Below are 52,242 nucleotides of genomic sequence, written 5' to 3'. Positions count from 1 at the left end.
CGCCTCCCCCTGGGCCTCCTCGAGCTAGCTACCGTATATAAGTAGACTGTGTGAAGGAGGTCCTCATGCTACTCACTCTGGGGCCTGCTCAGGACTCCTGGTCAGGGGGACACCTGGGGTGACAGCCTTTACACTAAGAAGCAGTGACCTTGAAGGCCTTTGTTTCCTCCTCCCCCGTTTGGAGCTCAGGTCACCCTGCAGGCCCACCTAGAGGCGTCCTGCGCAGGTCGTCTGCCTCTGCACCTTGGGGCCTGGGACTCAAATGCTGGGGAGACAAAGCATCTGATCCAGGGTCGTCAGGCAGAGAAGGCCAAGGGCAAACATTCCTTCCTGAACAGGAAATCCAGGCCAGACAGGGCACGGAGTGCTTGCATCCGGGTAGGGCAGGGGTCTCATGATGGCCCTGGAGAGCTGCCCAGCGCCACCCTTCCTGACTACGGGCAATTTACATGGACTGGCATCGGTGGTGCATGGCAGGCTGGGGGAAGGGGCAGGGCTGAGGCCTGGCCTCCCCCAAGGGGCCCTCGGCCGGGGCCCCACCTGCTGCCGGTGGCACTGGGCGCTGGTGTGTCTCCCCAGGAGGAGCTGCAGCATTGACAGGTCCCCAGGCGCCAGCTCACTGGGCTCCCCGGCCTCCCAGCGCAAGGACCTGGGTCGCTCCGAGTCCCTCCGTGTGGTCTGCCGGCCGCACCGCATCTTCCGGCCTTCAGATCTCATCCATGGGGAGGTGTTGGGCAAGGGCTGCTTCGGCCAGGCCATCAAGGTACGGGGCACGCCAGGGAGGGGACCGTCTGGGGATGACCTGTTGGCCCTCCACCCTCTTCCCACCAGTGTCCCCAGGAAGCCACAGTGGAAAGGTGTCTGGCTTCCAGACTCCCTGGCCAGGGCTCGCCTCCCCCTGGGCCTCCTCGAGCTAGCTACCGTATATAAGTAGACGGTGTGAAGGAGGTCCTGGGACGGTGGCTTCTCAGAGTCGGGATGGGAGGGCAGCCCAGACTGACCCTGAAGGCTTCCTCCCCCAGGCCCCCCTACTCAGCCTAACGTGGGCTGCTCACCCGCTCCACACTCTCTCGACCAGCCCTCTCCTGCCTCTGATGTTCTCTGGCAATGACCAGCCTAGAAGGTTCAGGTTTATAGAAAAGGCACCAGCCAGGTTGCCCATGTCCACCAGCCAGGCCTCATCCCCCGGCCCTGCGTGTCCATCTGCCTGGGGAGCGGTGGGCCTCCTGTGGGGTGCCCTGGAGCAGAGCCCATGCCCCGCGTGTCCCCACGCAGGTGACGCACCGAGAGACGGGTGAGGTGATGGTGATGAAGGAGCTTATCCGCTTCGACGAGGAGACCCAGCGGACGTTTCTCAAGGAGGTGGGTGAGGGGCCTGCCCCACGCTTGCCCATCGAGAGGGGGTGGGTGGCAAAGGGCTCCGGGAGGAAGTGACGCTCAAGCCCTCATCGAAAGAAGACAGACTCTGCCAGTGGGACGAGAGGGCCAGGGACAGCCCTGGGGGTGGGGGCAGCCCAAGCAAAGGGGAGGGCGGCGGCAGGTGTGGCAGGACCCCCCAGCAAGGGGGTGGGGTGTGGAGACTCCCCCTCCTTGGGAACTGTCCATGGCGGCTTCTAGTGGGACAGTGGTGGGAGAAGATGGGGGCGCAGCCGTTTTGCACCCCACTCCCCAGGTGAAGGTCATGCGATGCCTGGAGCACCCGAATGTGCTCAAGTTCATCGGGGTGCTCTACAAGGACAAGAGGCTCAACTTCATCACCGAGTACATCAAGGGCGGCACGCTCCGGGGCATCATCAAGAGCATGGTGAGCGCAGGGCAGAGCACACCCTCGCCCCCACCCCACCCCCACCTGCGTCCCATCCCAGTTGCTCCCACTGAGGGACCCTGGAGCCAGTAGCTCCTCCCTGGGCCCCAGTCTCCCAGGCTCTTCACTGGGGATCAGCCTCTGATCTCAGAGCCGCTCTGTCAGGAAATTGTTTGGAATTGTTCACCCACACCCCTTAGAGGGAACAGTTGTGGGTGTCGTAGAGAGTTGGGGGGGTGGTCATCAGCCCCTACAGGACACTCACCCCCTCCTGCCTTTCTCATCCCCTGTCCTGTTCCTGTGGCCCTGTTGGCTCATCCTGGACATTCTCTCCCCTCACCCCCACCCCCAGGACAGCCAGTACCCCTGGAGTCAGAGGGTGAGCTTTGCCAAGGACATTGCTTCTGGGATGGTGAGTAGGCTCTGATTTCGGGGGCAGCACGGGGTAGCACTTCCCTGATGGTCCCCTGGTTAAGAATCCATGCTTCCACTGCAGGGGACATGGGCCTGATTCTTGGTCAGGGAACTAAGATCCCGCCTGCCTTGCTTTGCAGTCCCCCCCCCCCCCCGCTGCCCCGCTCCTGCCGACCCGACCCCTGCCAAAAAAATTCTCTACCATTCTCCTAAATTCCATAGGAAGCTTCAAGAGAGGACAAAGGGAACCCAGTGGGGGGCAGATGGGAGCCTTGCGGAGGATGACAAGGGCAGGGCTGGGGTCCCTCAGCGCGGCTGCCCCCTGATCTCCACGCCCCTCTACCCTCAGGCCTATCTCCACTCCATGAACATCATCCACCGGGACCTCAATTCCCACAACTGCCTGGTTCGCGAGGTGAGCAGGCAGGCCTGCAGGAGGGGCCAGCAGGACCCCCGCCCACCACACTCCTAGCAGGCTGGGGGTCTGCTGGGAGGGTGACCTTCTCAGAGAACAGCCCACAGTGTGGCCACGGGCCACACCAGGCTGCACCAGCCGCTCTGGGCCCGGAGGAGGGCCTGGATATGGGGGCTGGGGCAATCGGGAGGTTTACTGAAAGAGATTTGGGGCAGGGAGATATACTTCAGTGGGAGGCAATGGGAGCAGGCAGCCCAGGGTCTAAGGGGCAGTGATGGAGAGACCACAGGCTGCCCCCAGAAGGCAGAGGAGGGAGTAGGCAGGTGGTGGTGGGAGCGTGTCTCAGCACGGCCCTGCTTCCCTGTCACCCCAGAACAAGAACGTGGTGGTGGCCGACTTCGGGCTGGCGCGGCTCATGGTGGACGAGAAGACGCAGCCTGAGGATCTGCGGAGCCTCAAGAAGCCAGACCGGAAAAAGCGGTACACGGTGGTGGGCAACCCCTACTGGATGGCGCCCGAGATGATCAACGGTGAGTCAGAGGCCCCACCAGGCACATCCCCGGGGCCGCATGGTCCCAGGCGGAGCTGCTGGAGGCAGAGGTCCCGGCCTCCTCTTCCTCCTCCTCGAGTCCTGTCATTAGTTTCCTTTTGCTGCTGCAACAGATTATCACAACTTGGCTTAAAAAACACAAGTCATCCTAGGGCCTTCCCGGGCAGTCCAGTGGTTAGGACTCCATGCTTCCAATGCAGGGGGGCACAGGTTCGATCCCTGGTCAGGGAAGTATGACCCCACTAAAAGTGAAAAGTGAAAATGTTAGTCATTCAGTCGTGTCTGACTCTTTGTGACCCCAAGGATTGACTATAGCCCACTGTTGTGAAATTCTCCTCTGTCCATGGAATTCTCCAGGCGAGAATACTGGAGTGGGTAGCCATTTCCTCCTCCAGGGGATCTCCCCGACCCTGGGAGCAAACCCGGTCTCCCACACGGTAGGCGGATTCTTGACCATCTGAGCCACCAGGGAAGCCCTACGTGTCTTGAGTTTCACCCAAAACATTTAAAACTGCACAGGCACATTATCCTAGAGTTCTGGAGGCCAGGAGCCCAGTATCAGGCTCACTGGGCTCAAGTCCAGTGTCAGCAGGACTGTGTTCCTTCTCGAGGCTCGAGTGGGAAGGATCTGTTTCCTTCCCTCTTCCAGTTTGCAGAGGCGGCCTCACTCCTTGGCTCCTGGCCCCTCCTCCAGCAAGGCCAGCAGCGCATGCAGCCTCTTCTTTCTGACACACGTGTCCACCGGCACCTCTCCTACCCTGACCCTGACTCTCCGCTCTCCCTCACAAGGACCTTCGTGATCAGAGGGCTCAGCCAGCTAACCCAGGATCATCTCCTCATCATGAGATCCTTAACTGAGTGACACCTGCAAAGTCCCGTAAAAGGCAGCACATTCAGGGTCCAAGGGTCCAAGGAGCAGGCGGTCCCTGGACAGGATCTAGGGTCTCTCCAGGACCGTTATTTGGCCTCCCACAGAGCACCCTTCTCCCAGTCCATTTCTTTTTTCAGGCCTGTCACACAGTGATCCCATGTGTGCCCGGACTGGGGGTGATAAACTCCATCCACAGGCAGGGGACACGCAAACCCAGGGTCAGGACAGGCAGACTCAGGGTCATCTTAACACCAACTCTGATCGAAGTTAATATAACCCACCCCCTAATAACATAACTGGTAAAGTGAAAGTGTTAGCATTAGTTGCTCAGTCGTGTCTGAATCTTTGCAACCCCATGGACTGTAGCCCACCAGCCTCCTCTGTCTATGGCATTTCCCAGACAGGAATACTGGAGTGGGTACCCGTTTCCTTCTCCAGGATATCTTCCCAACCCAAGAATCGAACCCAGGTCTCCTGCATTGTGGGTGGATTCTTAACCGTCTGAGCCATCAGGGAAACCCTTGTAAAGTGGGGTTAACAGTCCCTATCTTGAAGAAAAGAAAAAGAATAAAACAAACAAACAAACAAAAAGAGTCCCTATCTTTAAGAAATGGTATGAAGATTGGGTAAGATATTTGTAAACTAGTCAGGATTCAGTGAGAGTGGTTGTCCTGATTATCTTTAACATCATTAGGTAGACGGTATTGTTCCCATTCTACAGCTAAGGCAGGTTGAGGCTCAGAGAGTCTGTATCAGTTCCTGAGCCTGCTGTAGCAGATGCACACAAACTGAGTGCTTACAGCAGAAGTCTGAAATCCAGGATAGCCTTGCTCCCTCCAGGGATTTCAAGGGAGAGTCCATTCCTTGCTCTGTCTGAGCTCTGACCCTGGCATTCTGGGCTTGTGGCCACATCGGCCCGATCTCTGCCTCTGTTTCCACGTGGCTGCCTCCTCCTGTATGTCTTCTCCTTTTTCAGTCTCTCTCATAAAGACAGTTAGGATGGCATTTGGGGGCTTCCCCGCCGGCTCAGTGGTAAAGAATCTGCCTGCGCTGCAGGAGATGCAGAAGACTCAGGTTCAGTCCCTGGGTCGGGCAGATCCCCTGGAGGAGGGCATGGCATCCCACTCCAGTGTTCTTGCCTGAGAAACCCCACGGACAGAGGAGCCCAGCGGGCTGTAGTCTAAAGGGTCGCACAAGTTGGACACAGCTGAGTGAGTGTCCACATGCAGGAGGGCATTTAGAACCTGCCCAGATAATCTGGGTGGTCTCATCTCAGGATCTTGAATCATATCTTCAAATCAGTTCTTTATCTCTCCAAAAACAGTAGCACCAACAGGCTCTGAGGGTCTGACGCAGTTATCTCTCGGGGTCACCACAGGGTCCATGACACGCCCGGAGTCACAGAGTTGGTTAGTGACCGAGCTGGGCCTGGAACCCCTTGCCCAGGGCTTTCACCTTGACTTCCCCCGCCCACAACCAGCCACTAGCCACCACCCCCCAGCAGGCTGGCTCAGCCTGGGTGGGCCCAGGTAGGGTCAGAGCCCAGGGCCTGATCTGCGGAGGCTGCTAGCATCTGCCTCCTGGTCCCCACCTGCGGGTCAGCACATCCCCTGGCCCGGCGGGCGGTCCCCGGCCCAGCCTCCTCGCTGGCTGGCACCCCTGGCCCTGGGCGTCTGCTGACCATGGTCTCTCCATCCAGGCCGCAGCTACGACGAGAAGGTGGATGTGTTCTCGTTCGGGATCGTCCTGTGCGAGGTAGGCCCAGGGGCGGGTGGCAGCGGGCTCCAGCCCCCTCCCCACATGCTCCAAGCTACAGGCTGGAGGCCTGCCGGGGCCCCAGGCTAGGGCGGCTGTGGGGACGGGCTGCCCGCTGCCGCCTGCATCCCCATGGTCAGACGGGTGCCAGACCCACCCTCAAACCCGTCCGGGTGGCACCCAGCCCCGGGGCCCCCTGGGTAACTGCCAGGCCTCGTCTGGACAGATCATCGGGCGAGTGAACGCTGACCCGGACTACCTGCCACGCACCATGGATTTTGGCCTCAACGTGCGAGGCTTCCTGGACCGTTACTGCCCCCCAAACTGCCCCCCGAGCTTCTTCCCCATTACCGTGCGCTGCTGTGACCTGGACCCCGAGAAGAGGTGAGTGGGATGCAGGGCTTAGGGCGGGGTGTGTTTTGGGGGGGTTCCCGAGCAGAGCCAGAACCCACCATGCCCCCGCCTCCTGTCTCCCACCCCCCACCCCCCATCCAGGCCCTCCTTTGTGAAGCTGGAGCAGTGGCTGGAGACCCTCCACATGCACTTGGCTGGCCACCTGCCGCTGGGCCCACAGCTGGAGCAGCTGGACAGGGGCTTCTGGGAGACCTACCGGCGTGGCGAGAGCGGACTGCCCGCCCACCCTGAGGTCCCTGACTGAGCCCAGCGCCCCCGGCTGCCCCCATCTGCCTCCGGAGAATCTGCCCGGCACCAGATTCCTTTACAGGAGGCGGCCCGGGTGTGGCGCCCTCACTGGGGCAGCGGGCACCCAGACCCTCCCCCGCGCCAGGCCCTGCCTTGCCCCATCTCTGCCCCGGCCCCAGAGCTGGTCTGGCTGCACACACACCATCACCTCACCCTGCCTTACCTCTGTCTTGGTGGGGCCGCCCCCTCCCGCCTCTCCTTGCATGAGCTGGAGGGCCCGTGTGAGCTGCGCCCCATCCCGCACCTGCCCCCCGGCCCACCCCCATGCACACTCTGCTGTCTGCAGTTCCTCCGAGGCTGGGCTGGAGGACAGGCCGCCCCACCCCACCCCACCCCCGACTGTGGCCCTTCATGTGTTCCCGGGAGCAGACAGGGAGTCTGGGGCCCCGTCAGCCCCCCAGGGGGTTGTCTCGGTAGCAGCAGGTATGGATAATTATCCAAACCCCCAAAGGGAGAGAGGTCTGCTCCCATGGGGCGGAGGTCCCGGGGGCCAGACAGCAGCCCTGACTCACTTTGGGTCTTTTCCTTTCTTTATTGAAGCCACTTTAGTGGGAAGCAGGTACCAGGCCTCAGGGTGAAGGGAGGGTCCCTGGAGGGGAGGGGGAGCCATGGTCCGGGGGCCAGAGCTGCTGGGGGGTGCTGCAGTGGGTGGTTAGGCAGAGTCCCCCAGCCTCCCAGCCCCCTGAAGTTCATCTCAGCACCCCCTCCAGGCCTCTCCCCAGGCTCCTTGCCAGTGGCTGAAGCAGCCCCTGCCCCTCCCCACACCCCTCTGTCCTCTGGGTTCTTTCTGTGTAATCTATTTTTTAAGAAGAGTTTGTATTATTTTTTCATAACGGCTGCAGCAGCAGCTGCTGGGGGCTTGGGGTTTTATTTTTTTTCGGCGGGCAGGGGTGGGGGGGCCATTTTGTCACTTTGCCTCAGTTGAGCATCTAGGAAGTATTAAAACTGTGAAGCCTTCTCAGTGCACTTTGAACCTGGAAAACAATCAAAAACAGGCCCATGGGACTATGACTCAGAGAGGTGACAAGAGTCATCTCCATCCAGGAATGGGGACGTCTAAGGAACAAAACCCAGACTCAGAATAATAAAATAAATTCCGTACTCCCCCCCCAGATCCCGGATTGTGACGTGTGTCTGGGGGCCCCAAAGAAACAGGAGGAGAGAGGGGCCTTTTGATTTAGAAGCCTGGTCTGGGAAGACAGGAATGGAAGTGTGGGTGGGGACAGATAAGAGGGCGGGGATGGAGGTGTTGGCCCAGCTTTTCCAAAGTTGAGTTTGAGGGTGGGGGGAGGAGTAGGTGGAGAGCCAAGGGAGACTAGAGAATGGATTGCTCTTATTTCATGCTTGCCTTTTTTTTTTTTTTTTTTCTAAAATGTAAAGGGTTCTATCAGGAAACTAGAAACCACCCTAGTTATTTCAAATGTAGGTCATTTAATCCAGGAAATCGTTTAATCCAGTGGAAGGACAAAAAGTGGTTACTGAGATAACCATCTCTCTTGAACTGTAGGAAGCGGCCACCCCTTGGCTGGGGCACTTAAGGAAAGAAGTTAATTTAGTTATCTGATGCCAAAGTTAACAGTTCACCCCTTAAATTTCGTGGCTTGAAATAACAGTGGTCACTCGTGGCTCAGAACTTCTCTGTTAAGAATTGGGAACAGCTTGGTGACTGGTTTTGGCCTGGGGTCTCCTGTGTTTGTGGTCAGATACTCCCCAGGGCTGCAGTGCTTTGAGGGCTTCACTGGGGCCAGAGGGTCCCTTTCCAAGGACCTTCGGTACATGGCTGATGCTCATGGCTGCAAACTGGGCTGGCTGTTGACCAGAGGCCTCGGTCCTTCTCAGAGGCCTCCCCACAGGGCCCCTTTGTCCTCGCAGCATCCTCGAGGGTGAGCATTCCAAGAGAGCAACGCAGAGGCTCCGCTGCCTTTTAGGACCTAATCTCAGAAGTCGCACAGGCTTGCTTCCGCCATATTCCACCAGCCACACAGACCAACCCCTACCCAGCGTGTGAGCTGTCTACACAAGGCCACAAATACAGCCCAGGAGAAGTTACTGGAGTCATCTTGGAAGCTGGCTAGAGACGTGGAAAACAGTGCTTAGATTTTTGATGCATATTAGGGGGAAGGGTTGGATTCCAGTTGGTGCTGGAACTTCTTACTAAGAAGATAGATGCGGTACTTCCCCAGTGGTCCAGTGGTTAAGAACCCACCTTCCTTTACAAGGGATATAGGTGCAATCCCTGATCAGTGTACTAAGGTTCTGCATGCTGTGGGTCAACTAAACCTGTGTGCCCACACGCTCTGGAGCCCACGTGCCACAACTAAGACTGGATGCAGCCAAAAGTAATTTTTTAAAAAAGATGCAAAAATAGTGCTAGAGCTAAACATCGGCTCCTGCTGGACAAGGGCAGAAGAAAATCTCTTCACCTGCTCCATGTTCCAGTCTCCCTCAGCGGGCCCCTGCTAGCAGGCCCACCTCAACAGGAAGCCAGTTGCAAGGAAATCTGGGAAATGTAGTTTTCAGCAGTCCAGCAACAGTATCACAGAACAGGCAGTGGAGCGGGCTTGGGGCTGAGGCACCATAAGCAACCAGCACAACCCAGCCTTTTGGCTCCTCATCACCCACACACACCTTTCTACCATATTTGATTTCCATACAACTCTTAACAGCTTAATGCTTCCACATAACAAGACGCAGATATCTTTTGTACACAGATGTGTCATTCTCTTTCTAAAGCCAAAAATTAGGAACAGCACAGGAAGAGGAAAACTAGGCACCATGGTTATTCCAGAAATACCTAGAAAGAATAACATACTATGACCAAGTAAGATTTACCCCAGGAATGTAATAGTGATTCAGTATTTCTAAAGTAAATCCATGGAAAACCACAGCAAGATGCCACTTAGCACCCACAGGATGGCCATAATTTTTAAAAAGAAAGGAAAAATATGTTGGTAAGGACGTGGATGAATTAGAAACTCCCTTCTCTGTTAATGGGAATATAAAATGGTGCCGCTGCTGTGCAGAACAGTTTGGCAGTTCCTCAAAATGTTAAACAGTGTTATGGGGCTTCCCTGGTGGTCCCATTTTTATGAAATTGCCTGCTAATTCAGGGGACATGGGTTCAACCCCTGGTCCAGGAAGATCCCACATGCCACGGGGCAACTAAGCCTGTGTGCCACAACTACTGAGCATACACTCTAGAACCCACGAGTCACAGCTACAGAGCCCGAGGGCTGCAGCTACTGAAGGCAGCCTGCCCTAGAGCCTGTGCTCAGCGAGAAGACGCGCCGCCACAACGAGAAGCCCCCTCACCGTAATGGAAAGCAGCCCCTACTCACCGCGACTAGAGACAGCCCTGTGCGCAGCAACAAAGACCCAGAACGGCCAAAAATAAATTAAAAAAAAATTTTTTTAACAGAGTTATCACCCAGCAATCTCCCTTTCAGGTTTAGAAACAGAAGAGGTGGAAATGTACACATAAAAACTTATATGTGAAGGTGCATAGCAACATTATTTGTAATAGTCAAAAAGTGGGAACAACCAAATGTCCATCACCAGCTAAATGGACAAACAAAACTAGTATATCCATACAATGGATTATTATTCAGCCATGGAAACGAATGAAATAGTGATACATGCTACAGTGTGGATAAACCCAGAAAACATAATGTTGAGAGAAAGAAGCCAAACATAGGTCACATGTTGATGACTCTGTGTGCATGCAATGTCTGGAATAGGCAAATTCATAGAAAGTAGATTCGTTGTGGGAAGGGTAGATGGGGTGTGTGTGTGTGTGAGAGAGTGTGTGTGAGTGTGTGTGTGTGTGTGTGTGTGCGCACTCAGTCATATCTGTCTCTGCCACTCCATGGACTGTAGCCCACCAGGCTCCTCTGTCCATGGAGTGTTCCTGGCAAGAATACTGGAGCGGGTTGCTGTGCCCTCCTCCAGGGGGTCCTCCCCACCCAGGGCTTGAACCTGCATCCCTTGCTTCTCCTGCATTGGCAGTAGGTTCTTCATTACTAGCGCCTCCTGGGAAGTCACTCCTACTGTGTTAAATCCACCCCTTGAGGGCTTGATGGTGCTCTTTCAGTAACTACATTTTCAGTTTTTTAGAAACTTTATTTGGTTCTTTGTCAGATGGAGTGTTTGTTGTCTTCAAGTTTGGGTTTATTATTTTATGTCTTTAAGAGTCTTAAGCATACTGAATTTTATGTTCTCTTTCATGCTGTTGTTGTATATCCTCAGGATCTAGGGGCTATAATTGTCCTAATTCACACAATGTGAAAATTTGTTTAAGGGCTTTGATATTTCTTTAAAATTTCTTCTTTTTTTTTTGGCTGTGGTGGGCTTTCATTGCTGCACATGGGCTTTCCTTCGTCGTGGTGAGTGGGGGCTACCCTTGGTCGTGATGCACGGCTTCTGTTTGTGGTGGCTATTCTTGCTGCCAAGCTAGGTGTGCGGGGCTGCTGTAGTTGTGGCTCATGGACTCAGGAGTTGCAGCTCACAAGCTCTAGAGTTCTAGTTCAGTAGCTGTGGAACACGGGCTTAGTTGCTCTGCAGCATCTGAGAGCTTCCCAGACCAGGGGTCAAACCAATGCCCCTTGCATTGCAAGGCAGATTCTTAACCACTGCACCATGAGAGAAGCCCTCGACACTTCTTTTTTTTCTTTTTAATTTATTTTTTAATTGAAGGCTAATTGCTTTACAGAATTCTGTTGTTTTCTGTCAAACCTCAACATGAATCAGCCATAGTATACATATATTTCTTATACGTATACAACATTTCTTAATAATGGGTACAATAATGGGTGCAATTTTCATTGTAAGTGAGTCCAACTGCCATACTGACTCATTGTCGGTCATGTGTGGTGTTTAGTCCCGTTTGTTTCTGGACCCCCGGGTCTTCTCTTTCTTCCCTGGGAGCTCAGCTGTGCATCTAAAATAACTTTAATTTGATCAAACATTTCAAAGGGTTTTACTTGTCGAGTTTCCTGGTTATCCTAGCTGCCAAATCAGAAGCACATGGGGAGGTTTCTCAGAACATGTTTCCTAGGCCTTCTTCCCCTGCCAAAATCCTGACACTGCCTCCTAGAGAGTCTGCCAAAATTTGGGTGCATCTGGGGCCAGAAATGGGGTGACAGTGGGGATTGTTCCTCTGTAACTTGAGAAGTGGCGCTAGTGGTAAAGAACCCGCCTGCCAGTGCAGGAGACGTAAGAGATGTGGGTTCGATCTCTGGGTCGAGAAGATCTCCTGGAGGAGGGCATGAAAACCCACTCCGGGATTCTTGCCTGGGAATTCCACGAACAGAGGAGCCTGGAGGGCTATAATCTATAGGGTTGCAAAGAGTCGAACACAGCTGAAGCCACTGAGCAGCCAGGCACAATTTGGGAACCGACACAACTCACTTCCCCGGTGTTCTGATTCAGTTCCTGGTGTCTTAGACTTCTGTGCCTAATGCACCCACAGAAGGTGCTGAGTAAATGTGCAGTGAATACGTGAATGCATGAAAGATGACTGAGTGACGCCTGTGGTCAGCGTAATACCCACTGTGCAGGTCTGATGCGTGATTAAACCAGAGAGCAACCACTCAATAAAGATCATTTTCCCTTCCCCTAAAACAGAGAGGAGGAACTTACCACCACCCCCACGGGCTTGGCAGGCCCAGGTCAGACTACCCTCGGGGTGGACAACCTGCATTCCAGCCTCTGTCCGGGTCTCTGAGGACCTCGATGGAGGTCATGAGGGAAGCATGCAGGTTGGCCTGGATTCCATTCTGTGGATTTACACCCACGTGTGCTTGATGAGTGGGCCAGTCAGCCTGGAGGACAGGCCCTAGGGGTATCTCAGAGGTCTGCATTAGGCCCCACCTGTTTGTCCGTTCTGGGTGTGACACAGAGTGGAGAAGGATCGGCAGGAGAAGGGGGCGACAGAGGATGAGATAGTTGGATGGCATCACTGACTCAATGGACACGAGTTTGAACAAGCTCCGGGAGATGGTGAAGGACCAGGAAGCCCTGCGTGTTAGGACCCTGTAGGGCTTCCTTTTGCCCCTTAAAGCCTCAGCTTTCCTTCTCCATCCCTTCCCTTCTCATCCTGTCCTCAACCCTTTCCTGACTCTCGGCAGAGAATTCCACCTGCAGCAGGGCTGCCCACCCTAGGGCCTCCAACTCATCTCTCCAGGTCTCCAGCTGGTTGCAGGAAGACCCAAAGACTCCTCAAAGGCCAAGTGCCCAGACACAGACTTCAGTTTCCCCCAAGCATCCTGCCCTCCTTCTGGGATCCCAGCTCCAAAGTGTCATCCTTACCCATCCAACCCACGCAGACACCTGGGAGTCACCCTGGACTCCGGCCTCCTCTTTCTCAAAGTCTTCAGGATGGAATCTACTTCTGGGCATCTCTGCAATCAGGCCTCTGCCTGCCACTGTCCCTCTGCATCATCATCTGAGGTCAGCCACCAGCATGGCCCTCTGGGTCATCATACCTCCTAACTCACCTGCAGCCTCTAGTCTGGCGCTGGTGGGCCCCTCCTCAGGGCCTCAGACTCGCTTTGTCTGCCTCCAATGGTGGTTTGCTTTCTTTTTATTTTTTTTAATTTAAAAAATATTTATCTGGCTGTGCCAGGTCTTAGTTGTGGCATGTGAACTCCTTAGTTGCATCACGTGGGATCTGGTTCCCTGACCAGGCATAGGATCCCGAACCCCTGCTTTAGGAGCTCAGAGTCCTAGCCATGGGACCACCAGAGAATTCCCTGCTTTTGCTTTTAAATAAGCTAACACTATACAGTAGATTCCACATACAAGGAAAGAACTCTGGCTGCTCTTGAGTAATTTATTGGGTCCACATGCATGTTTTTCCCTTGGTGTCCCCAAGTGGCAGCCATACACTGATGATCACAGACCCCCAAGGACAAGCCTTGCTCTTCAGGGCGCTTGAGATTAAAGCACTTCCCCCGTCCATCGTCACCCTCTCTGCTCCCAACTACAGCCCAGAGTTGACCCATTCGGCAGCTGGTCCAAGTCCTTGCAGAGGAAATCAGCCTCTTTAACCTGGCATTTGAGGCCCTTCCCCAAGCCACCCAGACCACCCTCCAGCCTCACCTTCTTCCCTAGAGAAACACAGCTTACTGGCCTCACAATTCCCAGATACCACTTGCTTTCCCAAACCTGTCTCCATGGAGTTGAGCTTTTTGTCTGCTTGGTTTACAGAAGCTAACTGTACAGAACCACAAACACAAAAGTGGGCACACTGAGTATAAAACATCAACTGCTTTTTTTTTTTTTGAGACACTATAGAATTCTGCTTAAAATATTTATTTGGCTGCATCGGGTCTTAGTGGCAGCATGGGAACTCATAATTTCGCATGTGAGATCTAGTTTTCTGACCAGGGATCGAACCTGGGCCCCCTGCATTGGGAGCATTGGAGTCTTAGCCACTGGTCCAGGATGGAAGTCCCCCCAGTGGGCTGTCTTTAAGGAAAGATGTTTCTGCAAACTTTTCATTATGAGGCATTTCAAACATTAAGAAACCTTGAAATAATAAGTTAATGAGTCCCTTACACCCGCCACCTACATCCAATAATTGTTAACATCTGGCAGTGTGTGTACAAGGTTAATTGTTTGGTTGGTTTTGCTGAACTATTTGAAATCACTTTGCAAACATCATGACATTTCACTTCCTGAACATAGCAAATACTTCGGCATGCAGACGCCTCCTAAAAATACATTATCTTCAAAACCACAAAACCATGATCAGACTCAAGAAAATTAGCAATAGGGACTTCTCTGGTGGTCCAGAGGCTAAGACTCTGCACTCTCAAATGCAGGGGGCCCAGGTTCAATCCCTGGTCAGGGAATTAGATCCCTCATGCTGCAACTAAGACCCAGAACAGCCAAATAAATATTTTTAAAAATGAAAAACAAATAACAATTATTTCCAGTATTACTACTATCTAGTCTAAAGTCAGTTTCCCCAGTTTTCTCAGCTAAGCATTTTATAGCTGAGTTGTTATTCTTTTGCTGGTCGCATCAGGACCCAGTCAAGGCTCAGGGCACCTTTGTCTGTCGTTCTCTTTCTTCCTGTGCCCCCACCAATCCTTTCATCCCTGGTATTTTTTTTTTTTTTTTTTTTTGTGCCAGGCCAATCATCTTATACAAAGTTCCATCTTCTGGATCTGTCATTTTCCTTGAGGTAGCACTTACCTTATTCCTCCATCCCCTTTATTTTCTATAAATGGGAAGAGAAGTTAAATATAGAGACTTGACTCAGCTCAGTTAATCGTTTTGACAGAAACATCTCATGGCTGGAGTTCCCTAGTGGTCCAGTGGTTAAGACTGCAGTTCCAAAGCAAGGAGGCCTGGGTTTGATCCCTGGTCAGGGAACTAGATCCCACATGTTGTATCTAAGAGTTTACATTCTGCAGCTACAGATCCTCCCTGATGCTGGGAAAGACTGAGGGCAGGAGGAGAAGGGGAGGAGAGAGGATGAGATGGTTGGATGGCATCACCAACTCAATGAACATGAGTCTGAGCAAACTCTGGGAGATAGTGAAGAACAGGAAGCCTGGCGTGCTGCAGTCCATGGGGATGCAAAGAGTTGTTCATGACTTAACAACTAAAAAACAACTAGAAGTCCTGCATGCTGCAACTAAGACCCAGCACAGCCAAGTAAATAAGCAAGCAAACGGAAAACTTAGAAAAGAAATGACTCATGGGCGCTGTGCTGGGCTCAGTCGAGTCTGACTCTATGCCACCCCATGGACTGTAGCCCACCATGCTCCTCTGTCCATGGGATTCTCCAGGCAAGAAGACTGGAGTCGGTTGCCGTGTCCTGCTCCAGGGGATCTTACTGACTCAGGGATCGAACCCAGATCTCTTAAGGCTCCTGCATCGCAGGCAGATTCTTTGCCGTTGAGCCACCAGGGAAGCCCCCATCTCATGGGTGGTGTGATGTAAATAGGGGAAAGGAGTTTGATTTACTCTCCATGTTTTGACTGATACCTGGAACTAACTGGTGGACATTACAGGGAAAAGGAAGCTGTGTGTGGAGACAGAGCTGCTGAATGCGGCATGGGCTGCCTGGGGAGGTGGTGAGCTCCTTGTCACTGGGGGGTATCCCAGAAAGTTTGTGGACCGTCACACTGGTGAAGAATCTCTTGCTTTGGTTAGTGCACCCCAGCCCCCTCTCGCCCGCTGGATGATTTAAGGGGTGCTTTTGGTCGTCATGGTGATTGCAAATATTGTTGATGCACGGTGGATGCTGAGAGTCTTGCAACTTTCGAGACAGTCCCGTAAATAGAGCCACGTAACCAACAGGCTACTGAGAACTTCTGGGCAAGCATTTCATTAGAAAAGGGGCTTTTGGACTCTTTAGCAATGGAGTTATTTTTCAAACAATAGCTTCATAGAACCGAGTACACAGAATAGAGTCACAGTGCTTAAAGCTGGGGTCACAGCCTCGGGGGCCCTTCTCCAGGCTCCTAAGGCACCAAAGCACACCTGTGAAAGCCAGAGCTGGGGAACCTGAGATCCAGATGCTTCTGAAATTCTCCATCACAGGAGTGGGGTGGTTCATTCCAGGCCTCACTGCCAGCATCGCTCATGCTGTGGGTACCTGCAGGCTGGTGCTGGTCCTCTCAGGCTCAGGTGAGCAGGAAGCGTGGTCCAGCCAGTGCCTGGCAGGGGCCCCATAATGTTTCTTAAAGGCCAATCTGAAACTTTCATTTTCTCCAATAAGAAATACATTCATGTGGCAGAAGTTCAGGAGGCCCACGCAATTATACTGTGGCTTTGCCAGCAGATAAGAGGTTCATGTTCTTTCCAGAAAACAACTTGTTTTTAATGGGCGTGTACTCCCTTTTTTTCTTTCCATCTCAGCCTTAGAGATCCCTGATTGCAGTATATGGAAAGGTTTCTCATTTCTTTTTTGTAACTTCTTTTTTATAAGTGTAATATAATATACATATATAAAGGTGTATATATATATAGGAAAAGCTCAATGAATTTTCACACACCCAATTGACCAGCATCTAGATAGAGCAGTAGGTTCCAGCCTCCCAATACCAGCATGTGCTACCCCAAAAGTAACTGCTCTCCTGACTTCTAACACTGGAGTTGAGTTTTGCCTGTTTTTCGGACATTTAATATATAAAGACTCAGTATGTTTTTATGTCTGTTTTTTTTTTTTTTTTGGCTGCACCGTGAGACATGTGGGATCTTAGTTCCCCCACCAGGGATGGAACCCGAGTGAGCCCCTCCTGCAGTGGACGTGCCGAGTCTTAACCACTGGACTGCCAGAGGAGGCCCTGTGTCTGGCTTCTTTCATTTATCCACATTGTGTGCAGTTGCAGCTGACTCATTCTCACTTTGGTGAGCTACTCCACTGACTGACATGACGACTTTTTCATCTGTTCTACCACTGATGGGCTTCCAGGTGTGTTCCAAGGTTTTGTTCTGCCCACGTGTGCCTGTGCTCACAGTCCTGTCTGCTTCTTTGCAACCCCATGGACTGTAGCCTGCCAGGCTCCTCTGTTAATGGGGACTCTCCGGGCAAGAATACTGCAGCGGGTAGCCATGCCCTCCTCCAGGGGATCTTCCCAACCCAGGGATCGAACCCAGGTCCCCCGCATTGCAGGTGGATTTTTACCATCTGAGCCACCAGGGAAGCAGTTGTCTTTGGAAAGAGGAATTGGGTGGCCTGGAGCCCAGGGTGTCGGAAGAAACAAACTTTTTACCTTACATTCCTGGGTGGATTCTGAATCTTATGCTATAAAGTTTACTCTTAAAAACAAATTTTATCCATGTGTATATGTACACACACCTGTGTACATACGTATTAGAACATGGACATGTATTAGAATATTTGGGGAGTAGAGAAGTTGGGCTTTGGGGGGAGGTAATGTTTGAGACTGGCTTTAAAAAAAAAACACTTTTTATTTTGTATTAGGGTATACCCGATTAACAATGTTGTGATAGTTTCAGGTGGACACTGAAGGGACTAAGCCATACACATGTATCCATTCTCTCCCAAGCTCCCCTCCCATCCAGGCTGCCACATAACATTAAACAGACTTCCCTGGGCTGTACAGTAGGTTCTTGTTGGTTTTGTGCTAAGTGTGTGCTAAGTAGCTTCAGTCGTGTCTGACTCTTTGCAACCCCACGGACTGTAGCCCACCTGGCTCCTCTGTCCATGGGATCTCCAGGCAAGAATACTGGAATGGGTTGCTATGCCCTCCTCCAGGGGATTTCCTGACCCAGGGATCAAACACATGCTTCTTATGTCTCCTGCATTGGCAGGTGGGTTCTTTACCACTTCAGTTCAGTTCAGTTCAGTTCAGTCGCTCAGTCGTGTCCGACTCTTTGCGACCCCATGAATCGCAGCATGCCAGGCCTCCCTGTCCATCACCAACTCCCAGAGTTCACTCAGACTCACATCCATCGAGTCAGTGATGCCATCCAGCCATCTCATCCTCTGTCGTCCCCTTTTCCTCCTGCCCCCAATCCCTCCCAGCATCAGAGTCTTTTCCAATGAGTCAGCTCTTCGCATGAGGTGGCCAAAGTACTGGAGTTTCAGCTTTCGCATCATTCCTTCCAAAGAACACCCAGGGCTGATCTCCTTTAGAATGGACTGATTGGATCTCCTTGCAGTCCAAGGGACTCTCAAGAGTCTTCTCCAACACCACAGTTCAAAAGCATCAATTCTTCGGCGCTCAGCCTTCTTCACAGTCCAACTCTCACATCCATCCATGACTACTGGAAAAACCATAGCCTTGACTAGATGGACCTTTGTTGGCAAAGTAATGTCTCTGCTTTTCAATATGCTATCTAGCTTGGTCATAACTTTTCTTCCAAGGAGTAAGCGTCTTTTAATTTGACGGCTGCAATCACCATCTACAGTGATTTTGGAGCCCAAAAAAATCAAGTCTGACACTGTTTCCCCATCTATTTGCCATGAAGTGATGGGACCAGATGCCATGATCTTCGTTTTCTGAATGTTGAGCTTTAAGCCAACTTTTTCACGCTCCTCTTTCACTTTCATCAAGAAGCTTTTTAGCTCCTCTTTACTTTCTGCCATAAGGGTGGTGTCATCTGCATATCTGAGGTTATTGATGTTTCTCCTGGCAATCTTGATTCCAGCTTGTGCTTCTTCCAGGCAAGCATTTCTCATGATGTACTCTGCATATAAGTTAAATAAGCAGCGTGACAATATACAGCCTTGATGTACTCCTTTTCCTATTTGGAACCAGTCTGTTGTTCCATGTCCAGTTCTAACTGTTGCTTCCTGACCTGCATATAGGTTTCTCAAGAGGCAGGTCAGGTGGTCTGGTATCTCTTTCAGAATTTTCCACAGTTTATTGTGATCCACACAGTCGAAGGCTTTGGCATAGTCAATAAAGCAGACATAGATGTTTTTCTGGAACTCTCTTGCTTTTTCCATGATCCAGCGGATGTTGGCAATTTGATCTCTGGTTCCTCTGCCTTTTCTAAAACCAGCTTGAACATCTGGAAGTTCACGGTTCACGTATTGCTGAAGCCTGGCTTGGAGAATTTTGAGCATTACTTTACCAGCATGTGAGATGAGTGCAATTGTGCAGTAGTTTGAGCATTCTTTGGCATTGCCTTTCTTTGGAATTGGAATGAAAACTGACCTTTTCCAGTCCTGTGGCCACTGCTGAGTTTTCCAAATTTGCTGGCATATTGAGTGCAGCACTTTCACAGCATCATCTTTCAGGATTTGAAATAGCTCAACTGGAATTCTATCACCTCCACTAGCTTTGTTCACAGTGATGCTCTAAGGCCCACTTGACTTCACATTCCAGGATGTCTGGCTCTAGGTGAGTGATCACACCATCGTGATTATCTTGGTCGTGAAGATCTTTTTTGTACAGTTCTTCTATGTATTCTTGCCACCTCTTCTTAATATCTTCTGCTTCTGTTAGGTCCATACCATTTCTGTCCTTTATCAAGCCCATCTTTACATGAAATGTTCCCTTGGTATCTCTGATTTTCTTAAAGAGATCTCTAGTCTTTCCCATTCTGTTGTTTTGCTCTATTTCTTTGCATTGATCGCTGAAGAAGGCTTTCTTATCTCTTCTTGCTATTCTTTGGAATTCTGCATTCAGATGCTTATATCTTTCCTTTTCTCCTTTGCTTTTCGCTTCTCTTCTTTTCACAGCTATTTGTAAGGCCTCCCCAGAAAGCCATTTTGCTTTTTTGCATTTCTTTTCCATGGGGATGGTCTTGATCCCTGTCTCCTATACAATGTCATGAACCTCATTCCATAGTTCATCAGGCACTCTATCTATCAGATCTAGTCCCTTAAATCTATTTCTCACTTCCACTGTATAATCATAAGGGATTTGATTTAGATCATACCTGAATGGTCTAGTGGTTTTCCCTACTTTCTTCAATTTAAGTCTGAATTTGGCAATAAGGAGTTCATGATCTGAGCCATAGTCAGCTCCTGGTCTTGTTTTTGCTGACTGTATAGAGCTCTCCATCTTTGGCTGCAAAGACTATAATCCATTTGATTTCGGTGTTGACCATCTGGTGATGTCCATGTGTAGAGTCTTCTCTTGTGTTGTTGGAAGAGGGTGTTTGCTATAACCAGTGCGTTCTCTTGGCAAAACTCTGTTAGCCTTTGCCCTGCTTCATTCTGTATTCCAAGGCCAAATTTGCCTGTTACTCCAGGTGTTTCTTGACTTCCTACTTTTGCATTCCACTCCTCTACAATGAAAAGGACATTTTTTGGGGGGTATTAGTTCTAAAAGGTCTTGTAGGTCTTCATAGAACTGTTCAACTTCAGCTTCTTCAGCATTACTGGTTGGGGCATGGACTTGGATTACTGTGATATTGAATGGTTTGCCTTGGAAACGAACAGAGATCATTCTGTCATTTTTGAGATTGCAAGTACTGCATTTTGGACTCTTGTGTTGACCATGATGGCTACTCCATTCCACTAGCGCCACTTTAAGTATAACAGTGTGTACATGTCCATCCCCAAATCCCTAACTGTCCCTTCCCCCATCCATTCCTCCCCCTGCCCACCCCTGCTGGCAACCATAAGTTCATCAGGATGGGCAGAGGCCTGCAGGTTTTGGAAAGTGGGACCAGTTTGGGGAACCCTAAGATGTATGAGGCTGTTATCGAAGCATCCAGGGGAGCTGGAGTCCCTGGAGGAAGAACTTTTCAGGGAGAATCTGGGGTCAGGAAAGGGCTGAAGACAGAATAGAGGAGGGGGGAGGGGAGAGAGAAGGAACACTGAGGGTTTAAGGGACAAAAGAGGTCATCCAGGCTCTTGACTGTCACCTAAGTTGCCATGAAAGTGAAAGTCGCTCAGTCATGTCCAACTCTGTGACTCCGTAGACTATACAGTCCATGGAATTCTCTAGGCCATAATACTGGAGTGGGTAGCCTTTCCCTTCTCCAGGGGATCTTCCAGACCCAGGGACTGAACCCAGGTCTCCCGCATTGCAGGCGGGATCCTTCTCAACTCTGTCACACATAAATAGGTAGGGCCTAATACAAATCCCTGGGGCACCGCCCAGGGCTTGTCCTCCAGGTTGACTGGCCCATTTCATCAAGCTCACAGGGGTCCAAACCCACAGAATGGAATCCAGGCCAACCCAGGAGGCTGGAATGCGGGTTATCCATGCCCTGGGGTTAGTCTGACCTAAGCTCCTCCTTCCTTTCAAAGGCTGCACTGTCCAGTAAGGGAGCCACCAGCCACATGTGCTATTTAAATTTCAATGAAGTTTGGTTAAAATTAAACAATTTAAAAATGAGTTCCACAGTCACATTAACTACCTTTCAAATGCTCAGTACCTCCTCAAGGTGGACAGAACAGAAATTATTTGAAACACTCAGCTGAGGTCCCAGGAAAGAGAGAAATCGCAGATGCCAGAAATAAGAGGGGGCTGACCCCTACAGAGAACAACTTGCCCTGCTTCTGGGGTGAGGACAGGGGCACAGCAGGGGCTTGTGCTCAAGCGCATGTGGGGATAGGAGACAGCCTTGGGAGCATGCCTAAGCTTGGGGCAGGTCGTGAGAGCTCTGTCTAAAGCTGGACCTTTAAAGAACTTGAGAAAAAATGCCCATCTAGGGGGCTTCCCCGGTGGCTCAGTGGTAAAGAATCTGCCTGCCAATGCAGGAGACATGGGTTCGATCCCTGGTCTGGGAAGGTCCCACATGCCACGGAAGAGCTAAGCTCGTGCACCACATCTACTGAACCTCTGCTTCAGAGCCTGCGCTCAGCAACAAGAGAGAAGCCACCACAGTAAGAAGCCCCACACAACTAGCAGCCTTCCGCTCACCAAAAATCTGAGAAAAAGCCCATGCGGCAACGAAGACCCAGCATACCCCCAAATAAATAAATGAATAAAATTATTTTAAAAAATGCTCACCTACAAGGAGGTGACAAGCAAGCTTGTCTGTTGCAGCCTGAGAATCAGAACTCCCAACCCAGCTCTGCACTGACTGGACAGGAATGGTTCAGAAAAGTCCCAACTTGAAAGACATAAGTACTGAACAAAGCCTGAGGATACTTCTGGGGGAAAAGCGAAAAGGGGGAAAAAAAAGCTTGGAAGTTGTGTTCCCAAGATCCAGGCTGCAACAGATTCTATTGGAGGGAAAAAAAAAACAAGAACCAGCCACCCTAAGGATGAGCTCACAGTAAGAAATGTCAAACCCCCCAGGGGGACGATTCACTGGGGTGGAAACTCAGAAGACAAAACAAACCAGAGGCCCCAGGTCTCCAGAATACAGGACAACACTGTGAAAGAGAACACAAAATAAGTCTGTTAAAGGTGATTACAGAGTGGTTGCCAGACTTCCCTGGAGGTCCAGTGGTTGAGACTCTGCACACCTACTGCAGGGGGCGTGGGTTTGATCCCAGGTCTGAGAACTAAAATCCCGAGTGCCAAGAAAGCAGGGCGGGGGCGGAGAGTGGCTGCCTTTAGGGGTAAGGAGTGGACATGAGGGAGGCTTCTAGGGGTACTGGAATATTCTGTGTCCTGATCCAAGTGCCGGTTACCTGTGTTTGTTCAGTTTTTGAAGATTTAGTGACATGCATACGTAGGATTTGTATACTTTTTCAGATGTATAATTCAATGGCATCACTGACTCAATGGACATGAGTTTGAGCAAGCTCGGGGAGTTGGCAACGGACAGGAAAACCTGGCGTGCTGCGGTCCACGGGGTCAGAAAGAGTCGGACATGACTGAGTGACTGAACTGAACTGATGTTATAATTCAATACCATCACTTAACAAATGATTAAAGGAAAAAATATTAGGAATTAGAAAGCTAAAGAATAAGACATTATCAGGGTGGAAACAGAGGCAGGGTGGTTTTGTGGGTCTTTTTGGCTGCACCTTGCCGCTTATGGGGCCTTAGCTTCTCAACAAGGGGTGGAACCCACGTTCTCGGCAGTGCAAGCGTGGAGTCCTAACCACTGGGCCAAGGAGACAGGTTTTAAGAAGAATCAAACAGAACTTTTAAAGATAAAAATGCACTCAATGTAACACAATTTTAAAAGGGCAATTAGTAACGTAACAAGTTAAATAAATTCAAAATGAAAATGACTGACCTGGGAGATGTATCTGAGGAATAGACTGTGCTCAGAATGCACAGAAGGGTAAAATGGTGGAAAATATGACACAGAAGTTAGGACACATAGAAGGAAGAATAACAAACTCACACAGGTCTAAGAAGTTCTATAAGGAGAAACAAAGAATGGGGGAAAGACAATATTTAAAGAGAGGATGATTACTAATTTTCCAGAATTGGCAAAAGACAGGATGTTAAAGATTCAAGAAGCAGAAACCCTACTCCTGCTCAAAACAGTCAGTCCACATTTATTTACTCATTAGCCGCCTGGGCAGCATGTGGGCCTTAGTTCCCCGATCAGGATCGAACCTAGGCCCTGGCAGTGAAAGCACCAAGTCCTAACCACTGGACCGCCAGCGAATTTCCAAAATTAAAATTTGTTTGTGCTTCAAGCAGCACCATAAAGAAAATGAAAAAAGACCCTTAAACCTGTGAGATGGCTATAATCAAAAAGACAGATTAAAAAAAAAAAAGATAACAAGTGCTAAGGAGGATGGGGAGACACTGGGACCCTTAAGTACTGCTGGTGGGAACGTGAAATGGTGCAGTCACTTTGGAAAACAATCCAAAGAAAACTCCTCATATCATGAAACACAGAGTTAACCACACCCAAAGTGAAAAAGTGAAAGCGAAATCGCTCAGTTGTGTCCGACTCTTTGCGACCCCATGGACTGTAGCCTACCAGGCTCCTCGGTCCATGGGATTTTCCAGGCAAGAGTGCTGGAGTGGATTGCCATTTCCTTATCCAGGGGATCTTCTCGACCCAGGGATCGAACCCAGGTCTCCCTCATTGTAGACAGACACTTAACCGTCTGAGCCACCAGGGAAGTTCCCACACCCAAGAGAAGGGAAAACATGTTTCTACACAAAAACTAGTACACAAATGTTCATGCGACCTCATTCATAATGGCCCCAAATGGAGGCAACCCAAATGTCCACCGACTGCTGAATGGATGAATAACACGCAGCATGCCCACATGACGGAATTCTATTTCATGATAAAAAGGAACAAAGTGCTGCACACGGACGTACGGCATGGCACAGCATGCGTGAGGCTTGAACTTGTGCTAAATGGAAGAAGGCAGTCACAAAGCACCACATTTGATTCTGTGCAAACAGAATGTCCAGGGGAGGGAGGCTCAAGAGGGAGGTTGTACATGCATAATGATGGGAAAACAGTGGAAACAGTGTCAGACTTTATTTTGGGGGGCTCCAAAATCACTGCAGATGGTGACTGCAGCCATGAAATTAAAAGACGCTTACTCCTTGGAAGAAAAGTTATGACCAACCTAGACAGTATATTGAAAAGCAGAGACATTACTTTGCCAACAAAGGTCCGTCTAGTCAAGGCTATGGTTTTTCCAGTAGTCGTGTATGGATGTGAGAGTTGGACTACAAATAAAGCTGAGCGCTGAAGAACGGATGCTTTTGAACTGTGGTGTTGGAGAAGACTCTTGAGAGTCCCTTGGACTGCAAGGAGATCCAACCAGGCCATTCTGAAGGAGATCAGTCCTGGGTGTTCTTTGGAAGGACTGATGCTGAAGCTGAAACTCCAGTACTTTGGCCACCTTTGCGATTCATGGGGTCGCAAAGAGTCGGACACAACTGAGTGACTGAACTGAACTGAACTGCCGTGTTGTATGGCAGAAACCAACACAACGCTGTAAAGCAATTCTCCTCCAATTAAAAGACAAATCCAGAATGGACAAATTCACAGACAGTAGATTCAGTTCAGTTCAGTTGCTCAGTCGTGTCCGACTCTTTGCGACCCCATGAATCACAGCATGCCAGGCCTCCCTGTCCATCACCAACTCCCAGAGTTCACTCAGACTCACGTCCATCGAGTCCGTGATGGCATCCAGCCATCTCATCCTCTGTCGTCCCCTTCTCCTCCTGCCCCCAATCCCTCCCACCATCAGAGTCTTTTCCAATGAGTCAACTCTTTGCATGAGATGGCCAAAGTACTGGAGTTTCAGCTTTAGCATCATTCCTTCCAAAGAAATCCCAGGGTTGATCTCCTTCAGAATGGACTGGTTGGATGTCCTTGCAGTCCAAGGGACTCTCAAGAGTCTTCTCTAACACCACAGTTCAAAAACCATAGCCTTGACTAGATGGACCTTAGTTGGCAAAGTAATGTCTCTGCTTTTGAATATGCTATCTAGGTTGGTCATAACTTTTCCAAGGAGGAAGCATCTTTTAATTTCATGGCTGCAATCACCATCTGCAGTGATTTTGGAGCCCAAAAAAATAAAGTCTGACACTGTTTCCACTGTTTCCCCATCTATTTCCCATGAAGTGATGGGACCGGATGCCATGATCTTCGTTTTCTGAATGTTGAGCTTTAAGCCAACTTTTTCACTCTCCTCTTTCACTTTCATCAAGAGGCTTTTTAGCTCCTCTTCACTTTCTGCCATAAGGGTGGTGTCATCTGCATATCTGAGGTTATTGATGTTTCTCCCGGCAATCTTGATTCCAGCTTGTGTTTCTTCCAGTCCAGCGTTTCTCATGATGTACTCTGCATATAACTTAAATAAGCAGTGACAATATACAGCCTTGACGCACTCCTTTTCCTATTTGGAACCAGTCTGTTGTTCCATGTCCAGTTCTAACTGTTGCTTCCTGACCTGCATACAGATTTCTCAAGAGGCAGGTTAGGCTGGTCTCTAACTCTGGGGTAAGATATGGGGAGTTAAGGCTAAGGAGAGCAGTTTCTTCTGGGTATTGCAAATGTTCTGAAATTGATTGTGTTTATGGTTGTGCAACTCCATGATTATACTACAAACCACTGAATTACACACTTTAAATGGGTGAATGGCATGGTATATAAATATCTCAATAAAAGTATTAAAAATAATACTAATAAAGCACATGAATGGTGCCATTATTGAATTACAGGGTGTTTTTGTCTACAGAGCACCAGCAGTGGCTGCAGAAGCTCTCTGCAAGACTACCCCAGTGGAGGGATGGAGGAAATGGGATGATGAAGAAAGGGTCTTAGTCAAACTCCAAATATTTTCATTTGATACCCAGTTTTCATAGAAGCAACCGGTATTTATTGAACTTCCTCTGTGAGTCAGGCCCTGCTTTCAGGTGCCAAGACTTCATCTGCCAGCAAAACAAACTCCCCACCCTCAGGGAAGATGGACTTTAGATAAGAAAATGACAAACAAGTAAGAAGTCAGGTTAGACAAGCTAGGAAAAAGAACCAGCAGGGCAGTAAAGAGATAACTGGTACTGGGTTGGCCAGAAAGTTGGTCCAAGCTTTTCTGTACCATCTTATGGAAAAACCCAAATGAACGTTTTGGCCAACCCAATATTTTGCATACAACAAGTTAAGAAGGCTCCTTTGAGCAGAGGCCCGAAGGAAGCAGTGGTGGGTGCTGTGTGGGTATCAGGGGGCAGGAAAAGCAAAGTCGTGAAGTGGGAAGGTGATCAGAGTGTTAGAGGAACAAGAAAGAAAATGGTGGTTGGGTGGGTGAGTGATGAGAGAGACAGGGAGGAGGGGTTGGGAGGGTGAGCAGACAGAAGGACCTTTGGCTCCTTCCCAGGAAGATGGCGGGGTCCCGAGCGCCCTGACTTAGGTTTTAGAAGAAACATGACCGCTTTATGGAAAATGGACCAAAGGGCCAGAGTTGAAGCATCCTTCTCCAAATAGTTTCACCTCTTATTCAATAGATTTGAGATTTTTCTGAATGGTTTTTTTTGTTTCTTTACAAAGTCTGCACACTTTTAGTGCCACTAAGCTATGGTTTTGGTTAAAAAGAAAACATATTCAGAATTTTTTATTTTCATCATGTATAGATGGTGGTATCATTTTTTCTCATATCCGTTCATTTGTTTGGAAAGTCTTTGACCTGTGAGTAACACTCAGGCTTGTAACAGAAGCTTGGCAGTAGCTCACTACAGATGCTTATTGAGATTCACATGGGCGGATCTGCATAGATTTATACAGTATCAATATGTCTTTTCACATCAATTGGCTAAGTCACTGATCTTAGTCTCAACATAAAATAATTCACATTTAAGATTTAGATAAGTTAACAGCATTTCACCAAGAAAACACCAACATTTCAGAACTCAAAAATAGCTGAATATTAAGACTATTGTTCTTTTACAGGCAAAGAATTGACAGATTAAAACCACTTCTGGAGATCACATAACTAATAGTTTAACTGGTGTGGCCAGGATTTAAACACAGGCAGTTTAAAATGCAAACCACAAAGGACTTTCCTGGTGGTCCAGTGGTTAAGACTCCGAGTTTCCAATGCAGGGAGCACGGTTCAATCCCTGGTCGGGAAACTAAAATCCTACACGCACTGTGCAGTCAAAAAATAAGTAAAATGCAACTCATAAACTTCACCACTACACTAAAGGCACCTCCCAGAAAGAGACATCTGAGTTGGGCCTTCTAGCAGGTTGCACCTCTCCACTCCCAGGATTAGGGGGAACTGGCAAAGGCTGAAATATCCATTCTGGGGAAGGAGTTAGGGAACAAATGAGGATCCCAGCTCATGAGGACAACCTCAGGAGAGGCTCAGCATCTTGTTTTACCATGGAGGCAGTCAGTGCATTTATGGAAATTTCTAGGGTTGGCCTCAATCCTCCAGACCCTATGTGGGGTGGAAGCTGTGTGGCTGGAGATTAACGGAGGGCACACGTCCTAGACAGTAAGGTCTTGGAAGATAGTGAGGATCAGGAGATTGGCAGTGGGTATGGCTAAGAGAAAGGACGATTAAGCCTGGTGGGAGTGGGTGGCCCTTGGATGGTCCTGGTGCTGGGAGAGCCCCAGCCATAGGCCTTCCTACAAATCGGCCCTCCTTTTACTTCATTCATGATAAATCACACTCTTCTCCCTCACACAGGGCCCTGTGGGAGATGACAACTCTCTCAACAAAGGCTCCTGTCCTTCAGGAATCTCACCTTGAGGTGGTTGTGGGCTGGGAGACTCTGGTATAAAAAATTTTTCATTTAATCTTTCCAATCTGAGGAGGTGGCTGGTATCTTCCACCTTAGGATAAAATGATGATAAAACTGGTACCTTAAAGCAGCTAAGTGACTTGCTTGAGATCACACAGCTAGTAAGAGGCAGAGCCTGGGCTACCTGAGTTAAAAGCTGCTCTGTCAATGCTAGCACTGGGGGAAAGTAGCAGAAAATGCTTAAATATACCAAGAACGGACACGAAAGTGAAAAAAGTGAAAGTGTTAATTGCTCAGTCTTGTCCCCACTCTTTGCGACCCCTGGGGACTGTAGTCTGCCAGGTTCCTCTGTGCCTGGAATTCTCCAGGCAAACAGACTGGCGTGGGTAGCCATTCCCTTCTCCAGGGGATCTTCCTAGCCCGGGGATCCAACTCGGGTCTCCTGCATTGCAGGCAAATTCTTTACCATTTGAGCCATCATTGCAAAAATTCTATGAGGTTTTCAACTTTTCCTAGACACGGAAGGGTTTAAGAGCATCCGCTATTACCACAATCTCAATCACAAACTTGAGAAATTACCAGCATAATGAATTTCCATTGCCTTTCCATTCTGTGCTATTGCTAGACGTTATTCACCCAAGATAGAATTCTTTTCCAAAAGCAAGATGCAACAACTCTCTGCTTCAAGGACAACTTACACTCCAATCACAACACCCCGTCCCCAAGACCGATACCTAGGTGGCAGTTAGAGCCTCGGCGGCAGGACTCAAAAGGTCATCCCCATTGCCTCGCACGCTCAGATCCTGACCCCAATCTCCACCTTCCAGGCCCTTCGCCCCAGTGCGTTCTCAACGGAATGCTCAGCTCAATGTGGCGGGCGGGGGGGGGGGGGGGGGGGGGGTGTTCTCCATCCTTGGGGAGGCAGCCCTTAATTTGGTATTAGCGAGCGACACCCTGGCCGGGTAGATGTAGGAGTGGGACCAAGTAGAGGAGAGCTCTGGGGTTCCTGCCAGGTCTGGTGTTCGGAAAGCTTAGACCAGAGAGCACCGCCGGCCCGGCTCAGATTCCAAGGACAGCCCGGAGAGGAGCCCTCGCTGCGCGCTGCAGCAGCCAGCGGAAAGGTTCGGGAGGTCAGGCCAGGCTCACGTCCACTGGCGGGGCGGGGCGGGGCGGGGGCCGGAGGCGGCCGCGGGTGAAGCCCTGGTGCGGGGGGCTAGCACACAATGGGCCAGAGCGCACGGCAGGGCGCGCAGCCAACGCGCCGCCGCACCACGTGGGCCGCAAAGCGCGCCGGGGCCACCAGAGGTCCGTCGGCCCAGGCCGGGCGCGGCGCGGCGTACGTGCGCGCACGCGCGCGTGCGTGCGTGCGATTTGCGATCAGGCGGCGCGGCGGACAGCCCAGGCGGCGGGGCGGGGGGAGTTATATTGCGGGGTCCTTCCTCGCTCACCCTGTTTCCTCTCGGAGCGGAGACGGCAAATGGCGGACTTCGATACCTACGACGATCGGGCCTACAGCAGCTTCGGCGGCGGCAGGGGGTGAGGCGAGCGTGCGCGGGCCCCGGCTGGGCGCGGGAGGCGGACGGGAGTCTGAGGTGGCCGGGGTGGGGGGGGGGTGGCGGGGTGGCCCCTGGGCGGCGGCCTTCCCGCGCTCACACCAGGGGCGGCGAGCCGTAGGGGCCCGGCTGGGCCGGCGGAGGCCGCGTAGAGGCGCCTGGAGGACCGGGCCCTGGAAATGGCGCGCTCGGGGAGGGTGCGGCGGCGGTTAGGCTCCCAGAGGCTTGCTCGAGGGACAGACCCCTCCTTGTGTCTCCTCCGCCGCCCGCGACGTGTCTTTCCTTTTCCTCGGCCGCAGGGCCGGGCTGCCGTGGCGCTGAGGGCCCGGGACGACGGGCTCCCGCTTCCAGCCCCATCCCCCAGGACGGCAGGGCCAGCGCGGGGCTCTGCTGCAGAGCGGGGGTGGGGGCCCGCTGCCTGCCCGGCCCCAGCCATGTCCGGGCCGCGGCTTCCTGTTGTCAGCCCGCGCTGCAAGTGTGCTGGGCCCGTTTGGCCATGAGACCAGCGGGCTGTGTCGGGTCGGAAGGCCGAGAGAGAGGTGATTCCCTTCCGTTTTCGGGTGAGGCTGGGATTTGGCAGCTGGAGCCCAAGACCAACCAAAACAAACACACACCGTAGCATTTTCCTTTTATCCTTCCTTAGATCAGAGTGCCTTACTGACAAGTGCTACGTGCTTACTGGCAGATAAATGTTATGACCTGGAGAAGGAATCGCATTTAGCTTCGTTCTGATTCTGGTCATGCACAGACTATATGTGCACCTTGTTTAAAAGAAAAATTCTTGTCTAGTGAATTAAAAGCTTATGGTGCTTAATTCCAGGGACCCGCTCTGCATTTATTTTTTTTTTATACACGAGTAACCTCATACAGAATTTAGGAGATAGGCTATGAACATCTTGATATTTGTCAAGGGCACACTTTGCCTTTGTGTGATTTGCAGAAAGGATTACTTTCCCAGGAAAACACCACAATAGTACCTACTGAGGTGCCCAGTCTCCTCAGTTTCAATCCCAAAAGTATCTTTGTTTGGTGAAGAATGACCTTTTAATACCTCGGTTTGGGAATGGCTCAAATAAAAGCTTGTTTGGGTGCGTGAGCGCACCAAGTATCATTCATGACTGTAGAACATGGAAGTTGGGGGAGGTGGAGCCACCTGTTATTTCAAAGAATACTTTATTTGCTAATAAAAAGAAATAGATGTTGGATTACATGTACAATTACTGCCTTTGGGGTAGGTTTCTAGACATCAAATTTGTAGTTAAGTCATCTTGAAATTTAATAACCAGTATTTTTTTTCTTTCTCCTAGTTTCAAAAAACATTTGGAAGTACCCAGGGAAAAAAACAGTTCAGATTAAGACAGATCCAAGGAATTTTAGTTGGTTTGGGACTACAATGTTAGTTGTATTATACAAAACCTGGGGATTTGTTTTTTTTAATTCTTGATTTTGACAAATGTACCAGATGTTCTGGTGACTTGAGGTGTTTGAGTTAGTCTTCCTGTGTGTATCAAGTTTGGACTGCCTTAATAACAAATTGACCAAAAGTAAAATTCTCGTTTAAGATGCTATTTATCAAAATATTAGAAAAGACAAAAGACAGTGTTAGCCATTTGCCCAGATGCACTCCAAAATCTGATATGAGAGACTATTAGTTGGCACAATACATTTCCTAAGCTTTTTAACAAAAAATCCTTTTGCATTAAGCACCTTCTACAAATGACCTTGGAATTTTCCACTTGACTTCATCTTCATATAAAATACATAGGAGATATTGCTCAGGTAGCTAAAAAGTAGTTTTAAAAAATCCGTTGGTGAATTTGTGTGTTATTTTTTAAGGCAGTGTCTGGAGTGGGTCCAGAAACTTCACAGAGGACCAGACATGTAGTGGTGTGATCTGTGCCAAAACTTTCTTGTTCCAGGTGGTTAATGTTAACTATCAGGTCGGAAGTTATCAGTTATTGGGATCTTTGAAATTTAACAAAATGACAGGATCAGATGATCTTCTTCAGTGATCGAGTTATGTTCACATCAGTGCTTGTCTCAGGGCTCAGCGGTAAAGAATGTGCCTGCCAGTGCAGGAGCCACAGGTTCCACCCCTAGGTTCAGAAGATCCTCTGGTGAAGAAATGGCAACCCACTCCGATATTCTTGTCTGGAAAATTCCATGAGCATGCATGCACAGCACACCTGTCGGTGCTGTTGACGTTCAGATACAGCGCCTAACCATTACGGGTGGTTACCGCCTGTGGGACGGTCCTGTGTTGCTTCATGCTTGTTCGTGGGGTTGTTTTTTGTTTTTTTTTTAATACTCCACTTTTTTTTTTTTTTGGCTTCACCCTGTGTCATGTGAATCTTTGTAGTTAGTTCCCCTACCAGGGATCAAACCCACGCTCCCTACAGTGGGAGCACAAAGTCTTAACCACTGGACTGCCAGGGAAGTCTGTGTTTGGCACTTTTGTAAAGCACCTTGTCTCTGGTCTGGGCTTCCCTGATTGCTCAGTTGGTAAAGAATCCACTTGCAATGCAGGAGACCCTGGTTCAATTCCTTAGTTGGAAAGATCCGCTGGAGAAGAGATAGGCTACCCACTCCAGGATTCTTGGGCTTCCTTTAATGGCTTAGCTGGTAGAGAATCCTCCTGCAATGCGGGAGACCTGGGTTTGATCCCTGAGTTGGGAAGATCCCCTGGAGAGGAAAAAGGCTACCCGCTCCAGTATTCTGGCCTAGAGAATTCCATGGACTGAATAGTCTGTGGAGTCACAAAGAGTTGGACACAACTGAGCGACTTTCATTCACTCACTTCTCTCATCTAAAACACCTTAGATAGGATGTCTTAACTCTATAATCAACTTGGGTCACAGGTGAAAGGGATGGCAGGTTTGTCAAAATCTAAACAACTTGGGTTTTAATAATTATTATACATTCCCTGTAAGTTTATTTTGTAATTGTGTGTAATAACCAGTACGGTTGTCAGGAAGCAATGTGGAACAACTGCTTTATTTCCCCAGCCTCTAAAGGCATGTTCCCAGCAGCAGAGGGGAGAACCAGGGACTGCATTGTTGCTCAGAAATCGAGTCAAAACAAAATTCCAAATTATCAGTTGATTGTACCAGATCTTGAGTGTATTTTTGTTTTGCACTTTGCTAACCTATCTTTCTGAGGTTCTGATTTTTCATTTGCCTTTGGCCATAAAGTGCCATTGACACTAATTTTACATTTCTAACTACAAAAGGCCTTTTGAGTGCTGAACCTAAAAGGAGCATCGATCCTGAGAGTTAAGTTGGAACTTAGAATTAACAAGAATTGATATTGCTGGAATGGTACCTGCTAAAAATGAATTAAACTACAAAGTTAAATATTCTTTATTAAGTTCCAGCTGGGGGAGGTTAGAATTCTGATCTTTGAGTCTTATAGGACTTAACCTTGGCATCTGTGTCTAAATGTCTACGTTTATTTTAAGTCTTACAATGCGGAAGAAAGTGTATGAAAGCTGACTAGTTTCACTGACGACAGGATCTGTAAAGGTGTTGAAAGGCATATTTTGAAAACCTATCAAATGGCAAATTGCTTAGGTTTACTGTCATCCTGCTCTCCCCTCCTTAGTCTCCCGGTGCTTGATTCCAAGTCATTGTTCTCTTCAAATACTTGGTTTTACCAAGAGGTCTTTGAGATGTCAGAGATGTTCGGGCAGAAGCCATGGCATTAGAATGAGTCAGACAAGAGCTCAAGTGTTCTCTCTTTCAGCTGTGTATTAGCTGTGTGGTCTAGACAAGTTCCTTAACCTCTCTAAGCCTCATTTTACCCACATATAAGATAGAAACTCCTCTGTAGAGCTGTTGGAATATTAAATGAGATGTTAAACTGCAGCATGGTATCTGCAACATAAATGTTTAATAATTGATAGCTGTTGATTTATAATTTTTTAATTCTTAAAATACTTCCTTTGGAGTTAGTAAGAATGGGGAAGTTTCTATTGAGAGTTAGCTGGAATGAGTTACTGTTTTCCTGGGTATATTTCTAAAGTCAGTTAAGGGAATGCTATTCATTTTATAGGTATAAAACATTTATAATAAGCATATATAATAAGTATCATAAATTAGTATCAAGTAATTCTTTCTTGTACATTATTGGTTTGTAACAGTTCATGTTGGACTATTAAAATGCTTCTGAGATTTCTTAAAAAAAATCCTTATGTACTTTTAAAATTTATATTTCTATTTGCAGTTACCCTTAGTGTTCTAGAAAGACTTCACACAAAATCAAGACATCTTCCCAGAAACTTGGAATGTACAAAGCAGAATGTTTGGCTGAGGGGGTCGAGGCATCGGGGAGTCAGTCCTGGATCAGATCCAGCTTTCCCTGGGAACAGGAGAGTGTTGGGCAGGAGACTATGCCTGCCTCTTTGCCTTTCCATCATTTGGACAGGTGGTTAGACTTGCATGCTCAGGGCACAAGTGACCAGCTGATTTTGATGGGACTTCATAGCTGTAATGTCTAAGTTGTGTTTGTGAATCATTGAATATCCTTGGATTTTTTTAAGTTTGCCAAGCATATCATAGTTTTTTTTAATGTTCTTGAAAGGACCCCGGGATGTGTTCAAGTATACTGATACTCTGTTGAAAACATGGCACCTCCATTGTACTCCAGCACAGGGTAGATGGAGCTGGTGATCCCCCCCTTGCTCCACATGCTATTCTTCTATAATTGAAATAATCGGTTGCATTTTTGGAGGGAGCCCCCTAATTTCTTTTGGCCAAGCCCCACAGCCTGTGGGATGGTAGTTCCCTGACCAAGAGTTAACCCTGGGCCCTCGGCAGTGAATGTGCAGAGTCATAACCAATGGACCACCAGGGAATTCCCTGGAACCTTTTGAATATATAGCTTAGTAGAAAACAGCTGGTTTCTCATAGCTGTTTCTGTATTCACTCTTAAGGTAGGTTGCTTGACATTCATTAAGACAATCCAGCCTTACAGAGATAAACAGTTGGAAGTGGGAGGATTGTTTTAATGGCCTTTTTAGATTAATTGTAGGTACTCTTAATTTTTAACTACCAAAACTTGCCAGGTGGTAATTTCCATAAAGGTTAATTGTAACAATAAACATCTCTTACATTAAAATCCATATAGATTTGTCTTATATTTTGAGTGTATCTTCTACCTGTGCATTTTTTTGGTAACATGATATATCAGTCCTTTGGAAAATACCAGTTCACTGACTTAGTGCAGAGCTTCCAAAAGTTGACGTATTTCACTATACAGTATCAAAAATCATGTTCATTAATGTCCCCATCCAGTTCATCAGAAAAATTTCAGGAATTGGGAGACTGTCAAGCGTATGTTGATAGATACAAGTTTTCTAAAATTCTGGGTTTTGCTTGAAAGCCTGCATTTTGTCATTGGCAGCAGATAGTACTGTTAGTTTCCTGAAAGGGACAAGACTCGCTTCATTTACATGAAAGTGCCTGACACCCAAGTCTGGACCACAGTTGGTAGAAGTGTTGTTCCATGAAATGAATAGCTGGTCCAGCTTGTAACTCACTCACAGGAGGGCTTTTCCTCAAGCTAACCACATACTTCTGTAAGCAGCAGAGTGCTTCATTCCCATTTGGTAACAGGATATTTTAAAAGTGGGTTGTATTTAATAAAGTTAATCATTTTGACCACTTTATCAAAAAACGTTCTTTGCTAAAGATGGCTTTTTATTTTTTGTCTGAACCACTCACTCATGGTATCTTAACTTACTTCCTTGACCAGGGTTTGAACCCAGGCCCTTGGAAGTGAAAGCGTGGAGTCCTGACCAACCACTGGACTGCCAGGGAAGTCCTCCCTCCCCCTTTTCCCCCTATTTTTAAATTTAAATATTTAAAAAAACTTTTACAATACTGTGTTGGTTTCCGCCATACAGCAATGCAAATCAGCACATTTATACATACCCCTCCTCCCTGTCCCCTCCGCCAGCACGGAGCGCCAGCCTGGGCTCCCTGTGCCGCGCATGACCTCTCACCAGCTCTCTGGCTTACACCTGATAGTGTGCGTATGTTGATGCTTCTCCATTCGTCCCACACTCCCTCCCCTGTGTCTGTGTCCACGAGTTCCATTCTCTACATCTGCGTCTCTATTCCTTCCCTGCAAATAGGTGGTGGTACATACAGAGTGGAATAGTATTCAGCCATTAAAAAACACATTTGAGTCAGTTCTAGTGAAGTGGATGAACCTAGAACCTGTTAGACACAGTGAAGTCAGAGGAAAACAAATATAGTATATTAGTGCATATATATGGACTCTAGACAAATGGTATTGGATGAACTGTTTTCTTTTTTTAAATACTGCAAGTGCATGAGTAATGGTGCAGTTTGGTGCCCCTGTCTTGATTTACATGATGGCCAACAGCAAGATCTGTGGAGGTCTCTGCACTCTTTGATTTAACAGGACTACTACAGCTGGTTAGCCCACAGAACTGTTAAATGGAAGAAAGGTTTGCCTTTGGGGAGACAGAGCCAGAACCAAATAAAGGATACTTTAATGTTCTTTTAGAGGCCATCTGAAAATCTAAATGAGTACCCATCTTGGTGAAAGAGGTTACTTGCAATCCTAAAGTTGTTGGCAGGCTTGTGGCTCCATTCCTTCTACCCTGATAAGGAGCAGATACTGTTGCAGTTTTGGAGATAAAGCAGTGAACAAGAGTTCCTGCCTCAGAAGGTTGCAGTTCCCTGCATTGCTTTTTGTATCTTCCAGATGTGACTGAATTACGAAGCTCCCATTCACAGCAGAGAGAGCCCCTGGAAATAGGGCTCACTGCAGAGCTCACCCCAGACATTGCCCCCCACACCACCTCCAGTGTTCACCAGAAACTTGGAGAGGCTTTCATGCACATCCTGTAGTAATGAAAGTTGTCAGGATAAAGGGATTTAATTTTGAGTGCTAACTGAAGGCCTTGAGAAATCCACACACTTAGAGAAAGATCTACTTGGGAGTACACTGTCTTCAGTCGGTCCATGGGCTTGGTTTTTAAAACCTAAGCTAAAATTGAAATGTAATGTGACATCTTGGATGGGATCCTGGGACATGAAAATGACAGACAGTAGGTGAAAGCTAAGAAAACCTGAATAAACTGAGCTTTAGTTGGTAAATGTATTGATGTTGGTTCAGTGGTTGTAATCAGTGTGTCTTACTAAAGTAAGATGTTAATAGGTAAGGGGGCTGGTAAGATGTTAATGAAATAAGGGGCTGGCTTTTGACAGCCTAACCTTTTTTGCTTATTGTCTCGAAATGAAGTAAATTACACATTTTGACCTTTCTTTGCACACTCAGAGGATTTTGTCTTTGTTGCTTCCTTGCGTTTTATTCTCAGAAAGGCAGTCTTACTGGGATTTTATATAGGATCTAGGAAGAGTGCCTCATGCCACGTGATACATGCTAGTAAGTGTTTGTGGGTGGCAACGTGAAAGACCAAAGCTATTGATCAGCCCTACTGGAGCCATGGGGTTCTCAAGGCAAGAATACTGAAAGATGATGCTGTGAAAGTGCTGCACTCAATATGCCAGCAAATTTGGAAAACTCAGCAGTGGCCACAGGACTGGAAAAGGTCAGTTTTCATTCCAATCCCAAAGAAAGGAAATGCAAAAGAATGCTCAAACTACTGCACAACCGCATTCATCTCACATGCTAGTAAAGTAATGCTCAAAATTCTCCAAGCCAGACTTCGGCAATAAGTGAACCGTGAACTTCCTGATGTTCAAGCTGGTTTTAGAAAAGGCAGAGGAACCAGAGATCAAATTGCCAACATCCGCTGGATCATGGAAAAAGCAAGAGCGTTCCAGAAAAACATCTATTTCTGCTTTATTGACTATGCCAAAGCCTTTGACTGTGTGGATCACAATAAACTGGAAAATTCTGGAAGAGATGGGAATACCAGACCACCTAATCTGCCTCTTGAGAAATCTATATGCAGGCCAGGAAGCAACAGTTAGAACTGGACATGGAACAACAGACTGGTTCCAAATAGGAAAAGGAGTGCGTCAAGGCTGTATATTGTCACTGCTTATTTAAGTTATATGCAGAGTACATCATGAGAAACGCTGGACTGGAAGAAACACAAGCTGGAATCAAGATTGCCGGGAGAAACATCAATAACCTCAGATATGCAGATGACACCACCCTTATGGCAGAAAGTGAAGAGGAGCTAAAAAGCCTCTTGATGAAAGTGAAAGAGGAGAGTGAAAAAGTTGGCTTAAAGCTCAACATTCAGAAAAAGAAGATCATGGCATCCGGTCCCATCACTTCATGGGAAATAGATGGGGAAACAGTGGAAACAGTGTCAGACTTTATTTTTGGGGACTCCAAAATCTCTGCAGATGGTGATTGCAGCCATGAAATTAAAAAATGCTTCCTCCTTGGAAAAGTTATGACCAACCTAGATAGCATATTCAAAAGCAGAGACATTACTTTGCCAACTAAGGTCCGTCTAGTCAAGGCTATGGTTTTTGAACTGTGGTGTTGGAGAAGACTCTTGAGAGTCCCTTGGACTGCAAGGACATCCAACCAGTCCATTCTGAAGGAGATCAACCCTGGGATTTCTTTGGAAGGAATGATGCTAAAGCTGAAACTCCAGTACTTTGGCCACCTCATGCAAAGAGTTGACTCATTGGAAAAGACTCTGATGTGGGAGGGATTGGGGGCAGGAGGAGAAGGGGACGACCAAGGATGAGATGGCTGGATGGCATCACGGACTCGATGGACTTGAGTCTCAGTGAACTCCGGGAGATGGTGATGAACAGGGAGGCCTGGCGTGCTGCAATTCATGGGGTCGCAAAGAGTCAGACACGACTGAGCGACTGAACTGAACTGGAGCCAACCCAGTTATCACCTAGAAGTACTAGAGGCAGAGAACGCCTGATGTTCCAGTTAGCCCAGAGGTTAATACGCCAGGCCATGGTACCTTGTTACTGGTCTTAAATGACAGCAACAAGAACTAAATTCTGTATATAGTTGTTTTTTGTTCATTTTTGGCTGTGCTGGGTCTTCACCGCTGCACCTAGGCTTTCTCTAGCTGTGGCGAGTGGGGGCCACTCTCCAGTTGCAGTGGGTTAGCTTCTTGTTGCAGTGGCTTCTCTTGCTGCGGAGCACGGGCTCTGGGGCATGTGGACTCGGCAGTTGTGGCACACGGGCTTAGTTGCTCCACAGCATATGGAATCTTCCCGGACCAGGGAGCAGAACCGTGTCCCCTGCATTGATTGACACGCGGCTTCCTATCCGTGCCCCATCAGGGATGTCCTGTTTAGTTTCTGATTCACTTAGAAGTCTTTGTAAAATTCTTTCCCAGAAATAACAGCATGTGTCCTTCATTATTTATTATCTTACATACTTTGGAATTTTGTTTCACCCACTTACTGATTGTGATCCCTGTCCTATTAGTCTCTTCTCGTCTTTTTTCTTACAGTCACCCTTCCTCCAGTCTCCTCTCCTCTTTATCTTCGCTTATTCACATTGTCATGTTGAGTTCAGTGTTTTGTCTGCTGTCTGGAAAATAGAGTTCAAGTGGCTTTTGTGCCACCCTGCAGAGATGGTGCTCATTACTGTCTCCTGAATTTTCCGTCATCTTTTACTTGGGATGTGATTTCTTTGTAGATACCTGGACCCCCTTAGGTGAGTTATCAGCTCCTTGCTAGTAGGAACTGAGTCTTAGGTTTGTGCCCTTTATATGGTGCTCTGTATTTAATAGATATTCAGATACTTTGTTGACTTGAGTGAAGAAATGTGATCTGTCGTAGGATTTTGGTCACACATGGAGTTGAAAGTTGGCTTTCTGAAATGACTGAGGATGTAATTATTACTTTAAAACTTTCATATATATATATATATATATATTTTTTTTTTTTTTTATCAATAGGCTGTCCCTGTCGGCAGCAGGCACGAGTGGGCAGGACCCTTGCTCGATGGGGGCTGGGAGCGCAGCACAGACCTTCAGCTCTGTCTCTGAATTGCAGCTTCGCCTTGTCTGCCGCCTGTTTTACGTCCACAGCTGCTAGTCAGCCTGCTTCTGCATGAGCAGCGTATCCTGCAGGGTGTTCAATCTACCCAGAACACTTCAGAATTGTTACTAAACTTTTATAAAGCAATCAGTCTTGTGAAGTATCTTTATGGTCAGTCTCAAGCTCCTCTATAACATAAAAATTTGAATATTTATAAAATAACAGATGCAAAAATGGAGGTACAGAGGTGATTTAGAGAAGGTCCTTCACCAAGCTAAGGTGCCAGATGAGTCTTCTGTGTTTTAACCTATTTTAGATAGTGCTTTCGTGTAACATAGCTTATTTAGAATAATAGTTCCCTCTAAACTTAAGTATCTCCTAAGAATTTCAGCTCAAAGGCTTTCTGACATTTGACTTTTTATTTGATTGGTTGATGACAGCGTGTATCATTTTGTTAGTTGCATGCGTTTGCTCTGGGGTTTGTCTCAAGTTGCTGGCACACTGCAGGCTCTTGGTAACGCGTTGAAGTCTGCCCGGCTCCACTCCCATTGCCCTGCAGTGTCTTCATGAGAAGCTAGAAACCACTCAAGTCCTGTAGAGCCGAGGGCATCAGGTAGGGCAATATTTAGGACTGCCTCTGTAATTTCTTGAAAAAATCTTATAGTGTTAAACCGCTGGCAGTTGTGTGAGGCTAGGGTGAAACGAGAGGGTTCATGGGTCTGAGTTGGCTCTTTCCACAGCTCCTGCTCTTAAAGTACTGCTTGCCTGAAGTGGGGTTCTTCAGGCTTCCTCTTCCCAAAGCCAGAGCTGGCTTCTGACCATCCTGCGTTCTTGCTAGTCACGATCCTTATCAAGGCTCAGGAGGCTTTCCGCACTCAGTCAGAGGTCAGTTCACCCTGTCTGGTCAGTCCTCTGTCCAGCACCCCACAGAAGTTCTCAGAGGCCCTTCTAGCAAGTCTTTCTCCCTCCTGTCTTCTTGGTTCATTAAATGTACCCCTGCCAAATTGACCATTCTTTCATCCTCACCTTCTCATTGATTTTTTTTTTTAAAGATCATTTTAGCCCTTTGCCTTTTTTATGTATTTATGTAAATATACACACAAGCATGTGTGTATGCATTTACAGTTATTTTTGTTTTATTTGTGCTATTCAGACATAAGCTACTTGAGAGCAAGGGGCTGTTTTCCACCAGGTGTTACTTTAAGTGTTTTAAATTATAGTTGGTTCTCTGTTTTGACAGTTTTCTGAGTGTTTGTACTGTTTTTATACATTCAGTACCCAGTCCCAAGGAGTATCTTCCTGAAAATATTTTAGGTTTTATGTTATTGAAATGCAAAATAAGCCACATTCACTTGTAAGTCTATTTTTCTCTTATTCAAAGTGTTGTCTTAAAGGTATTTATTATCAAACATTTGAGGTATCTGGAATTCGTGTCAGGCAAGTTGTGGAATTTCTTTCATGATATTTCTAGCACTGTGTGAATTTTAAAAGTCAAGTTACTTTCCAAGACCTGGTATTAATATTACACCTTGCAGGAAAAAGGGAAGATTGACTTTGGGCAGACCTTTGACTCATGTGAGGAGACTCATTTGCTTTAAGTGTCTGTTAAAAATGGTACCTCCCTCTTTAAAATTTTTTTCCTCTAAACATTTTATTTTGAAATCTTTCAGGTCTCCAGTAAAGTTGAAAGCGCATGATACAGTGGACTGTAGTAGATTCACAAGTTTCACAGTTGTCTGTCTTTATATATTCATGCACACACACATGGCATTTGTGCCAAACCCTTTGAAAACAAATGCTGTCCTGACACTTCATTCCTAAGTAAGTTTGTCTTCCTGAGAACAGAGGCATCCTGCTAACTGTCGTACCGATTATCACTCCTGCGAGATTTAATGCTGACAATAACATTTACACACGCCAGCTTCAAATTTCTCCATCTGCTTTTCTTTTATGGCTGTTTGTTCTAGGAGCCAAAGGTCATATGTAGTCATTTCATTAGTCTCCCTGCCTTAAAAAAGTCTTTCATGACTTCTATGCATTTGAAGAGTCTGTGCTCAAATAGAGGGCATGTCATTTAACTTTGTCCCATTACTGGAGATACTAAGTTCAGTTACCTGTTTACAGTTGTAACTGAGCCTTGCCTGAATCAGTCACTACTGTGTTGGTGTGGTTTTCTAATTACATGGTTCCTCCTGGATTTTGTAGCTGACATCATTATTAATGTAGAGAAGAGCTCCCCTCCCTTTCATTAGTTTAGCAGACCAGTGTAGGTTCAGAGCAGAATTGGTGAGAAAGTCCAGGGTTCCCGTGCCCCCCGCCCCACAGAGGCACAGCGCCCCTGCTGTGGACATCTGCACCGCCGCAGCACAGGAGCTGGTCAGCGAGCCTGCCTGATGGCGCCATCACCCAGTCCACGGTGTGCAGTGGGGTTCCCTCCTGACGGGGTGCGTTCCGCTCTGTGGGTCGGGCAAATGTATAATGGCCCCACTTATTTTAAAATTACCTATAAAGCATTGTAAATCTCAGGTTGTAGATGGCCGTGATGGTGGTCGCTGTTATTCTACACATATACACTGTGTGTCAAGCTGTGTATGCAGCAGCATATGTAATTTCTCAGTAATTCAGTGTCTTTTTTAGTATTGACACAGTTTTCCAAATAAAGCTTAGAAAAATTGAGTAACTCTTCCAGGTAAATATCGGTAGAGCTGGGATTTAAACCACTGCCTCTCACATTAGCAATGATGTGATGGAGTCAAGGTCCTGCCACTTACAAGCTCTGTGAAAGGGAAAGTCACTCAGTCGTGTCCGACTCCTTGCGACCCCATGGACTGTAGCCTGCCAGGCTTATCTGTCTGTCCATGGGATTTTCCAGGCCAGAATACTAGAGTGAATAGCCATTCCCTTCTCCGGGAGATCTTCCCAACCCAGGGATCAAATCCAGGTCTCCCGCATTGCAGGCGGATTCTTGACTGACTGAGCCAGCATGGACAAGTAAACGCCTCTTGTCTCAGCTGAGGAAATTAATTGCATTGAGGCTTAAGTGAATTAGTCATACACATGTATATTTGAGGACCCAGCGAGGTAGTGCGTGGCAGAGTGGAGAGTATGTATGTATATAGTACTTGCACAAAAATCTGTATGAGAGCATGTTATCCATCATCAGACAATAGCAAAAGACAGTTATATTATGAATGAGTTAAACTTCAGCTTCAGGACAGGGAGTGGGACAGTTCATTTCTGGATGTGTTAGTATTTGGGTATATGGTATATGGGTGTGAGGGAGGGCATTGGCTTAGGTTCTGTTCTCCTGTTCTTATTTAGGGAATAGGAGAACCCCTTTTCTGTAGGAGGATGTTCTGTTTGGATTTGATTCTCTAGGGAAATCTATGTTTACCCAGATTCTGTATTTCTGGACATTTTTGTCATCCAAAAATAGACATATTTTCCATAAATGAACTTTGGAATACTTGGTCACTTCAGGACAATGTAGCTGGGTTTATTTCACCAAGGTGGGGTGGCTGAGTGGGAGATGTTTTCCTTGGCCCTCTGGGGCAAGCGTACTCGGGCACACTTGAATCCTGTCTTTTCCCCCCTAGGTCCCGTGGCAGTGCTGGTGGCCATGGTCCCCGCAGCCAGAAGGAGCTGCCCACAGAGCCGCCCTACACAGCATATGTGGGCAATCTACCTTTTAATACAGTTCAGGGCGACATCGACGCTATCTTCAAGGATCTCAGCATAAGGAGTGTACGGCTAGTCAGAGACAAAGACACAGACAAATTCAAAGGTGAGTTCAGGGGGTTTTACTGTGTTATTGTAAGGGGGAGAGTGGGTCTGACGCAGAGGGCTCTAGTTAGGAAAGTGTTGGAACATGTGCTAGTCCAGGTAGTTGAACGTGGCGGGGCGTGGTGGGGGGAGGTGTTTATAATCTAGGTTGTAGAAAATGTGGCACATGCCGAAGTAAGTCTGGAGTGTGCCTAGCCTGTGTAGCGATTCTGTCTCTGCCAGAGGAGTTCCCAGGGACGAAATGAACAAATGGAACTCGGGACTTTTCAGGCGTACATCAGCTTGGCTGACTCATGCATTTGGGGGTGGTTTTCCTGTGAAGTCCAAAAAGTAACCTAGTACTTGTCACTGTACATTTGTGACTTTAGCGCGTGTGTTTGGGGAAATGATGGGGTCAAGTTTCAGATCAAGTTAGTGTCTGTAGATTAGTCTCTTGAGGGCTCTTGAGCAGAGAAGGGTGAGGAATGGGGAATGAAATGGCATTGGCATCTGGCTGAATGAAAGGGGTGTACCTGTACTCAGTGCATGATGCAGGGTCCAAGGGCACGTGGTTTGCTTTATTGACCCAGAAATGCACCCGTGAAGAGCGCAGAGAGGCTGCGGCGGGGTGGGGGCTGCGCAGGCAGCGGCGGTGCTGCTCGGCAGAGCGCTTCTGTGTCTCTGTCGTTTTGAAAGCTTTCTCACCTAACCTAGACCCTTTCATCGTAAGTGATTAAATAATGAAAACCTGTGTACCTGCTAAGCTTGTAGAAGTAAGTCACACTGCGAGGAAGCATTAAGAATTCAAATTTAAGGTACAGATACGTGGGTGAATGGTCATTACCAAGGCATTTAGAATACAGCTTCTCATTTGCTGTGGACATGACCATAAAAAATGATTCCCACTAGGTTTTCTTTCTGCCACTTTGTTAGCATTCAGCCTATTTGGGAATATTTTATCTGAGGGGAATACAAATGTGGGGGTGAAGCCAGCCTCAGGGCCAAGCCAGTGGCAGCGTTTTAAGAGTTGGTCTCATACAAGTGCATCTTGGGCAGCTCTAGGGTGAGGCAAGTGTGAGCTCTAGAGGGACCAGGCGGCGGTTGCCTGTTTGAGTTTGGAAGTGGTTTTCTCAGTTCCTCTGAACACTGAATCCACGTGGGAGAGGCATGGATACGGAGGTGCAGTCCGAGCTGGGGACGGGGGGCTCTCCAGCCGTTCTTTGGGTGAGCAGGTGGTGAACAGGAAAAGTTAGGACCCAGGCTGCAGTGCTTGCTGTCTTAGTAGGGTTTGAGGGTGAATTGTAACCATACAGGAGCGGGGGGGGGGGGGGGCATTACAGGGGGCAGTGTGAGTACGGGGGCAGTGGGGGAGGGGTCTTAACCCAGATTTAACCCAGGGGGCAAGGAGAGGGCATGGACTAGAGTGTCAAAATGCTAGTAGAAGGAAAGTTGAAGGAAAGGCTTATTCAGAGGTTTAAGCGGGGAGAGAGGGTGTGTGGTTTCCTCTGCCAGGAGTGTCTTCTGTTTACAGGCCTGTGTCAGAATCGAGCATCAAGGACTCAGGTTGTCAATAAAGCACCCAGACTAGCTGTCTTTAATTAGTTAGCCTTCTGAAGAGGATGTGATTGTTGCTGAGGGTGTGTTTCTTAGCTTTGTAAAACAGATTTTATACCAACTACCTGAGCGGTAAGTAAGAGGCACCTTCAGTGTAGTATTCCTTCAAAGCGTGTTTAGTGTCCAGTTCGAAATCTGTGTCTTAAAGCCCCATTAGATATATTCAGAAGTTATTCAGAAGTTAGACGTCATTCAGAAGTCAGAACTAACAGCTCTTCAATGACCCAAGCAAGGTTTTAATGTTATGGTTAAAAGGTAAAGCTTTATAAAAATAGCTACTATTTCAGTACCCAAATAGGTTAGCACTTTCTGGTAGAATATAGTTAGGAGGAAGGACTTCCAGGCAAATTCTATTTATTAGAAAGTAAAATATGCACTTTCAGGTTTTGCACGTCTGTGGCCATCTAGGCGCAGCAAAAGTGGTAGTTGTGATGTAGGGAAGTGGTACAGACAGGATCCCACTGTATCTTTAACCTAGAGTTCCTGGAGGAAGTCAGGGTTTGTTTTCTCTTACAGGATTCTGCTATGTAGAATTTGATGAAGTGGATTCCCTTAAGGAAGCCTTGACATACGATGGTGCAGTAAGTATATTCGGGTCTTCTCTGTGGTGTTAGTCGCTGGATTTTTGTCTTGCCAGTACTTACCATATTTTCCCCTTATTAGCTCTTGGGTGACCGGTCACTTCGTGTGGACATTGCAGAAGGCAGAAAACAAGATAAAGGCGGCTTTGGCTTCAGGAAAGGTGGACCAGATGACAGAGGTGATTGGTTCTTCTACAGCTGAACATAAAAGTTGCTCTGTGCCCACTGATTACAAGTCTTGTAGGTTGTAGTAGACCTCTTATCTTGTGGGTCTGATTAGGTATTTATGAGCTTTTAAAAACGTGTAAACTCTTATAAAGAATGGATGATGCTTCTGCAAGCCTGGGTCTTTTTCTTCTTCCTTTTGGCAGCAAAAAAACTTTTCTAAAATGTCAGTGAGGTTCCCATCACATGAGTTGTAGGTCTTAGATGTTTGTGCAGCAAGGTAATGATCAACATCAACTTTACCTTTTTTGTGTATTCTCAGGAATGGGCGGCTCTTGAGAATCTCATGGTAGATGTGATTTCCGGTATCAGAATTTAAAGTGTCACCACTTACCCTTTTTGGTGGCCTTGCTGCTGTTGTATGGTTCTTGTGAGTAGCCTGCCTGGCCGGACTACTGCCTTAGATCCTCTCACAAAAGAAACTTTCCTGAAAGGTACCCAGGCACGCATTAAGCCTCTATTAGAGCCTCAGTGTTTTGGGGTAGGACTTGAAAGCTTCTACGTTGAGGCCAAGTTGAACTGATCCACCTTGTTTTGTTACCATTTCTTTGCCTACTGCTCTTAAACATGCCTGTATCTCACAGTGAGTCTTTCCCCTTGGTGGGGTCTAGTGTGTACGGCACGAATAGACTAGTGTTGTTTCTAGAAGTAGTGTGGAGGTTCTAGAAGCTTCCAGAACCCCTCATACTAACGGTTCCTGGTGGCTCCCTCCTAGATAGTGAGAAGTAGTCCTGTTGACCTCTTTGTTTCTTAAAGGTGGACATAGTCCACTTGATAATTGCTTTTCTTAACTCATCGAAGCAGACTTGTGGGTACCTCCTTGTGTCGATTCAAGAGGTCAGTTTGCATGCCAGGCTTTGAAGAGTTGATGTCCTAAACACTCCTCATCTCTCTCTCTCTTTTTTTAAATGATGGAAGTAGTTAATATTTGGTCAAAACGTCCATTGTAACCATAAGGTAGAAAATGAAACACAGGTCTTTTCTTTCCTGTAACCTGGAGCTCATCCACACTGGCCACCTTGTGAGAGGAGAGCATTAGTGCCTCCCCCCAACCCTGTCATCCCCCAGAGCAAAACTTGGTAGAAGGCAACTGGTAGGTGTGGGAAGAACTGTTCTTGGGAGTCGAAATTTTCTTAAAAAATTTATTTCCAGTACTGCTTTAGCTAAACAGATGGCTATATCTCTTGAATAATTACCCCAAGTCCTATAGCCAATCAGAAATGAGCTTATTCATAAAAGTACAGTATCATCCAGTAAACCTGTAATTTTATGTATAAGTTAGTCTCTGATTGAAAAATGCAGCAAACGTCATCTCAGAGCCACGTCAGGTGTAGTGACTCAGTGAGTGGTGGCCTCCCATCTGCCAGTTTTGCATTCCCTGGTACTGAAGAAATAGCAGAGCGAGCTCCCAGCTCTGGAGGTTACCAGAGGAACTAATACCTTTCTACTGTTTGCTTAGCTTGGGTTTTTGTGACTCTGAAGCAAGACATACAGTGAATGTAGCCAGAAAAAGTACCTTGCGACCAACCAGTGTAGACTATACTGTATCTAAAACCAGCAGTGCCCGGGTGGTGGAGTACAGCCTGTGCAGGTTATTTGTATAGGTAGACCTCTCTGACTCTTTAACGATGTCTGTTTTTGACACACACTCCTTATTAAAAAGAAAAAAAAATTCAAGCAGTACAAAAAATACGAAGAAGAAAGCAAACAAGGTCCCTGTCAACCAGAAATAGATAGTATGTTAAACTAAACTTTGCAAAGAAAGCTCAGAAGTTTCTCATGGATAGTGTGCCTCCTGGAAATCTGTCATCAGACTTGATGGGAAGATGGTTGTCAATGTCAGACCATCCTCTTTATTCCCCATTGCTCATTTAAGAAGAGATGTTGAAGCGAGGGTGTCGCTTGACCTTAAGGTACACTGGCTTGTTTTCTTTCCCCTGCTGTGCTTTGTCTCATGATCCTGGACGGAGTATTGATAGCAGTTGTGTTTATGCCTTGTCAGTATGGGTGTGAGCTGATATGTTTTATGCTAAACCCTGAAGCAGAAATTAATCTCATTAAAGGGGAATTTACTTTGATACTTGGTGAGGAAAGGTACACTTCACAGTTTAGTTTGGGGAAAATGTCAGGTTAATTGTTGAGTACTGATGAAGCGTCTTTAATGATTGGTGAATGCTTTGGTTGTTAAAAGTGATTTCACAAAGAACCTTAGACTTGATTCTGTGTGTCCAAATTAGGTTCCCCCAGAGTGGTGCTCCTGCTGGCCTGTCTTTTTACAGTTGTTTTCATTACTTGTTTTGTTAAAAATGGAACTGTTCAAACAAATAGTCTCTGCACTGAATTTCAGATAACTTCATCAACTTACAGATTCTTTGCTACCTTTAAAGACCAAAAAAATTAAAACCTTACCTACCAATCAAGGTAGTTGATTCTCTGTATTCACAATGTTAGGTCCTTGCAAACACCCAGTTAGCAGATCCTGAGCCGTTGTTCCTAGGGGAAATACTCGCCATAGTGAGGTTCAGTCTTGTGAGCCTTTGGTCATATTTTTGTCAACCAGTTGATACATCACCGTGTTTAATATATACATAGTTGATTGGTTAATGGTGAACTCACAGGTGACAGCGCTGTAACCCCTGCCTGAGAAAGGCTTCTCTGACCAGGCACACCCAGCCATCTTGGTCTTCGGAGCACTAGCCAGCACTTGGGCGTGGTGTTTAGGTGCTGCTCTAAACAGCAGAGTCGCTCCCAAAGAGCGCAGAAAGCGCAGCGTTAAATCGGTTGTGAAAAGGGCACTCATGTTTGAGCCGAGGCTTGTTCATAACTCGATTGGGAATATGTGTGTCAGGTGGCAAGTCTTTCCCTGCCCTGTGCATGTCAGAATGACAGCAGAAGGCCCCAAGTATTGATCTCGGGATTACACATCAGTTCTAGTGAGTAGACAGATTTGCAGACAGGAAATCTGTGAATAAGGGGGACCAACTAATGTATCAGGAGACTGTTCCTCAAGCTCAGGATCCTTCTTCAGGGATAAGTTCCTACAAAGCTTTGAGCAGTGACACCATCCTTGGAGTGAATCAAAGTAGTCACCTGCAGGAGCTTAAACACAGAGGGCAAGCGCATTTGTTTAATTATACCTTAAATTTTTATTGAAAGCGAAAGGTTGTACTGTTAAAAGGTTATCATAAAACAATTCGCCCCCCTCCCCAGTGACTTTCAGTTAAACACAAAACAAAGTAAGGTTTAAGGTTCTTAAAAGTCCATTGAGAAAATGTTTTTCACACTGAAGACAATGGCAGCTTACTCTAATTTTAAGTAAGATGCAGTTCACTTGTGTTGGTAATTATTTTAGCGGATGCACAGAGGACTGGGGGGAAGCCCTTTGCAGCTGTAAGAGGTGTGGGTTGGATGTGTGGTTCCTGCTCTCTGACTCCCTCTTTGGGAAGGGAGTGGGCCTGATGAGAGCTTTGGTTACACAGGGGTGCTTTGCTTTTAGAATGATCCACACCTGAATGGCAGCAGAAACTGGGAAAAGGGGAGTGGTCACCCAGGAGTGACTTGGTGTTTTTATTTTGTCTTCAAATCTAGCTCTGTGTGTATGTGTGTAATTTTGCATTCTAAATTGTAACTTCTAAATTTCAGGGTTTTTTTTTTTTTAACAACTATAGATTATAATCAGAAACAATACAATGTGCCTTGAGGAGTTTTGTTTTAAGCCTTATTAGGATACAATCTTACTGGCTTTTCCTACAAACTTAAGAATTTAAACAGCTCATTTAGTTTTTCTCTCCTAAGATTCTTTTTTTTAATCTTCTACGATTCAAAAAGTCTGTCATTGTTGAAATTGCCCAGCAGATTCACGTTTAAACCCATTTTGAGTGCACTTGATCTCGGAAAAATTTCTGATGCTGGACAAACTAAGGAATTTTAAATGGAGCACAAACAGTTCACACAGCTGTATAATCAGCTTTGAGACGGGAGTATAAAAAGTCCTCTGTGGTTCTCTTCCTTCCACAGGTTTCAGGGATGACTTCTTAGGAGGCCGGGGAGGGAGTCGCCCAGGTGACCGGCGAACAGGCCCCCCGATGGGAAGCCGTTTCAGAGATGGCCCTCCCCTTCGAGGGTCCAGTATGGATTTCAGAGAACCCACAGAAGGTATGATGGTGACGTGTAAACGGGCAGCAGGAGGGCGCCTTCTCACGACGCCTTGGTAAACCACGCTGTTTCCCTCCCCCAGAGGAACGAGCACAGAGACCACGGCTCCAGCTTAAACCTCGAACAGTCGCAACGCCCCTCAATCAAGTAGCCAACCCCAACTCTGCCATCTTTGGGGGAGCCAGGCCCAGAGAGGAAGTCGTTCACAAGGAGCAAGAATGAGCTTGTGGTGGGGAGGGAATGGGGTGTGGGGGGGCGTTTGAGCGAGACCACAGCCTGGCTTGGCCCCCCCCCCCCCCCCCGACCGGCAGTCCTGCAGTTACCATTCCTGCGCCTGACCTTTGTCCTCCTTTCTTACAACGGAAACACAGAGCTTGTGAGTGCATGTCAGCAGTTAACAAGTGGTTTTTAGTACATTCTTGGCTTTGCTGTATCTGCCTAGTGCCTGTTTTGTGCTTTTTTTCTTCCCTGCCACTCCTTTCCCCTTTCCCTTCTGTCCTGCTCCCTCCCCGCTCCTTGTCTCCTTCCAGCACACAGTTCCTCTAGAGGGGTAGAGGGGCAGAGGCGGCCCTGCCGTGCGGGAGCTCTCTGGGTTGGGGTGCTGCATTTCTCTCCGTTGCTTTCGCCTTTTACTTGTGCCGCATCGGCCTTTTCCTTTGCCTTTTCTCAGTGCTTCTCTTCTGACCTGCATGTCGAGTTCTGTATTGCTGTGGCTTCCGAGGAAGAAAGCAAGTCCCATGTTGGATAGCCCCTTGTTTTTAGTCAGCTGGGATCAACAGACAGCCTTTGGGACACCTTGCTTTCAAAACAAGGATAAAGTATCTGTTGATCTCTGCAGATTCCTTCCTATAACTATTTATAGGTAGTCCTGACTCCACTACCCGCTTCCCAGATGGGCTGTTCACGCGGAAGAGGCTCACGTTTCAAACAGCAGAACCTGAGAGAATGGTGTGAACTGTCGGTGGGGCGTGCACGCAAGGAGGCAGACTGAGTGCCCTGCTGCGCTCGCGTGTTTTTATCACTCTTCCAGCACTGTGTCCAAGCTGGTCTCCCTCAGGCACCAGCCATGCTAGAGGCCCCTCTGTGGCTGGATGTGGTGAATTGCCGTCCAGCTTCCTCTCCGCTGGGCACAGCGGTGCTTTGGGGGCCACAGGGGGCGGCGCTGTGCTGGGCTCACCTCTGTGTGGACGCGGCTCCCTCTCAGACCCCCAGTGTGTGTCCTGCCTCACTCTGTGCTTCTCTGTCCCCCAGCATTAAGTCACAGTGAGAGCCTGTGCTTCCCACCGTCCCTTAATTTTGGAATGAAAATGGGCCTAGGATCTGGCACTTTACTCTCTCACTTGATGAATTGAGAATTTGACTATGCAGAGCTGTCAGGTAACAGGGAGGTGGCCCAAGGTCACCAGGTCTCAGCTTCAGGACGTTCACTCCCACATAGAATGTTCAGCTCGCACCCAGGGCCGGGCAGCTAGGCAGCAGCTTTTGAGCTCAGACATCTATGTGTGAACACATTTTTCAGCACCCGAGTCCCAGTTCATCCCACTGGGAGCAGTCCGGGCTCAGCTAGAGCCCCGGAAAAGAGAGACCCTCACCAGCAAGACTGGAGGGCCGGGGCAGCCGGGCCTGGGCGGCGTGCTTAGGAAACAGCTCCTTGTTAGCTGCCACCCTCGGCTTCTCCCTGTCCCCAGGTCTCAGCAATTCACAGAACTCTTGCCTCCTATCCTTCCTTCCACCTGTCATCTTTGCTTCTGAGATAAGAACCATTTGTGTAACACCAATACTTACCTAAAGAAAGACATGCATTATGTGGTTGTAATCAAACCTGATGCTTTCAGATGACCTACTTACATCTTCAATGTGGAAAAGATTAAGAACAAAACAAATTCATCTAAACTTCTGGGCAATCCAGTTGACTTTTAAATGTAAGAATGGAATTCCAAACACTTAACACATTCAGCTATATGACAGAAAGTAAATCTATGGATATGGTATTTTGTGAATGATCTTTTAAATAAAAGAAAACCTTACGTAATATTTAATGCTTGTCTTTATTTTTTTTTTGAGTTTTTTAGCTGCTCATAAAACTAACAATTTTATATTTGGAAAGTCATGTCCAAATTTAGTAGGATGTCCTGTTCAGTGGGCAAAGCCTCTTGCTTTCAGAAGTTACAAGATTTGTGAGCTTATCTTAGAAGCTTGTAATGATTAGAAATGGGATGCCAATTTTTCTCTTTTTTCCCCCCATAAAAATAGGTTTTGGTTGGGTAATCCTGGGTGTGCCCTCATGTTAGTGCTGGGTGCTGCTTCTCGGCTAGCAGATTGTATGTTGAGGAGGTGCCACTGGGTAGTTTGGTG

General features: G+C 47.7%; 2 protein-coding genes and 2 non-coding genes across 5 annotated transcripts in view; all 4 read left to right on the top strand.

Moving 5' to 3' along the window:
• The window catches only part of LIMK1 (LIM domain kinase 1), a 25,970-nt gene extending 18,347 nt beyond the window's left edge, over window positions 1-7,623 (top strand). For both annotated transcript variants that reach the window (XM_040260959.1, XM_040260958.1), the window contains 9 exons: window positions 580-763; window positions 1,276-1,362; window positions 1,673-1,804; window positions 2,157-2,216; window positions 2,568-2,633; window positions 3,007-3,163; window positions 5,754-5,809; window positions 6,036-6,193; window positions 6,305-7,623. In XM_040260959.1, the coding sequence (XP_040116893.1) occupies window positions 580-763; window positions 1,276-1,362; window positions 1,673-1,804; window positions 2,157-2,216; window positions 2,568-2,633; window positions 3,007-3,163; window positions 5,754-5,809; window positions 6,036-6,193; window positions 6,305-6,467 (1,063 nt within the window). In that variant the 3' untranslated portion in view covers window positions 6,468-7,623. The remainder of the gene's footprint in view (window positions 1-579; window positions 764-1,275; window positions 1,363-1,672; window positions 1,805-2,156; window positions 2,217-2,567; window positions 2,634-3,006; window positions 3,164-5,753; window positions 5,810-6,035; window positions 6,194-6,304) is intronic.
• Window positions 7,624-14,290: 6,667 nt separating this feature from the next.
• On the top strand, window positions 14,291-14,364 carry TRNAE-CUC. Its single transcript has one exon. It is a non-coding gene; the product is annotated as a tRNA-Glu (tRNA).
• A 15,000-nt stretch (window positions 14,365-29,364) lies between these two features.
• On the top strand, window positions 29,365-51,926 carry EIF4H (eukaryotic translation initiation factor 4H). Its single transcript, XM_040260956.1, has 6 exons — window positions 29,365-29,565; window positions 43,147-43,334; window positions 45,443-45,507; window positions 45,590-45,686; window positions 49,750-49,887; window positions 49,970-51,926. Exons 1-6 carry the CDS (start codon window positions 29,507-29,509, stop codon window positions 50,107-50,109), a joined length of 687 nt encoding a protein of 228 aa, XP_040116890.1. The 5' UTR covers window positions 29,365-29,506; the 3' UTR covers window positions 50,110-51,926.
• LOC120859941 lies at window positions 44,147-44,269 on the top strand. Its single transcript, XR_005720193.1, has one exon. It is a non-coding gene; the product is annotated as a small nucleolar RNA SNORA32 (small nucleolar RNA).
• Window positions 51,927-52,242: the final 316 nt, after the last annotated feature.

This window comes from Oryx dammah, unplaced genomic scaffold (genome assembly GCF_014754425.2).
Source record: "Oryx dammah isolate SB20612 unplaced genomic scaffold, SCBI_Odam_1.1 HiC_scaffold_2, whole genome shotgun sequence".
NCBI classification, from domain to species: Eukaryota; Metazoa; Chordata; class Mammalia; order Artiodactyla; family Bovidae; genus Oryx; species Oryx dammah.
Note: the sequence above shows the minus strand (reverse complement) of the source record. Positions and strands in the feature narration are given on the sequence as shown.

What these genes read in the sequence shown, in the direction of transcription:
- EIF4H (XM_040260956.1), top strand. Translation starts at nt 29,507, where the DNA reads ATGGCGGACTTCGATACCTACGACGATCGGGCCTACAGCAGCTTCGGC. An exon ending in AGCTTCGGCGGCGGCAGGGG is followed by an intron (nt 29,566 to 43,146) that starts GTGAGGCGAGCG and finishes TTTCCCCCCTAG; the next exon opens with GTCCCGTGGCAGTGCTGGTG. An exon ending in CCTTGACATACGATGGTGCA is followed by an intron (nt 45,508 to 45,589) that starts GTAAGTATATTC and finishes TCCCCTTATTAG; the next exon opens with CTCTTGGGTGACCGGTCACT.